Below are 64,702 nucleotides of genomic sequence, written 5' to 3'. Positions count from 1 at the left end.
TTGCACCAATGGAATCTTACTATGTTTAGAAAAATTCAACCATCAAATATTTAGATCCCTCATTATCATTTTCAAAAATATTTAACATGTATTCAGAATGGTGTACAGAAAATGGTTATAATAGTAAAGTGCAGACTGTAAGGCAATATAAAGATATAGTAAATTATAATATGAAGATTGGCTTTCATGTTCCTAAAAAAGATCAATGTGACCTCTGCCATCAATTTAAGAACACACCTGCAGTTACTGACGAGCAACTCCAAATATACGAAAAACATCAGAAGGAGAAGGAATATGCTCGAATGCTAAAGCTGGAAAACAAATTAAAAGCTGGTAATGACAACAAAAAAGCATGCACTGTTTTCGATTTCCAGAAAGTGTTAAGGGCACCGCATGGAAATATCAGTATTTACTATTATAAGCGAAAACTACTATTATAAGCTTTAAAAAAGGCATTGTTGCAAAAAATTGGACCAAGAACTTTAGTATAGTTAAAGTTTCTTGGAATAAAATAAAAGAGATCGAAGCTTCTCCAGATAGTCAAGGAGTTCCGAGTTATAAATATAGCTTAGGTGATGAAGAAAGGCAGCATATTGAATCCTTTAAAAAATTGGGTCCTAGACGGGGCCGGAAAAAAATACTTGTAGTTACGTAAACAATTAAAGTTTGAACTGAACTTTTAATTGTTATTTTATAATTATAATAGTACAAAATGTGAATGGCTTCTTGCTTGACCTCAACATCTCTTTATATTAAGTTCCTACTGTGATTTATTGTATGTATAAGAATATTCATTTCTAGAAGTTTTAAGTTAAATTAATAATTATATTCTTACCTCTGTACGTAATGTGTTAAAAATACATTTATAAATATTTATAATCAAAATAAATAAATATCTATTTAAAGTAAACTTTGTTTCCATATTTTATACATTCCTGCTACATAATTAGAATAAATTTTTTACAATGTTTTTCAGAAGTATTATAAATATTAGGTACATGTTTTAATTGTCTATTTTAAAACAAAAATAGTTGGATAAAATCCTGTTTTTCTTTGATATCTACTAATACAAAACGCTAAGTCCATACACACTATGAGTTACATTACGCTATATATTTATTAGCAGCTTGTAACACGGCAGAAGATTTTCTTTTTATTCCAAACTACAAAACTCCAACTTCTATAAATTGATACAAATCGGTGTTATTAGGAGAAAATATTGGATAAAATAATGTAAACAAGTTACAAATTCGATTTTTGACATAACTATTATATTGTTTTTTATTATTCATAGGATTTCATTTATTTTTCTGTATTATCTAACATTTCCTAATATATTCCGCCAAGTGTGAGTTAGCGGAATGTATTCTCATCTTGAACTGGAGTTTTACCTGTTACATTCCGCTAACTGGTGCTAACTTTAAAACCAAAAAGATTAACAATATTTTATTAATGGGGTTTGAAGCAAGAGTAAATCAGCTAGTCACATTAAAAAAATCATAAATATATCTGTAATAATAAAGATTTTATCAAGTTTTTTCATTCAATTGCTTCTCCTGTAAACCTACGAATTTCGAGTTAGAGTAGTGTTAATTGGAGGCATCGGTTTGTGGTCGGAATCACTTATTAGCGCGTTTTACTTGTTTCAGGGTATCGTAGTGATACCCGTAGAATGTAGGTGTCGCTACACTCCGATATGGTCACTTGAGAAGTTAAAATTTAAAAAAAAAAGAGGGGTTTTAAACAGTTATGACTTATGGAGTTCTTTTAACATTAAGGATGTATAAATAAATAGATAAATACCTACACTCAATTGACAATAAGAACTTTTAACGAGCCTTTCGAATACAGAAGCAAACCCGTATAACTTTTAACATATTATAGATATTTATCTCTTATAATCAGAGAAAGTTCTCAAAAATGTTATTAATATTTTTTTATTTATGCTTTCGCGTTTAATAAGGTAAAATTATTGTTCATTTGCGCACCAAAAACAAAATGTTTTGACTTTTATATTTTTTACAGATAATTTAAAAACGATGTCAGTACAGGCTTACTGAAACTGAGATGAACTGGAATCCTAAATCAATCGAGTCTTATTCAATCGAACACACTACAAGATAGATGGATGCATTTTTAATAAATTAATGATTATTTACAAGTTATTTTACTTCCTAACCCTTTTAAAGTTTTAGAATAGAATTTTTAATTAGAATAGTCCTCTTTATTATATAAAACTACCATGTGGAAAGAGCAACTAGAGTAATTTCTTTATAAATATTTTTAACTTGTAATTTTGACTATCAAATATAAATAAATTGCCAAATATATATAATAAAATTATCAAATATATATAAATTAATCGCTGGCCTAGTTAAAATAAATGATTTGACTTTGAAGAGAGTGCCTACGTCTGGCTATACTCTTGGGGCATAACTCTGACCATTTAGGTAATCATCACGCTTATAAAACTAAGAAAGCCTAATAAAGCTGGGTATCGATTACGCGCTCCTGGCGCGCGCGCCATGAATGACCGCTCCGAGAGTGCGTTCCGTGAAACGCGTTCCAAATATTTGAAGTATATCAACTAAGCGCGCCTGGCGCGCGTGGCAACTGTTCCAGTGTTCGACCCTTCATCATGGAAGCCAGTCAGCTTGGCTTTTAGATACCCTCAATTTTTCTCTTCTGTACGATGATAGGAGCACAGTCATTTTTTTCTTTAATTCTGGCATAGGGACTCCCATTTCACTACTGATTTCTCTCTAAGTGATTTATTATGATACGAAGAACTTTTGCTATTCCACAGTAGTTCTTTTTTACCATACAGTTGTATTAATTTACGGCAACTTTGGTTATCCATAATTGGGAGCGCAACAAACACAAAAAAACACGATATGTCCGTCCCAATTGGCGCGCGCGCCACGATTGATGCGTGGTAAAAAACCGACATCCGTCGGAACGGACCGCTCCGCGTTCGGGCGCTCCAACGAACACATTGGCGCGCGTTCCAAACTGGTATCCATTGCGCGCGGCTGGAGCGCGCGCCAATGTTCGCCCTCTTGGAGCGCGTAGTCGATACGCGGCTTGAGTGAGCAAAATGTACAGCCCAACCTAATTGTACCATATTCCATATCCCTGCGGACTAAGTCCCGATTTTGTTTTTTATGTGGTTTACGTTCCGATATCGTCCTTGATTTTGTCTATTGACATATTATTCAATAAACTAAGAACCACAAAAGAATTTGTCAACTGAGATGAGCACTTTTAACCAAAACGTCTTCAGGTTCATTATTAGCATAGATTAAAAATGTTTTCTATTATCTACGTACTTCTATGTTCTTTACGGATCACACGATTAATATCGTGTTTTGACTGAGTTACAATGCTAATTCCGCATGTATTTTTGAGAACAATGAACTAGTTTCTAAATTAATGTTTTCTCAAATAAATCTGTTTACGGAACCACCAGCGTTGTTACTGTTTATTTAAGGTACATTGAGGTTAATGAGTTTTAAAAACAAAGTTTCTTCGTATTGTGAAACTACCTTAGACTGGGATTTAAACAGTTTTGGTAAAAGTCTAGTTTTAGCTATCTTAGGAACTTTGATTTCTGGTAGTAAATAAATATCTGTCTTTTTAAAATAATAAAATTTCTATTCAACCAATAAATGTTAAATGTATAAATTTTCATATATATTTCTAGATAACCTGTATCTTTGAAACTGATTTCATTTTTATTATTAACTAGCTGGCCTGGCGAACATCGTACCGCCTAACAGTCGATTCTTTATTTTTTTTAAATACTTATTCTGCTATTCGGGACACCGGTCTAGCTAGTAAGATAAAAAAAAGAAAGTTAATAATACAACAAATACATTATGTCAAAAAATAAAAATTTACCTTCCCGGAACCCCTCCACTTAACACTTGAACTTTATGATATGGTATTAAAGTACAAATTGCCTTTAAATATTTTTTGTATGGGAATATAGAAAAGTGTTGTTTTTAGACTTTTTCACTCAATTTTTTTAAATTTTTCTCTCCGTAAGAATCATCCTCGTACTTCAAGGAATATTATAAAAAAGAATCAGACAAATCGGTTAAGCCGTTTTCATGTTATGTCGTGACAACGGAAAACGGGTTTCATTTTTATATATATTGATAGACTATAAACTCCTTATTATGTGCAGTGGTGTGTTATTTCTGTGTTTGTGGACGAATTATTTTAAAAATAAGGAGAATCTTTGTGTTGCAATAATTTTTTTAAAATTATTATTTTAATTATGCGCTAAAAGTTGGGCTGAAAATAACTTTAAAAGTGAAACACCATGACCGTTACTTAGTGACATTATGTTACGATGTAGCTAGCCAGTATTGCTCTCATACCAACGCTTTATAATTAGGTTTCTGTAAAGATTTGTAATAATAAGTAAAAATTATTTATAAACAAACCAGACTCAGAATTAAAAGTAGTTGGAAGCGAGCAGATAATGTTTAAATGCAAATTTCCTTTGTTTCACACTAGTTTCAGTGGCCAAGTTACAATGTGCTAATGTTCTTTGAACATAAAGATAACTACAGGACTCTTTAATGTTGTTAAAATAATAATACTGGCACGTTTACATTATGAGTATACGTGCACACATCATTGCACGTAATACGTAAATAATCGCATCAAACTAATGTCTCTGTAACATAGTTTTACGGCATTAAATAGGTATCACGATTAAATATATATGGTCCAAGATCCCAGGGCCGCCAGACATCACGTATTTTCTGACGGATGAAATGTGGACGATTGGGTAGTGTAAGTATGTACTATGATCGTATGCCTACCTGCTAGCTTGGTCAAACGGCCAATTTCCAGGTATCAGGTAATTAAGGTACACAAAAACATTACTTACTTCACGTAAATTCTCATGGCTGATTTTTATATATGTTTTCGAGTGTATAGTTAAAAATAAATTGTCAATACTCCCAGACACTTTCCGTCGGCCATATTGCTTAACAGACGCTTTAAGGGTCTCAAAATAATTAGTCAACTTCACGTAAATTCTGACGCTCCATTTTTATATATGTTCATCCGACAACTATTTTAAAAGCTTTGACAAGAAGACAGATCGATCCAAGGGGCCAATCATCCCCTAAACTAAATTTTAATATCTCTATGAGTGAGAGAGCATTATCTACGCGCATGAGACTGAGTGAGACCGACTGCGCTGTTAAAGCCATGAAAATTACTTGAAAAATTATTATTATTCAAAAAGGGCAAGCAAAAGCCGTTTAATATTTTGAAGAAAAATGAAGAGTACCAACAAGCATTTCACCGTTTTGGTACGTTGGATTTTGTTGGTGATGTAGATGAAGAAGAACGTGTATTCAACATAATACAAAAATTTATCTGTGATGTTTACAACGTTCCTGGAATAATTGATGTAGATGCTGCCAGACTACAGTTGTTTATCATTTACATACATGGTATCTGATATAAATGAAGAATTCAATCGAAAGAATTTAAGAAACTTCGATGCCAACTTACCACCTTGTAAAAGTGAGCTTTGGCAACAGTTTCGACGGGCTAGCTTTGGAACAATGCAAGTATGAAGATGATAAATATTTTCAACCCCGAAAACAATGGCTGGACACTACAAGATGGTAAATATGATTTTCATTGGTTCGATGGAGATCAATTACCGGGTTTTGTCAGTGAGTCGCTGGAAGAACAATCAGGTAAATTATTTTCGTTTCTCATATTATTTGCATCTTTTTAGTTTTTTCAGACCTTCATTGTTTAACTTGTTTTTTACAGAGGAAGAAAATAAGGATAATGCTGATGATGACGATCACGATTTAGATATTCAATTTCAAGATTGATATTTGATGATGATGATAATGAAGATTAAAAGCCACTGTTAAGAAATATTGAAGAATTAATATTTTTCCACTTTGTTTCCAAATTTCCAATAAATAATTAATTAAAAAAATTGCTGCTATTTAAATATAAGTGGTATTTTTAAAAAATATTTTTTAGTTCTAATTAATAAATTGAAAAAAAAAAAAAAAAATGTCGGCTAACTTTAGTATTATTTATTATGTGTCAATTTTTTTCTTATTTTTGTTGCTATAATTTACTTGTCAACGAAAGTTCTAAAAATTATAAAATATCTGTTCAAGTAATTTTCATGGCTTTAACAGCGCAGTCGGTCTCACTCAGTCTCATGCGCGTAGATAATGCTCTCTCACTCATAGAGATATTAAAATTTAGTTTAGGGGATGATTGGCCCCTTGGATCGATCTGTCTTCTTGTCAAAGCTTTTAAAATAGTTGTCGGATGAACATATATAAAAATGGAGCGTCAGAATTTACGTGAAGTTGACTAATTATTTTGAGACCCTTAAAGCGTCTGTTAAGCAATATGGCCGACGGAAAGTGTCTGGGAGTATTGACAATTTATTTTTAACTATACACTCGAAAACATATATAAAAATCAGCCATGAGAATTTACGTGAAGTAAGTAATGTTTTTGTGTACCTTGATTACCTGATACCTGGAAATTGGCCGTTTGACCAAGCTAGCAGGTAGGCATACGATCATAGTACATACTAACACTACCCAATCGTCCACATTTCATCCGTCAGAAAATACGTGACGTCTGGCGGCCCTGGGATCTTGCTCTAATACTTGCATCGTAAATTTTAAAATGAGTAGCAATTCCCCGACGCTTCCATTGTAGGTTATATTGCTACGCTCGTAGCACTATAACAACATATTATATTGTATGTATATGTCACCGTAAAATTGTAAACACCGTTAGATTGTAATATATCTCGCGAGATTGTAAACTGTCGAAAGATTGTGAACCTCAACGAACTGCTTACAATTTAAGGTATTATTATTCGGTAGTTATATGAAATTGTTGGGAAGTAAAATTTATCTGTAATTGACCAAAGAAGTTTGAATGATAACTAAGTTAGTGTAGTACAATCTACCGAATAATAATACGTTAAATTGTAAGCAGTACGCTGAGGTTCACAATCTTTCTACAGTTTATAATCTCGCGAGATAGATTACAATCTAACGGTGTTTACAATTTTACGTTAACTTATATAATTGGACTCAAAACAATAATTATTCGGAATATTCAAAATCTCTTCAATTATACATGACTTTGAAGTCTAAGAAAAATATGTTCTAACATTAAACCATGTTTGGAATATTGTAATGAAAATGATTGTATGGCTTAAATTTATTTTATTTTATTTAAGATTAATTATGCTCTATAATTAATCTATATAAATATTTGTTATTAATCCCTTGCCATACTCTTTGCCGGGCGCTGATCGCCAGTATGTGTTCTACTTACCTACGTAGCAGTTGTCAGTGCGCGTTTCAGGAACGAAAAGCGGGAACGCGTCTCCTGAAAGTTGGAGTTTTGTGTAAACCTCTAAAAATAAAATTTAGTGAATAAATAGTTCTAGAATGATTTCGAAGTACAAGTAAGGATTTTTCAATTTATTTTATGGTAAGTAAGTGAAATTGTTTTTTTTTTTAAATTATTCGTTACAAGTTTTATGCGAATATTATTTAATCAGAGTTAAGTTATAATTACAATAATATATTTAAAATACAACATAATTTCGGGAAATATTGAGGTGGATTTTTTTAAATTTTGTTGTTTTAATTAATATTCTATAGATTTTATTGTGTAATCTTTATAATAGATCCAAACTTTAGGTGATCTTTTGTACAATAGAAGCCTTTTTACAATTTAACCTAAACTAAAATAAATCGTTTACTCAATTATTACAATTTAAGATAAAGTAAGTAAGAGTCGTATACCCTTAATGAATATTATGAATACATAAATTATGTATGTTTAATAAAATATGATTGTAAGCATTTTTTTCTTGCAATATTAATTGTTTATGCCTACTTAGGTGATACGGGGTAAGTACGGGGAACAGATAATCTGATTTTATTTGATGTTTAAATATTGTAAAAATATTTAAAAAAAAAACCAGTATTCTTCGATACAAGATCGTCGATCCAGCTCTACTAAAAATAGAATTTCTAAGACGTACCTCTACTACGAGGATTAAGCATAATATGATTATTATTTATTATAGTTTATGACCCGTAGGGATCCAGTATTGAAAATCATGTCAACACGTGCGGGCTCTAGCCCGTAACAGCTTATTTAACCATTAGGAATATTAATGCATCAATTCCGGTAATCACTTTTGTCATAGAAATCTAGAATTTAAATAGGGACCTTAGATATCTACACTGTCTTTAAACTAACCTTACACTATAAAACTTAGCATTAAATACGTTTTTTAATATAATATCAATGGAATACATTTGTATCTTTAAAAATATTCCTCCGCGATTAGAACTTCAGTTTCTGCATTCCAAATCAACGCCATTGTATGGTATTCCTAGTTTTACTAAACCAGATTTGTTAAATTCTCCTTAGAATAAAATAATGTCGCGTTTTTCGTATGGGACTAAAATGATTAAGTCTTGTCTATTTGATTCTCCACTTAAACCGCTTAAAAGGCAAGGGTTTTTCACCATATATTTTCGAACTTTGCCTAAAGATTATAATAATATAGACATTTGAATTAAATCCATTCTATTAAATATTTTTTTTATTAAATTCTGAATGCGTTTCTATTCCAACGAACAAAGTGTCCGATTATTTTTCTTATATAATATTTTTGTACATAAGTTTAACATGGCGATTTCCTAATCAAATTATATAATCTATCTTCTAAGATTTGATTCAAAATAATTTATGCTCAGAATGTGATCGCAATAGAGTAAATGGAAGAATGAAAAACGTTAGGCCAATTATTCATGAAAATTAATCAGTTCTGTAACAGGTAAAATTACGTCAACAATTTTACAGTCATTTAATGGATGTAAAATATTAAATTAATGGGATTTTATCAACTTTTTTTTTCTGAAATGAATTACTTGGCTTGCGATAAAATATATCGTGGAAATTGCAAAATCATGTTCTATACGTATTTACATTTTTTTCATAAAATGAATACAAAGTGTCTAAAATTGGATATGTTTGAATTTTTTTCTATCAAGCGAAGTTATTTAAATCGTGCACCTATCGATCTTTCAAAATACATAAACTACTTCCACCATATACTTTTTTCATTCGCCGTACTTCGAGAAACGATGACGAAAAATGGAAAGAAACAATGTACTTTTTTGGAGTTTGGCGACCAGATCGGTCCTTAATAATAGCGTACGGTGAAGGAAAACATTGCAGGGAACCGAAAATATCTTGGGCCTTAGTTTTGACTCAATATAAGATATGAATTTTAAACTATACATTCTAATAATTATTTATTATTGTTATGTATTACATTTGCATAACTTGCAACAAGTATAAGTGTTGATGTACCACTTGAAGCTAATATACATATAAATGGATGTTGACATTATCCTTTTACATATTGTTATTTTATTAATAAAAGATTACATTAAATAACTATGCAAAGTAGATGTGTAACTCCATTTATTTTTAGGCCAATGTTATTTATAATTATAGTGTTATTGATATTATAGTTCTTTATAATTTATATTGAGCAGTGTTGGCCTAGTGGCTTTAGCGTGCGACTATCATACCTGAGGTCGTAAGTTCGATCACCGGCTGACCATCAATGGACTTTCTTTATATGTGCGCTTTTAACATTTGCTCGAATGGTGAAGGAAAACATCGTGAGGAAACCGACCTGTCTTAGACCCAAAAAGTCGACGGCGTGTGTCAGGCACTGGAGGCTGATCACCTACTTGCCTATTACATTTAAAAATGATCATGAAACAGAATCAGAAATCTGTGGCCAAGACCTAAAGAGGTTGTAGTGCCACTGATTTATTTATTTTTATAATTTATATTACTAATCATTTATGAATTCCCGACTAAACATATCATTATTATGTCGAATTCAAATTTCGAAGACTAACTTTGTTCTATGTAAATTGTGATCGTAATTTTAATAGTTGAATAACTTGTTTACGACGGAATGAAAGGTATCTTTATGAAATTTACGAGTTATTACCCGATTAAATGAACTGTTTTCGTCGTATTTTCCGGATATTTCATGGTATTTTCATTCAAATTATATCTGTGGTCAGAATATGATAAATGCAATTTCATTACTTTACAGGACAAGCAATTAAATTATTAAGGAATCTTGAAGGCTCTATTAAAATATGAAACACTCGATATATGATTGAATGTACTTAGCATTGTCTGATGTATGACCACAGATATACATAGATAGTCATGGAGCTTCTTTCCTAAGCTTTGTCTGTTTGTAATGTTTTTGTATTATTCAGCTTCAGCTCCTTCAGATATTTTCTACAGATCAAAACACAAGTCCTGGAAGTTGCAGAATACCGGTACAGGTGGCGATATTGCTTTAGTTAGTATTGACGATAATAATAACTATTAAAATAATTATCTTCAACAGATAAATACCAATAATTAAAACATATCAAAATCAAGAAATGATCAGAACTTGTACATAAGATTATGATCCTCGAGAAAAGTTTATTGATGAGCCGTTTTTGATGAATATTGATTTAAATTTATTTGATTGTTATGTTTAGGTTTTAATAAGCATAAAATTCAGTGTGGAGAATTAGCGCGATCCCGAATGTCAAAAATTGTATATTATTAGATTTTGACATAAAGTCATACTTAGCATTAAGCCTTGATTCAGAATCTTACCCTAAGCTCAGAATGCCTAGAATGCCTGAGGGCCAAAGATTATTCTTAGAAAATAATTAAAAAGGCTTCAACGGACTTAAATATTTTTAGGTGTAATCTAGATATACTCCCTCTAGTTAATGTGCCAATTTATGAGATACACTTTAACATCTTAGGCGGTACATATTATACATACCTGTATTATTTATTAGCTAGATAGGATCGATTTCTGCTAAAACAATAGTGCTTTTGGATTTGACGGTATAGAAAACTGATCATCCTTGACTTACGTTATACGTATAAAGAAAAATAACAAAACTGGCTCGATCAGTTTTCGGTGAAAAACTAGACAACATTTATGCTTGATTCTTTTACAATAACATGGGCATTATCCTTATTATGATTTATGGTTATAACTTAATATTGGACCACTGACTAGGGCATTTTGCACGCACCCTGCTGTCATACGATAGTGACAAATTAGACGTGAGGATTAGCTTTGAGCGAGGACGCAGTTACACAGTTGTGAGGTAATATACATACATACAATTGCGCTAATAAGGCTCGAAAGGCGCCTGTATTGATGAAAAAAAAGATCAAAGTAAGAGTGCTCCCCGCAATGAAAAAGCTCAAATTTAATTAAGTTTAGTAACAGAAAAGTACTATATAAACTTTCTTCTCAACAATGTCAAAGTTTAAACTTCGAATCGGATTTTAAACTTTGACATTCATATTGACATCTCAACAAAACCAATAGTGAATTTTGTAACCTGTATTCTGTTTGCCGCAAGAAATAACAAAAACAACAGTAGGTACTGCCTGGATTTATCGTATTGGTTATGTCATACATATCCACTAAGTGCCCCATACCACGCATCTACGCGCCTCCATTAACCGAAATTAAATTTTATTGCGTTACAAAATTAACATACTGTTCAGCGAAATCAAATATTCGCGACGAAAATGTTTCCACGTGAAAGAACAAGCAGTTCCGGTTTAATGGTCCTAAACAAATGAGTTATTTCATTCCTGTATTATGTTATCTTTTTTTTGGAGTTCTAGCTACTAGGTTAGAAGAAGGTTAGAAGAGTCATACACATAAGTGTATGACTCTTCTGAAGTCGTGTGTTTGAGCGCCAACAAACACCGAGTGGATTTTTCTATGATTTACTTACTGACACAACAGAGGATATATTGTGAACTAACCGTGTCTTATGGCCGATTTACATTATGTTAGTGTTTAGGAGAGTGCTTTAGTACAACTTGAAAGGCAAGTTCTTTAGCGTAGCGTTTACTAAAGCAAGTAGCGTTTACATGTTTCAACTGAAGTACTATCCTAAAGCACTCTCCTAAACACTAAGATAATGTAAATCGGCCTTTAGAGTCGACAAAGTGTGTCAGGAATCAGGAGCTACTTTTCTAAAATATAAATAAATCAGGCACATATGTGAATATACAAAAGATTGGATTCGCCACATACTTGGGTAATGCGATCAGCGAGTTTATTTTCGCCATTGAATGAAATACGCTTCGTTTCATTACGTAATATTTTGACATGGGATACGTATTCAGGAAAATACATTAACTTATCTTAGATGAAATGTTTACATATACAACAGGAGGTATTCCAAATATTTATTAATCATCTACCAAAGTTATTTCAAATATTAATTGCTTTTACGAGTTCATATCATTTATCCGCTGGGAATTTTCGTTAGTTATTAATACGCATTGTTTTACGTTTTGGTGCAAAACGAATATATTCTTAGAAGTAATAACGTTGAACTTTTTTCTGTTTACACAGATATTACAAACTAGTACCGTGTATTGTTGAAGATGTATAAACCAAGTAATGCTCGCGACTTTTTTAAGGCAATATATACGTATAAGGGATACAGAATGTTATGATTAAATACTTTAATCAATTGGTCTAAGATCCCGATATAAAACGACCTTCTTATAGTATTAATATTTTTTTTTAAATATTAATTAAAATACTCTGGACTGAAATTGCTAGGCAACCCATATGGATTATATTTATTGACATATTAAATTAAATATAAAATACGTTTCATTAAATAAGCATCTCGGTGAAGGTCGTTGTATATCGGGATCTTATACTTAATGGAGTGGTTTTATTTATTTCAAAATCCTACAGCTAACATTAATTATATGTATGACAAAAAACAATTAAAAAAGGTGGAATACATAATATATACAAAAAGGTTAAATAAACAAAAGGAAAATATCAATAAAAACTATTAAATAAATTTTAATGTTTTAATTTATAAATGTGTAAGTAAATACAATTTGTAATGTTATATTTATCTTGTAGATTCCAGCAAACATATATTTTAGTTCTTTAATAAAATTAATACAAATAAAAGCCAATTTATAAATTGCTTCGGGCATAATAACATCTTATATTAGCTTTGTTCAATCTCGTCAAAATGGCTGTCCGGATCTGTTTAGATTAAAATGTATAAATAGAAATATTATTCAAAAACAACCTTAGCCAAACACCAATCTAATACATATCATAAAGCTGTTTTCGCTATGTAAGCTAAAAGATTCAGCAATTAATTATAACAATAATAATTTAAAACAGTACGTAGGTGTATCATAAAAAACATGTAGCAGACCGCTCCGGATGTGTGCATGTTTTAATTATAACTTTACTAAAAATATGATCATTCATCACCTTCCTTCGTATTATTTATGAGAAAACTCTAATTGATTACTGTCTAAATCCACATAGAAATACCGCGGTATTTTTAGGATATAGAATAAAATCAGTTCAACCTGAAGAGTCATTTCAAAAAAGTGGGAACGTATTCCTCAAAACATGGAGAGCATTCCCAGCTGTGATTTTGGCAAGAGGTCACAGTCGTTAATAGGTTTTTCTTGTACTGTTTAGTTACCGACTTCTTATTGTTTGGCCGTGTACATCGGTATGACAGAATTCATGAAAAAATAATTCAAAAATTCTTAGAATTTACTTCAAGCGTATTAATTTACACCATTATAAGTAAACAGACTACGTCAGACAATTAAATTTCATTTAGTGAACTGAAACCGGTCTTAGAACGTAAATGTCCTTATTTTCACTTTTTTGCAAAAGATTTTGATGAATACTAATGATAGCAGTAAGGAAAAAATGAAACAATAAGCATATTTAATACAATATTATCTTTGTTTTATACTTATAAATGATAGGTTAAAAAACTAAAAAACACGCTTTTAAAGCACATCAAACTAAAAGTTAAAAATAATTCCTAATTTAGGCTGAAAATGGTAATGAACAAAAAATACTGGTATTATTGTAAAAAAGCGTGGGACGCTCTATGCCATAATTTTCGTCTATCGAGCAACTAATTTGAGTTAATACAAAAGCGTGGGTATTATAAAATATATTGCAAATTTATAAGTAAAATACTTTAATGTTATCTCTCTTACTTACATTGTAAAACTCTTCAACTAATACTTAGATAAGTACTTTTTCTAGTGGGTAGTGAAACGAGATGGATAAACAACCGAGATTTTTTACAGGTAAAATAATAGTAACACTTTATTTAACTTATACACAAAATCACAATATAGGAAAATAGATAAATCAAATCTTACTGCTAAATTTTGTTTCTTCCACTCAACTGAGACAAGACAAAAATAAAAAAGTAACTAAACAATACATAAAACTACACTTAATATATATATGTATTTACTATGTGTGTGTGTGACCAGGAGTCCCGTCTGGTATCATTTTTTAAAGACCACGAATATTGTTGGTGTTCAACAAACTCCCAAGCGAAATTAGATATAAATTCAAAATCTCGTTAAGCGTAAATAAATCATTAGGGCTTATAATAAATTTGACGATTATTGAAATGATCTTAATCCGTGGGATTGATTTGCTCCAGTTTAAAGAAACACTTTTATACAAATTGTGGCAAAAGGTGGGCATTATTAATTGAATTCTAATATTTTTGTTAGATTATCAATAACATAGAAACAATTAAAAGTATCAAAAGGCTTATGGATAAAAGCTTTTCGCGTTGGATTTGAGCAGCAAGCACTTTGAAGGAGGCAAAATTACGAGAAAATTACGCGGCAATTAAAGTACATTTTTACGGTGTAGAGAGAAATCACGTGATTAGGGTAAAGGCAGATGAAACGGTCATTTCAGTTCTATTACATTTGCTAAATTATTTGGCACTGAGTTACAGGTTATGAGTGTAAAATATGCTGTTGAAATCCCGAATCCTTCCAAAAGGGTTTCAAATAGATCTTTTTATTAAATGTGTCGATTTACTTCATTTTTCATTTTCATTTATTTCGTTGTTGTTTGATATAAGGCATTAGAAATTGTTCTTCATTTCTTTTAATCCTGATCCTAGAAATAGCAGAGGACATCGCGCTATCGCGCAGCGCCGTTGTGGTTTTCCGCGGCGGTTTGGATGGGCTGTGGGATCGTCTTCCCTTGCCCTGTCTGCTTCATCTTTCCTATACATGACCACTTCACAGAAGTTCTTCCACCAGCCGTCGACATTTGCACCAAGGATCGTCCTCAATCAAATATTATTTAGGGGTAGGTCAGTGCGTAACGTGAACAATTTGTGATTTTACTTCTGTTAAGTCAAAGTCTTTGTTATAGTCAGTGTAACCTTTCCTCATTGTTTCTATATATTTTCTTAGTATTTCATAGTTTAGTTTCTATATAGTCAAGGATATAGCAGGTATGTTTAAATTGTGAAACAACGGTCACCGAACCGTTCTTTGTCGTACATACTTTTAAAGATCTGTGGAAGGATTTTTGTATCTACTACTATAATTTGTATTTACAATTTTCTTAACCTACAAAGTAATAATAAAAATAATGTAAAATAAAAATAATGTAAAATAAAAATAAAACATCTTTAAAAAGTTTGGTCCCTGTGGCAATGTGCCTTTAACGCTGGCAGCATTTCTTCGCTGTAATGCGATACTTATTCGTTGAGCCAGTGAAGTACCAGCTTTCGGGTGATCGGAGCTGTTGACTACTATAATAAATTAATCGAGATCGAAATGCTCTAAATATTTAATTGCGCTGACATAAAAAAATATATATCGATTGGCGTACTAACGGTGTACTTTAATTTAACAACAAACAAACTACCGTTAAACAAGTCCCTTACAGATATACCCAAAACTTACTCCCCTATGGTAATAAAACAGCGTACAATGGAATTAAAATGATAGACATAAAATACATCATCATCGTTTAGGTATACGAAACTAAATTTCCACGCAATTATTTTAATATCTGTATATTCATTTGAAATTGCATATGGTAGGATTATTATTAAAATCGCAATAAAATTAAGATCAATGAGGATCAAATTATATAGCTTAACGATTTTCCGGAGTATATTTTTAAAAAGAACGATAAAAAAAATCACTCCAAAAAGACGTTAACATGGAAAACTCATGTAAGAATATATGTTTTAAACTTCACTTGGTGTAAACTCGGGAGCCAAGCTCGGTAGTCTTTAATTCAACTATAATAATATAAATAGTGGTTTTGAAGTGTATTTTATTAATATAGATTGTTGCGTTATCGCAAATAAATGTTTGATTAAAAGCTCTCAACGCGAGCACTTACCTCATACCTGGGCGTCATATTAAAACCATACGTTCATTTCATGCAACATTAAATATTCTTAAGATGTTTTGGTTAGTTACCGCCGCCCATGGACACTCGCACTGCCAGAAAGCTTGCAAGCGTGCTGCCGGCCCTTTAAGAATTGGTACGCTCTTTGCTTGAAGGACCCTAAATCCAATTGGTTCGGAAATACTTCAGTGGGCAGCTGGTTCCACATAGTACTGGTGCGCGGCAGAAGTTGCCTCAGTTGTGGAACGACGGACGTTGTTATTTTGTTGTTCTAATATTAAACTTTTAGTGAGTTTGCATAGTAGCTTCTGTGAGCTTTCTTCTTAAAGTAATTAAATAAAAATGACCGCAAACGTATAATATAAAGCTCTGAGTATTTGTTGGTTAAAAACCACAATCGCCCAAAAACATACGAAACTTTTCAACCATATTTAATTAAAAAGTTTACACAAATGTGTAGACCACCGATCAAATGAATTACTGAGTAAGGTAATTCGTTGCGTGTTGTAAAACAAACATTTCTTGTGGTTTCGCAAAGTTTGTAGCACGAGATTACAAGTTTGAGTACTTGGGTTTATTTCTATGGAGCTCCTTTGCTGTGATCTATTTATCTTCTCGCATCTTCAAATTGGACACAAAGCGTAATCTTCATTTTAGATTTCGACTTTGATAGATTACAGAACATTTTGATTTTATGTATCTATTAAAGAACATGAGTAAATACGCCTTACAGAGGTGGCATTGAACCCTTAAACCTTTTACGAATTTCAAAGTTTCAAAGAAGAAAGTACTGTTAAATACAATAGCTGAATTTGGTTATTGTTCAGAGTTGAGGTCATTACATTCCGAAAATCCTTTTTCTATATTTAAGTTATTCTACGTTGTCGGGTAGTAATAATAAAATAAGTAGGTTTTAACATTTTAACACGCTAACACACATCTAATTTCCGTATAATGTAGGCGAATTTAGCTCGGATCAAGCTCAACACAAAGTGGTGTAAGATTATCAGCGAGCTACATTCAGCGATAAACAGAGGCAGACAGAAATTCATTACCGGTTTAGTTCGAGCAAATGAGTATATCGTGATTTATTATACATTTCCGTTGGATTTAAAGTTTATGTAAAAGATATACTATAAAATAGCATTTAAATATCATTATTTAATAACTTTATCGCTTTAACACAGAACATGCACATTACTGAGAACGACGATGATATTAATTTGAAAGTTATACACAGAGATACGTAAAATTTTGGCGCTAAAAGTTTATCTATAACCGGAATTTATATTAACACTTAACGCTTTTGTTTGCTTAATTATTAATAAAGTTCTTATCGCAGATAACTTAATTATTGATTTTTGAATAAAATTCTTCTGTCATACGTATTTTTTAGGAGTTAGCAAAAGAGGTTATAGAGGAAATAGCCATCATTCGGACATGCGACAGATAATATACAAAAGTGTATTTTAATATAGATTTTGCTTGACAGTTGACTTTGACATTATTACACATGCATTATTGACTGTTTATAGAGTGTCTTTGTCTCTGGCTAGATGTAATTTCTGCTTCGGCTCATTGTGGGTCAGAACATTGGACGGAATTGAATAGCACTGTTTAAACATGTAGTGTTAGATTGATTGCACCGTTTTCCTAAATCCTTCGAGAGCCGTTCCGTACTTGATAACGATAAATAACAATAATAACTTTTATAAATTGCCGTTACAGCGTACCAATTTAAACCAGAATTTTCAGTACTTTAACTTAACTTAAAAAATAACCTATTATTTTTAATGTTGCCTTCGATTAAGACGTCTTTTTATCATTTAAAGTAAATATAATTAAGCAATGGTTATAATAAGAATTTTTTATGTCATAAGTCTTTATTGTTAGTATAACGCTATTTAGGCTTTAAAATGTAGTCACAACAAAATGTGGCCACGTATCTGATTATAATGGTAGGCATAGTAAAATCTTGTATAATTTATTTTTGGAAGACACAAATATTATCTTCTGTACTATAAAATACAAAGTTCTATGAAAAAGGCACGGAATCGTATCTGACTCGGTGTGAGGAACTTAAAAAATCTAAAAAATTTAAGAAAAGAAGTATATATTTGTACACAATATGTGCCTTTAGTGTATAAGACAGTTTCTTTAACAATTTGTTTGATTTATATTGTGTTAATTTCTTGCATATTCTAAAAGACAAAGACTCCATCAAGCCGTCAATTATCGTGGTGAGCCCGGCAATTTTGAGAAAATCCCGCCCTGATGAACTTTTAATCCTATACGTAGGACTTTTATTAATTGAATGTATATACATTACGGCAACCGTAGGGCTTATTATATAAACTAGATACCAATAGTCAAAGAGAGACACTTACTATAAATCGATTTAATTATAATTAAACCTGCTAATATTTCTCCACTAGCATTGCCTGTTACAAAAATTTCGCAATCCGGTGCATGCAATATGTGTATCAGAAAAACTTTTAAACGTTTTCCAGAATTTCTTTATATTTTCCGCATAATGAGTCCAAACCACCGAGTTCGATTCGATTACACTTCGAACCAAGCGTAAAGGAGTCGCCTTATCTGTCATCTCATGGCTATTTGGACAAAATCGAAATAAATAACGAACACTAGTATGGAGGATCGACAATAATTTATAATTTATCGAGGTGAGAAAGATTAATGATCCATCTCGACTGATAAATAAATCGATGTAATTAATCTGACCCAAAAATCAATACATACCACAGAGTAAAGAGGGATCGTTCACTTTGTAACTCGAGGCATAGATGAAAAGCTTTTTATTTTCAAGTCTTTATTTATTTTAAATTAAAACGCGTTATTTGTTCTTATTTAAAACCACCTGATTGTAGTTCCAAGGTGTTATTGTTGAAAATTTAATTAATTAAGTTTAAGGGTAATGTTTTATTTAAACTTAATATAAAATAATATTGATGAATTGTTTATTTTACATAGCAACCCTTTGTCAAATCCAGATGTATACAGCCGTAATCCACGGCGTGTACCATCCTATCATCCACCGATGTGCTCTTAGCGAGTGTATCGGATTATGGCTTACAGCCTTCTTTAAAGGCCTTTTCTTTGTTACCTAAGGAGTATTTGTATAAAAATGATGTCATGACTTGATTCCACATCCATTTTTTTTCAATTGTTTATCTATATGAATAAAGTTATTTTGAGTTTGAGTTTGTGTGTGAGAACAAGTAAATACATAATTATATAGAAAAGTTTATTGTAGGCATTATTATATTATTTCAGAATTCTAATATTTTGGTTACCAACTACTACCAAACTTTGGGTGTCACTCGAACTCTAAATTTCTGTCAACCTTTGTATCAGTTTGATCTTTGAAAGATATTAACTGGCCCCATATATACATAATTATCGATAATTTTATGCTTATTATTATTGAGCAGTATTGAATGCTTTCTCCATCCACTAATACCTTAACTTGTCAGCACTTTCGTCTTGGTTTTATTTATTGCGAGGCCAACTTGTTTACATGCATTCGGTAATTGTGGGAACATTTGTGGCATTGCTTTATCAGCTATAAGCACAAGGTAGTCTGAGGATCTTTAGTGACTAAGTTGTTGTTGTCCATTAAGATTTATTCAAGTATTGTAGTGAAGAGTTTTGGAGAGAAACGGTATAGGAAAATCTTCTCCGTATCCATCTAGTTTCACCTGGGATGTACTATTTCTATATACCTACGTTTTTGATAATTCGTATGTACTTTTTTGGACACCTTGTTGACCTAATGCTTCCTAAACAGATGTGTGACTTATCAAAGGGGTCAAAGGTCAGTAGTCAACGAAGGTCTCTTGATATATTAAAATAACCTGCTTTATGGTCTGCATTTGATCTACAGTCGACCCTTTTCTAAAACCAGCCTCCTCCATCGGTTGTTTTTCATCCAAAATACCAGTCAGTCTGATTAGTATTATTTTGGAGACTACTTTGTAAACATTTGACATCAGACTTATAGGACCATAATTGTCAATGATACTTCTATCTCAATTTTTTCAAAAGTATAACAATACTTCTGGTCCAATGAGATGGTATACATTGTGTGCATATCATTGTCAATGTTTGTCGGTATTAGCAGATTTACCGGTCTGTTTAAAGCAGTTTTGGTCATCTCATTTGTTAGATGTTGACGGCTTTTTCGATTTAAAGTTGAGGAACAGTGGCTTTATTCTGCTGTATTATCCACGTCATCTAAGTTAACTCCTACCTCCAACTTACCATGTTCTGATGCTTTTGGTTTTTGTAAAAACCAGTCATCTATTTTTAAATATCGATTTTAATTTTATCACTAGTTTCCCTATTTGTTTTTGACATTTGGTATCCAGTCAACAGTACTATTCAGTTCTTTAAATTTTATTCAATTAAGTACATCAATATAATGACAGCCAAATCCTAAACTTATGTAAATGATCAAAGAGTTATCGGTTTGCCTACTGAAGAAATTATATATATATATATGAACAAGTATGCGACGGCGTATAAATAGTAACTTTTTAATATGTATAAATAGTAAAATATTTCAGTCATATCATAGTGCGATTAAAAAGAGTGGCGGAAAGTTTCTTGCCAGTACATCTTGCCCGCTCTAAGCCCTTGACTTGCGAACTGGTAGAAAATGTAAATTTAGAATAAGTATCGCAATACAGTGAGGAAATTCCGCTGCTGCTGCTGATACTGGTAGCGTTAAAGGTACACTGCCGCAGGCAACAAACTGTTTAAAAGTGTTTTGATTTTCTTTTTAATAATGTTTGATAATTTTTATAATTACTTTTAGCCCGGTCAGTTTAGACATTCGAAGTTACATAAAGTCCCAACAAGCTGAATTTCTGTGAAATTGTTCAAAACATAATTATAAACAATGTCTAGAAGTTCCCCATCATTCCCCTGTAAGGAAAAATTTTTATTCAAGGGCAAAGGTCAAAAAAATGAGTTTTTCGCGATTTTTAGCAAAACGGTAAGTTTTATCATAAAAGTACCTGAGACAAAATTGTATATCATACAATTATCTATAAAAAATGTATCAATACTTTTTTGGACTTCAGCTTGTTGGGACTTTATGTAACTTCACTCTCATTCTTTGGTCTAAATTTACCGGAGTATTTGTAGGTTTAGAAAGTTCTAAATTTAGAATTAATTTAACTTCTTTTCTGACGTTCATAGCTGTATATGAATAAAGTTATTTTGGCTTTGACTTACTATTTATATGACGTCGTATAAATAGTAACTTGTTATTTTGTAAAAAATAATTTTATGGAAAAAACAACGTTGGTTACGTTGTTTTTTAATAATAAAAAGTGGTAACTGCTTATATTATCTTCTGGCCACTTTTTATAAGTTCTCTTAAATTTTTGTCAGTTCAAAGTTATTCTTAGTTTCAAAGTAAACGCGCGCAAAGAATTAATGAACTATTTAACTTTTATAGTTTCTTAAATTTAGCAGAAACGTTTTCGCCTCAAAGTCGAACTGTGGCATTTTTGATGACAACGTTGTGACAAAGAATATATTAACTGCCCTGCGATTCTGTAACTCACTTTTCGAACTCACACAGCGGTTTTCGCATCGGCGGTCGCTCTCAAATCAGTCCTGAAGCAGTCATTTTATGATTTGGCATTATAAAAAGGTGGGAGCTTGTAGTTTATTGTTTATTAGAATGCCAAATCATAAAATGACTGCTTCACGACTGATTTCAGAGCGACCGCCGATGCAAAAACCGCTGTGTGAGTTCGAAAAGTGAGTTACAGAATCGCAGGGCTGTGTGCTATCTACAACTGTCAAAACATCAAAGGCAACCAAAATTGAGAAATAATTTCGGAATTCTGTAATCCGCTAGAACAAAATCTGTTTTTGATGAGATTGCTACAATAGCTTTTATAGTAAAGTAGGTTTTTTAGATTCGATAGCCAAAATGAGCCACATTATTAGATTATTAAAAATAAGAGCAAAGTGGTTCTCTCCATTTCGTTTACTTTTATTAGTTCTTTTACGCTCGATTTAAATCGCTATTGGAACAAAAGAATTGTACTAATGGGACAGACGACTCATTGGTCTAGTGGTTAGTACCCCTGACTGCGAATCCATGGGTCCCGGGTTCGATCCCCGGCTGAGGCGAACATCGATGTGATGAGCATTTGGTGTTGTTCTTAGGTCTTGGGTGTTTAAATATGTATTTATATGTATATCTATCTATATCCGTTGCCTAGTACCCATAACACAAGCTTCACCAGCTTAGCATGGGACTAGGTCAATTGGTGTGAATTGTCTTTAAAAAAAAAAAAACTGGATAAATATAAAAAAAGTCCACATTAAATGAAGCTTTAAACTTAATTGCGACATAAAATAACAATCAATAACCAATTAAACATCGTTCGGCAAACTCCGATATCATCAATATTGGTAAAATTGAACACGATGTGCTGTATCTACATATAGTGGACATTAACGATGTTTTAATTATAAATATTATAAAGAAGCCTATGTAATTTTAATTCGTTAATATATAAGTGTTTTAATAATTATAAACAACCAGCTGGTGCCCGTGACGTTGTCTGCGAAGGATTAAAAATAATATTTGTCCAATTAAAGACATATTTTTACCTACTTTAAATACCAGAAGCTATAAAAGTACCTATGTATGTGACTTGAAATAAATTGTTAATTTTTATTGTAGTTATGGAGCACTAATTTGCTATAAAGGCTTACCATAACATATAGATATATTATTATGCACTATTATGTGGTGGGCTTTGTTGTAGTACTATTTACGATAAACATTTCCATCATACATTATACATGTGTAACTCTAGCGGTTTTGGCTTCGTACGCCAGCATAGCTCACAGATGGTAGATTTTGGAACTACTTGATATTTGGGACAATTCGCACAATATCTTTATAAATTGTAGCCTATAACATAACCTCAGCGTACTGCTTACAATTTAACGTATTATTATTCGGTAGATTGTACTACACTAACTTAGTTATCATTCAAACTTCTTTGGTCAATTACAGATTAATTTTACTTCCCAACAATTTCATATAACTACCGAATAATAATACGTTAATTTGTAAGCAGTTCGTTGAGGTTCACAATCTTTCGACAGTTTACAATCTCGCGAGATAGATTACAATCTAACGGTTTTTACAATTTTACGGTGACATATATAATTCTTCTGTGAGTGTGTATGTCACTGAACTTCTCTCAAACGACTGGACCGATTTTGATGAAATTTTTTGTGTGTGTTCAAGGGGATCTGGGAATGGTTTAGATTCACAAATCAGCCCGCCAGATGGCGCTGCAGTCGGTACTTTCATACTTTGCTTTACTAATCGCTTGAAATATCATGCAGGACAACGTCTGTCGGGTCCACTAGTAACAATACACGATTAGTGTAGCTAACAAGGCGCCTATAGTGAAATATACTATTTAAGTTAGTGTTACTGTATAGTGAATATATAAAGACGCGAGTGCGGTCTCAAAGGAATCCGAGTTGAGAGCACGAACTAGGACTCCTATATGCGAAAATACAATAAGTTTTAATCTACAAATAAAACTGTTAAAAGCTTGTATTAATCTTAGATACAAGTTTTTATATCCTACTAGCAAACCCGGCTTCGTTTTATGTAATAATTCGTTTGGTGATTAAAAGATGAAGAATTTTTTTTTTAAAGATTTTCCCGCTTTTCTGCTGAAATTTTTCCTAAATTTGCATATTGCTATAAACCTCACGGCTCGAGACCTTTCCAACGAATGCAAAACCGTGGAAATCGGTTATTGCGTTCTGGAGTTATAGCGTCAGGTAGGAAAACCCGACTTATTTTTATATAGTAGATTAATAGTACCACTTACATCTCAGGTTTGTGAATCTGTTTTGTTCTCTGATTTGTTTGCTCAAAGACATATTTGAAGATAATAGGCTATAGAAAAACACATTATATATGTGTTGCAAGAAATTCGCTTAACTTTCATGATTAAAGATAAAAGCTGTGTAAGCTAATTACCGCACTTGTTATTAATATAAACTTTGGAGATGAAGGTTGCCGTGGAAACAGACGCTTTTTCCTGCAAATAACAATGTAATTTGAAATGTTTCAAGTGTCGCGACCCCCTGAGCATGGGGTAGATACATTTTTTGAGCAGTTTTCGTTGACTGTTATTAGCTGAGTTCAGAAGCTAACACGAACAAATAACCTGTTATAATATGCCAAATAACAAATTGTATGAGGCCAATTAACATCTTTTTGTCAAACGGGGACTGTTTACGGTCCCTAGATCACACCAGGATCCAATAATTTTTAATTCAGATTTCAAAAATTCAGCTTCGCATGACTGGATATTTTTAAATATCTTCAAACAATATTACTTATGTTATTCAGAGATATTGCATTGTCATTTTAATAGTTACTAACATACAATAATGCAAATAATATAATTATAACTTAATAATATTATAAATGTCTGAAGGTAAGACTTGAGATAGAGATCTTTTATAAAGAAATGTATGGTAAATCTTTTTTAGCTATCGAAAGGTTGGTACAATGAGTTAATATACGTAATTGCTTATGCTCGACTCTGTGGTGCGTTTAATTTCGTGTATAGACACAGATTTCAATATGGCTGGCACGACAAATCCTTTATCAGGCGTAATATATGCGGCACCACGGTCTCAACAGGGCTAATAAACCAAGTGATTTTTAGATATTATTTACATTGGAATTTTCCATTATAATTCTCTTTTCGTTAGCGAATAGCGATAATATTATGTAATCCCAAAAATGTTTTACTTATCCTTAATTGGTTTCCTTTATTTATTCAAAGCGGTGCTTTTCGGAATATAATATTTTGTGTGGAGTTACTTATCATATCGACTAACTTTTACAGCAAACGAAAACAGTGTAAATTATCGATTGGCTTAGTAGGTACTATATTATATCGTAAATAGCTATATTATAGTATGTTTGTATTTAATTAGTATTTCAAAATACACTTTAACGGAAATTGCGTTCAGAGCAGGTTCAATGGCGTTGCATCTCTTTTGTATGGAATTTTGGAGTAGTTCTCATATCCGTAGCGCTGATGTCGCAACGTTGGCTTGGCTTGGTACAAAAATTTAAAATTGTAGTCTGGATTGACGATAGAGATTAACATCCGAACTCAATATCCACGATTTGACAAAGTAATCTGAATCCAAATGTTGTAACAAGTGTGCCAATAACCAATCGACGGATTGTAATAGCCATCTGTCAATACAAGCTATCCATGGGAGTTCGTATCGGTGTCTGTGGATAGACCTTTGTATGAAAATGACAGTTGACGAAAGCTCGATTTCAACAGTTAATTATTTTAACAGATTTTAACTTACACAAGTTTTTTAAATAATTAAAAAAACTGTTTGTTATGTTTTAAACATACACATGTATATTTTAATGTTATATGTATGGTTTTATTTATTTTATTCGGTTTACATTGATTATCAAATATGAGTGAAAACTCGGTAAAATGGAACGACAAAGAGCATTTTATCCGTCGCCAAAAATGGATTGTCTTCGTTGGGTTTGGTTATTGGGATGCAGATAGGAGATCGATCGACTGTCACGGTCTGATCTCAGATAGTTTTCAATCTGATATTGTGGATTGGTTATTGTGTTCGGGCGTTAAAAAATAAGAGTTAAAACGTAATAGTACCGATAATAAAATAGATTGGATGTGACAGGAAAGTCTAGGAAAAGCTTGCGAATTATGTCTTTAAATAGTATTAAGTCCTTTGCTATAAATTAATAAACACATAATAATTATTATAACGATAAAACAATGTCGTACAAATAATGAGTTGATTATTTCATTAGACATTATTAAGTACTATAGCTGAAGCAGCGATTATACCTCCTAATTACTTCACAAGACTCTTGTCTTGATTCTCATTAAAATTGTTTGCTACATTGCTTTGAGTTTAAGACTTATAATATTTACGATACCATAATTAACAATACCTACTTTAACCTCACCAAACTTAAATAAAAAAACATTTACAAGTGAAATTATTATTAACGCGCTGTTCACAAACAAAATACCTTACCATTTTTAATAATTAAATGGGTTGTTAATTATCTAAATCGCAAAATTCTGAAGGATCTTATTTGTTGTGAAGAAGAACTCTTGTCTTCTTTTACAGTGCCAATAAGGTATAGAACCATTATAAATACATTGAATTAACTAATGAGCTTGAAAAGTACACGAAACAAACGAATCATGCCAGATACCTATTAAGAATTTAAAGCCTTTTCATATATTCCTTTCTAGTCTCTGCGAGGTTCAAATAAATGATTTGTTAAAAGCGAAGAGTCAACTAACTTTAAGCTCAATTATATACACCTAAAGAAATCCAGAAAAATATATTTATTTTGAGATTATTAAAATATAAATAAATAAAATAAAAAAGTTAAATGATTTATTTCTATTAGACCACCTAAAATGGCACTTTTGAACGTGAAACAAAATACAAAGAACATTCTAGTTGCCCCTTCCAAAAGGTGTGGAGAAGAATGGGGCAAGGGCAACTCCACTTACTAAAAGTCTTAAAATCCCTTTCTTGCTGTGTTAGATAATTTCTTCATAAATAAAATTGGTGTTGATGTAATGAGCTGTCAGGAAATACGTAGTATATGTCGCCAGCACTACACTTGGAAAGCGTCTATTAAACAGCTTCATGGTCCATAATTTGGCACCATAGAGCAAAGGAATTGTATTCTTATTTGTTATATATATATAGTTCTGTATTAAAATAAATAGTTTAATTAATAACTTAAATAGATATTACTAAATATTATAATTTAACTGTAATTATATAAATGTGAAAATATAAATGTCAATTCTAGGAATCTCGCTTGAAATTACAGCGAAACGATTACAAAAAAGCAAGAATTTTATTTCGTAAAATTAATATCCAACAATTTTAGCCGTAAATATTATAAATTCTTTTTAGATTTGATGTGGTTTCTTTTAAGCGATACTTTCATATATTAAAATATCTTTGTTCGCCAGTCCTTTGATCCTTCCTTCACGGGCCAAATTATGGACCAAAAGGTTCTAATAATATCAGTGTAAAACTCAAACTAACAATTTTCTACAGCGTTTATGACATAATAGGATGATGTCGTTCGTTCTAGTCTCGAGTGTACGAATACAGTTTTCTTTCTATGCGCAATTAACACTCGCTGGAAGGATGAAGGAAAACATTGTAACAAAACGGAAAGCCTTAGGCCAAAAAATACCAAGATTAAGACAAAATACCAAGAGATAGATATTGAAACCAAAGATTGTAGTACTATAGACTTTCTTTATAAAAAAAACAGTGGCGCTACAACCTCTTTAGGTCTGGGCCTCAAATTTCTGAATCTGTTTCATGATCATTTTTAAATCTAATAGGCAAGTAGGTGATCAGCCTCCAGTGCCTGAAACACGCCGTCGACTTTTTGGGTCTAAGACATGTCGGTTTCCTCACGATGTTTTCCTCCACCGTTCGAGCCAATGTTAAATGGGCAAATGGAAAAAAAGTCCATTAGTGCACAGCCGGGGATCGAACCTACGACCTCAGGCATGAGAGTCGCACGCTGAAGCCACTAAGCCAACACTGCTCGGGCTTTCCTTATGATATTCACAAATTCCGGGTTTTATTTATTGTATCTAACTCTTAAAATAGTGTGGTATAGCCAGCTCAAAAAATTCGGTCTATAACGTAATGTGAGCATTAAATTATTGTTGCTCAGGACTATAGACTTTTAACAAGCCCAAGGAGCAACATTCGTAGTAACTATCACATAGTTGGCATTGTCTCAAAGTTATCGCTTACCACACGAGGACGCATATTTATCTAGTAGGGCAGGAATAAAAATGTAATTTAGTAAAATTGACTTCATTCGTATTACCTTAGTTATGCTGTAACATATTTTGGTGATGTGAACCCAATATTCTGCCACCAGAAGCATTTATTTATTTATTTATTTAGGAAACTAAACAGATACATCACTATACAGAAAAAATAAAATAAATGTAAAACATAAAATAAATAGACACATTGGACATATCCACAAAAAAAGTTTCACTAATAAAAAATACAATACAAAGTAAAACAAGACAAAACATGACAGCACAAAATTTAACACTAAACTAGCAGCTATAAAAAAAACAAGGAAGATATAAAGCTTAAGACATTAAGAGTTTTAACTTATTCTTAAATGAAGCAGTAGAGGAGTGCGACAAAGGGTCGATGTTACTGATAGAATCCAAGGTGGAACACCACCTGTGAAGAGGCTCACGGAACCCAATGTTAATTCTGGGAGTCGGAAGGTTAAAAGTTCTGTGCGAGCGCAGAGTTCTGCATTCCGCATAGAGCGTATCGTATCGAGAATATACTCGAAAGTTCCCTATGTTTGGACAAGCATGTACAGGTTTTATCATATAATCGTTCCGTTTAGTTTTAGTTACAAAATTCAATTACCCTCATATATATTTTCCGTCCAGCTACGTATTCAATTTTTGTTTCACCGATTTTTTTACGTTAACATTATTTACATGACAATCAGAGTTCGATTATCTTTCTCCGTATCCTTCGGTACAGACATTCTACAATAACATACAAAAGTTCTGCGTATTTTTTCTTCAGAAAGTTTGAAACAGACCGGGTATTGCCTTATCTTTATGTTTCCGTCTTATTGACTTGCAGATTCAAATATCGGTATAAATGTAAATTATACGTACTTATGTAAAGCATTTAATAGAGATTATATAGGAAATACTTTTAAATAATCTCATCGGGAGGTTAAAATAATTTCAATTGAACTGCAATATACATATTAAACGATCTAGTGCTTTAAATAATATATTCGTATAAGCAAAATATTTACAAAGATTATCACATCAAGTTCTTAGATAATGTAAAATAAATAGAATAATATTATATTTGATGACAATGTATTTATGATAAGTTGTCTGTGCTAAAAGGAACAGGCGTTGTGGTAATGCGAACTTATATAATTATTTACGCCCTCGTTTAATTTATTGATAAAAATAAAATGCTTGATTTCATAGGGAACCTTAAGTTGGCGGGGGGAAATTAATTTTTTGCACTTTTTTTTGGCTCTATCAACTGTTCGTTAACTGTTCTTCATTGTTCTATCAAAAAAAAATTTTGTTCGTTTTTTTTTATTTTTTAATTATAAAATAATTGACCCTCAATTTGGCACGAACTATAGATATTTTGATATTTTTTTTTCTAATAGTTTAGAACTATTCAATAACTGTTCGTTCAAAATAAACAACTGTTCGGCTTTCATTATCCTGTAATTTAATAATTAACTTTTTTTTATAAATCTTAATTAAATGTTATTGCGCATGCGCAGTATCAATGCGCATAGTTCTCATAAATTATGCGGCCTATTTGAATTCGATTCAAAGAGACAACACAACAATAACAGCAACAACAACAAAATCATCATCATCATTATCATTAATAATAATAATAATAATAATAATAATAATAATAATAATAATAATAATAATAATAAATATCATTCGGCAGCCTAAATGGAATTTGATGTCTTTTTTAAATTTCATATTTTAAATTCAGATAAAAATGTTCGTAATTATTTATATACAATATTTTGTTTTCCTTTTCAACGGAGTTCTTTGATTATATTATCTTATGTAATTGAGTAAAAATAAAAGAACTGATAAAACAATATTTTTAATTCATTTAAATCTTAGTAGGTATATGTTGGTGATTTATAAAAAAAAGTTAATTATTATATTACAGGATAATGAAAGCCAAACAGTTGTTTATTTTGAACGAACAGTTATTGAATAGTTCTAAACTATTAGAAAAAAAAATCAAAATATCTATAGTTCGTGCCAAATTGAGGTTCAATTTTTTTATAATTAAAAAAAAAAAACCACCAAAAAAAATGTTTGATAGAACAATGAAGAAAAGTTAACGAACAGTTGATAGAGCCAAAAAAAAGTGCAAAAAATTAATTTCCCGGGGGGAACTTAATTTTTTGCATTCCAACTTAAGGTTCCCGATTTCATATTAACTAGGAAAATGATTATAGTCTAACTTTAGTGACATAACAGTGTTGTTAACATAAGAAAAAAAATTGCACTGCTGCGACCCCTCAATCCCCCGACGGTTCTTTTTCTGCACAGACTAATAGGTATTAAAATGTTGCCATCTACAAATAATTGAAAAATACAAACACTGACTTTAAATATAGTTATGTATAAAAAATTCTTTTGTTTTCAGATGAAGAAGCTAATTTATCCAGTGGACCGATCGAAGTGAATAAATAAATATTAATATGAATTTGAATATCGATCAGAATGTTCACGGCCCAGAGACCGCCAATCATACAAAGAATGGGAACGATTTTGGAGCACTTAAAAATTTAACAGCCAACGAAAGCGAATTTAATCTACAAAATGAAGAATTTATATTTGACAGAACAGATGTTAGAGCTATTTTTATCTCATTGTATACGCTCGTTTTTTGTTGCTGTTTCTTTGGTAAGTCATTAACGAAAAATTTACGTAACGTGGAATACGTTGAACATTGATGATGAATGTTTATAAATAACTTGGAAACATTTTTAAGTTATGATAGTATTATTCTATTCGGCTCTAGATTAAATTCTAAACGAGCGTCTGAATATTGGCAGAGTAATGAGTAATGATTTTAATGATACTTTGTATATGTGACTACTTTGAATTTTATGCAATCTTAATCAAATTTTAGTGTTGTAACATAAATAAATCAGTGGCGCTACTACTTTTTCAGCTGGGCCTCAGTATCTGTTTCATGATCATTTGTGAATCTAATAGGCAAGTGATCAGCCTCCTGTGCCTGACACACGCACAACTTTTTAGTTCTAAGGAATGACGGTTTCCTCACGATATTTTCCTTGACCGTTCAAGCGAATGTTAAAGACGGAAGAAAAAAGTCCATGAGTGCACAGCCGGGGATCGAACCTACGACCTTAGGGATGTTAGTGTCATGCAAAAGCTACTAGGCCAACACTGCTCTAACACAAATAATAGCTTGCTAAATAACCTTATGTCATTATCATTTACTTTCAAGATTAATCTAAGATGAAATCCTGCCAGCTTTAAAGGTCCAAGCCACAGGGACCAAACTTTTTAAATTTGTTTTAATTTTATATTTATTAATTATTATTATTATTACTATGTAGGTTAAGAAAGTTGTAAATAAATATATTTCTGTGTTGGAAATAAATAATTATTTAAACTACATAAGTTTAAGTTACGTATAAAACTATTCAAAGATGAAAAGAACAAAAGATTCGATAGCTTTAGTAGGTTTATAAATAATTCTGATAAAGATTATATTATACATTATCATAATATGGCCACTCGCCAAAAACTCAATATTAGCAGTTCTGTTAATTACATACATTACAGTAAAACGTGGAACCATTTCAAATTAAAATTTCCATATGCAAAGACAAAGTTTATGCTTCAAAACTAGTCGAGATTAATTAAATGCTTCACATTTCATCATACATCTTTCGGGTTTCTTATGCTAAAACTTCTCGTTTTATGAAACCATTAGCATTTAAAATAGCAATCCTATGACGTAATGGTACAGGTAAGGTTCTTAACTATAGATATCCGGCGTAGACGCCTCCAATACCCTTAAATATATAAAAACTTTTTAGAAGATTTAGAACGAATGGGGCAGGAGATTTGTCTGCCCCATTTTTTTTACAAAACAGGGGCTAAACGGGCAGGAGGCTGCCTGATGTTAATTGGTATCCGAAAAGTCCGCGGCCCATGGACACTCAATGTCAGAGGGCTCGCGAGTGCGTTTCCATATCCTTAAGTTTCATTTCAAATGTTGTTAGGGTGCGTACAGACTATGTAACATATTATAAAACTTGTGTTTTATAACACGTCCACATTATGTAACCTTATTATTCAACATTATAACATAAAACAATACTGTATACATTAGAATAACAATGCAATATAACAATGTTCTTTAACCATTTCAAATAACAATTAAAGAGAAACAAAAAACGTAAATGCTGGGTTCGTCCTAGCATACATATCAATAACATGTTTTATAACATTCAGTGTCCACATTATCTGAAACATGTTGTATAGCAATGTTGTATAACACGTTATGTTATATATACGTAGTCTGTACGCACCTTTAGTAGTATGTTCAGTTGCCACTGGATTTCACAATTTCCAGTCTCTGTCTTTGCCAATAGTTTGCCAGTCTTTTCATGCTATTTCTATCAAGTCATCAGCGCACCTTCTTTTTGGCCTGTCCACTCTTCTATTTCAACCTTACTATAATAATTTAAGATTTATAATGAAACATATAATGCGTCGCTTTGGCAATGGCACAATAACACATAAAAGTTTCCTTAAAACCCATGTTGATTCCAATTAGCAATTCACAGAATATGGCATATCATTTCTTCCTTACATATGCTTGAAATATATGTGACAGATGCTTTATTATAGGTCAATTACAATATTCCTACATGTTTTGTTATAGCCCAGAATGTGTATGACCCGTGTTTGTTAGATACCTAGAACCAAGAATGCGGAACAAGGGTATTACATTCCAGATTTAATTAAAATTCGCAAGTTATTACGCTGATAAGGCTGAACTCAATTTACCTTATTTGGGCTAAGTATTTGTACCGTTTTTTCGATGTTTATATACTATTAAGAGTAAATATATAATAAATTTATTTATTGCCAAAAACAGTTATAAAGACGAAAGATTGGTATTTTTTTATTATAACGAATAAACTTAAAAACTACTGGACTGATTCGCTATGCGAATGCTATATTATCATTGAGTAACATTTATATTTATTGTCGAAATATTAAAATAAATGTCGACCCGTGCCGTGAAAACGCAAATTTAATTAAATTCAAATTCAATTCAAATTCAAAAATCATTTAATCATATTGGTAACACTTTGTATACTTATGACATGTCTGTAATGAAATACATATAAATGCTTCTAATTTTACATTTAGTGCCAGTTCTCAAATCAAGGGCGTAGAACGGAAGAGAAGAACTGGCAATAAACTCTCCGCCACTCTTTTTAATCGCCATGTTTTTTTTTTACACAACGTTTGTAAGGAGCTGCAACCATTAAACCATGTTCCACATGACATCTTAAGTAATTAATAATAATAACATAAATAAAGTTTACATGAATATCCGTAATTGTAAGTCGAAGTCATAACTTAATTTTTTAGCCCGAACCGGGAATCAAACTCATGATATGTACGTACTACTAGACAGGCGTTTACTTATAACCCAACCGGAATAACCGAGTGAAAATATTGAAGATGAATAACAAAACATTACCCTATATTAAACAATAAATTTTTCCTTTGTAGTAAAGTATGAATAAATATCTAATATTATAATAATTCGCTCGGAAAACACGTTTGTTTTTTACACCGTTAGAAGTTTACCGTACGCACAAAAGCAATAACAATATTGCTTTGCACGAATACCCGAGATTTTGTCTTAGAATAATCAGTTTCTTGTTATTATTTTTTAAGGTATTATTTAGAATCTCTTTTATGTAAAGGGATAAATAAATTATAATAAGTATAATTTAATAACTATTGATTATAATAATATAAGTACGTGTTCGTGTATTTCATTTATTCAAAGGATAAGCTCGAATGACCGATTCGAGTGGAATTATATAGGGTTGGAAGGCACATCTGATCAGCTACTTGACTATAAAGAGATCACTGAAGCGTGCACGAATATGTCTACCCTATGTAAAGTCTCTTGTCACACATAACGCTTCAGTTTCAAGACTGGAGATTTGTACGGAAAATCTTTGTATAGAGATCGATATCGTCCTAATAAAGTATATAAAAATACGAATCTTTCCCCTTTATAACTGTTTTTGGCAATAAATAAAGTTATTATTATTATATATATTTAATCTTAATAGTATATAAACATTGGAAAAACGGTACAAAGACTTAGCCCAATTAAGGTCTATGTAAATTGATTTCAGCCTTATCAGCGTTATAACTTGCGAAATTTAATTAAATCTGGAATTGTATATGAGTACCGTTGTTCCGCATTTTTGGTTCTAGGTATCTTCTTAGGTCGTCCTTTCAAGAATTGGTACGTACTTTTTTTGAAGGACCCTAAGACGAATTGGTTTGGAAATACTTTAGTGGGAAGCTGGTTTCACATAGCGGTGGTGCACTGCAAAAATTGCCTTAAAACACGCTCAGTTGTGGAACGACAGACGTCGAGGTGATACGGTGATATTACCACACAAATACATACAAATATGTAAAAAATATTGTACATCTTGTTAGAAAATAGAAACTAATATTTTTATTTTATATAGTTTATTTTCAAATAATTTCAAAACACGATGTACATAAATAACTTTGACAAATAAAGTATGTTGAACCGATATGTCAGAGTTTAATATAATATAGGGTTCAAGTGCACAGTTGTTAATTAAAGATTTAAGTTGGCGCTTGGTAGATAGTACCGGTGACACCAGAACTGGTGCTTTCTTCACTCAACGAATAAGTATTGAAATACAAGGTAAGGTACACTGCCACAGACACCAAACTTTTTAAATTTGTTTTTAATTATTGTTTTTACTATGTAGGTAAATTATATTGTAAATACTCTATATTTGTGTGTTATTAACTATATTTACTGTTAGTTTGAAAAAAAATTTATTTTTCCTGTGTTTTGGTATCCAGGAATATTTAATTAATTTAATCTAAAGGAATTTAGCGGTTTCCACATAGACACAGGCTTACGGTGCCGTTTAGGCTTTGTTAAATTGATATCTATGTAGGAAAGATTTTTGCATTAAAAGTCGCCACTTTAATTGAATTGAATAAAATAAATGAAACATGTTAAAAAAGTCGTAGACTACAAAGTTAGTGGTTAATCTAACTGATATTCACGTTATTGAATGATGATTCGGGATTAATTTTAATTCATCTGCCTTGCGATCTGTAACTCACTTTTCGAACTCACACAGCGGTTTTCGCATCGGCGGTCGCTCTCAAATCAGTCGTGAAGCAGTTATTTTATGATTAGGCCCTCTGATAAATAATAAACTACAAGCTCCTACCTAATCAGAAACCGGCGTGTCTCAAACACATTTATATATATTTTTTGTTCCAGGTAACCTTCTCGTTATACTCGTCGTGACGCTATCTAGAAGACTAAGGTCTATCACTAATTTCTTCTTAGCAAATTTAGCGGTAGCAGATCTATGTGTGGGTGTGTTTTGTGTCTTCCAAAATTTGACGATATACTTAATACCTAGGTAAGTGATAAAATTTTGCACATATTTTTTATGCGACTTGCAACGCCGTGATATTTTTTAAACTTTTATTTGAAATAACTTATTAACTAATGTTACCTTAAGAAATAGAATATTATAATAATCTCTAGGCCTAGGAACTGACAGTATGCACAAACCAAATACAGTTGTAAGTGTCTAGCCTGAGTAAGATCATTTTGGGCATACAAAAATAATTGCTCTTCTCGCTCTCAAATAAATAATACTAAAAGTATCCGTGGCCAGAAATAAATCTGCAAAATTATGATTGTTATGACATAGATTACTAAGCAAAATTTGTGAAAATTTGTAGCGCATGCCTTTGCTAACAGAATGCTTTCATTGTAGATATCGTATATGTATTGCAATTCAAGTTAATTGGAAAGATGGATCGTATCGTAACTTTGCTAAATACCTACTGTTAATCAATCACAATTAATTATCTGTGTACTCGTTATGAATTAGTTCCTTGTACAGCTGGATCAAGAAGTTTGCATTTTTTTTCCCGATATTCGTTTGGTCCTCATCCGTAATCCATGTTACCGGGGCCCGGGGACTCATTAGCAGTTGGTGGTTTCGGCGTTAGGCCTATAATTAATTGGGAGAGAAAATCATCCAGAAACGTTAAGAAATCGTTGGACGATATCAGGCGTCGGAGGTTTAAACACAATTAAAGACAAAATATCAAACAGAACAGAAATCTGAGACGAACCCAAAATTCTTTATAAAATATGTTTCAATGTATCCCCTTTTTTCATTTATACAGAGAGGAAAATTCGAAGGTATCATATTAAATTACTGTTTTAAAGAAGCTCGCGGAAAATACCGTGGCTCATAAACAAGACACGTGGTTGTTCTTATATTTTTTATTCATCCAATAATGTTATTTTGGTTGAGTTTGTTTATTTTACTGGATTTTTTCCGTTCACAGATCGTTGTACGCCTTGGTTATATTTATACCGGTTATTGTAAGATTCTTAGGTTAAATGTAACATGGGTTGTACATACTTACTTGTAGGTCGAAGTAGGTTGAAAGGCCGGCAACGCACTCGCGAGCCCTCTGGCATTGAGAGTGTCCATGGGCGGCGGTATCACTTAACATCAGGTGAGCCTCCTGCCCGTTTGCCCCCTGTACTATAAAAAAAAAAGGTGATCAGTCCTCTTTGCCTGACACGCACTGTTGACTTTATGGGTCTAAGGTGAGCCGCACCTCATTAAGATTTCCTTGAAAGACTGTTAAATAAAAATAGACAGAACATCTTTTGGTGCACAGCTGGGGACCGAACCTACGAGCGATGTGAGTCGCTGTATTCTGAAGTATCAATGATCGAGTTCGTAGGCGAACACAGGACTCTGCAAAGAACAGAATTTAAAAACAGAAAGACTAGACGTGAGGAAAAATGTTGACAATTTTAAAAATCAAATTTCAGCCTTTTGCTTAGTTTCCGTGTGACTGGACGGACAACTGTAACGTATCTCTATTTTATAGGCCACTGGTTCATACTAGAATGAAATATTTATGAAAAGTATATTTTTTATAATAGCATACTGCCCCTGCTGGAAATCCATCATTTTATAGTGTGAAATATAATAGTTACATTTCCGTTCAGTCCATTTAAAAAACGGTCCAGCAGTTTTAAGGTGATGTTAGTTGTTTCGACTATGTATTTGCGTGTTGTTCCCACGAGAATGTAGATAGAAGACAAATCTTTGTTTTAAATTTATTTTATTATTATTTATTACTTAAGATGTCATGTGGAACATGGTGTAATGGTTGCATGTACAAACGTTGTGTAAAACAAAAAACTTGTCGATTAAAAAGAGTAGCGGAGAGTTTATTGCAAGTTCTTCTCTTCCGTTCTACGCCCTTGACTTGAGAAGTGGCAGTAGGTAAATGTAAAATTAGAAGCATTTAATGTATATTTCTTTTTTGACGTTCATAAGTTTACATTGTGTTAAAAGACAAACTATACTTTCCTAGATGTAATTAAACGAATGCTGTTAATTTTCGTCTTTTACATTGTGTTATTCACTTGAAAAGGTGAAAATATTTTGTATTTTTTCTTTGAATCTTGGTAATTTTGGATAACCGTTACTTTAAATTTAATAAAAAATAAAGTAGTTAATGTAATAAAGTAATATTATGTAAGCTTTATAAATCGCCTTACATTCAGTATTCTTCTTCCCAGGTTATATTTGTATTTGCTTGGTTTTATTAAAGACTTGAAGCTGACCGGGTCCAACAATGGCCGTCTGTTTTTGTTTGAGTGTCAAGCAATGCAGAAGTTATTTGAAAGCGTGTTTTTTAATTTAAAGAAAAATTTCATTGTGATCTTAGATTTAGAAATACAATCAACAATATTTTCTGAAATAAATTCTTATTCAAACAGCTTGCTTTGGTCGGTTCAAGCTTTATAGGTCGAAACGTGAGCTTAACTAAATGTTTGTCTTAACTGATTTAATTGAATTTGAACATATATATTAATTAATGATACTTAGAAATCTCTATTTTGGCGTTGGCGGTTTGAACAAAGACTGTGTAACATCGTATTGTTATAATTAGTTTACCAAAGTCACTTTCAAACTTGGTGTCAGAAAGTATTGTATATATACCTAAAATACTGTCTTTTATTTCGAAAAGTACGTGTTACTGCATTGAATGATATTCTAAATATTTCTTGTTTCGTCTGGGAATCGAACCGACTCAAATGTGAAAAAAACATCCCTTATTTTTTTGATGCCATTCAAGAGAATGGACAAAAAATAATATTATTCGTCTGAAGTAACATAGTATTTTTAAAGAAAGGATCAATTTTCTTCGAAAATAAGCACATAATTCGCATTATGCAGATCTTGGTGTAAACATTATTTTCGTAAACATACGCACGCGGTGTTATTTATCCCTGACATAAAATGACCATCGACCGGTGGAACAAGCCATCTGGAGCAAGATTTATAGCTACGTTTCAAACCAATTTCCCGATTCTATAACTCAAGTAGCTATGGATATAATTAGTGGGAGGTGTTTGTCCTCTGCATATCATAGAATAAGTGATTGATGATTTATCGCTGTAAACACAGTGATAATTTGTGCGATTCTTGAACAATTATTCCTCCCGAAATAAAGAAGAATATTTTCGCCTGATTGATTAATTGGATTTCTACCATAGCATTAAAGTCAAAAATCATTTATTCATTTAGGTAACACAATGTACACTTATGAACGTCAAAAAAAATTCATTAAATGCTTCTAATTTTACATTTACTGCCAGTTCTTAAACCATGGACGTAGAACGGAAGACAAGAACTGGCAATAAACTCTCCGTAGCTCTTTTTAATCGCGAAGTTTTTTGTTTTACACAACGCGATGTTTTTAAGGAGCTGCAACCATTACACCATGTTCCACGTGACATCTTAAGTAATATATTAACTCATACTCACAGCGGAGCGTCGTTATGCTTTCGAACCCATTATGGCAGATAGTACCACAACTCCTTTCATTTCCAACTTGGTGAAGGGGTAGAGACTGTAGTACCTAGGTTTGTCTCATAGGAAGACAAATCCATTAGTGCACAGCCGGCATTTGAAAGCACAACCTCAAGCAAGTGTCATGCTTAAACCGTTTATGGATAAATAATATTTTTCTATATCAAAGTAGCTTTAAATTTTTTGTAAAATTTTAAGCATTTAAAATAATTTAAATGGTCCAAATTTGGTTATAAAACGAATTGAGTTTCGCACCTGCTAATTCCCAAAATGTATCCCTTTTGAATTAAGTATGCAGATAAACAAATTTTGTCTACAAACTTTCCAAATTAGGGTAGTCGAGAATTAACTATATAAAATATATTCACAGACCTATTTTATTGCCACCGAACCCATATATACTACATGCTCAATATATTTGATATATAAGGGTCAGCGCAAGTTATTGTTATACACGTTCAGTAATTATTATGACGAATATAATATTAATCGAATAAATGGGCCATAAAGAGGTGACTACGAAACATCAACCCTTTTCCCGAACCTTTCATTAATAAAAGGCTGTCCAAATCTGATGTAAGCCTCAATAGATTCCATTTGAGCATGACCTTCAAGGAAATATCATAATACACAAGTAATAATGAGTAAATAACTCAAAGGGAAGACAGAAATACTATACGTATTACTAGTAACGCTGTGGAAGGGAATGTTGTGCTATTGCCAACCTAAACGAAGGATTCTCGACAAGTCCCACCTCTGACTGGCCGGCCCCAGGTTGATATCGAGATGTTACAAATACTCAGCGGTCCGAAACACTAGATTTTCGTTCAAACGCGCGTTGGGAGGGCGTCAGCCGCGCGCTTCGAGATACATGAGCCGCCATTTTGTTGTACATTTGAACGCGCGCTTTCGTGTATAGTGGACGCAATTCAAGGATTTTATGGACATTCCAAGATAATTAAAAAACTTAGGTTCATACTGTCTTAATTTGGGATACAATGTTATAAACATTCCATGCGTCAGTCTATATCGTATTATTGGGTGCACCCAAAATTCTCTTTGTCTCTGCCGTCGTATTCTGTAGCGACGGTATAGAAGCCACACACAAGAAATCACTTCGACGTCCATTTCCGAACTGAGCCGAGTATGGACGCCCTACTAACGCTCGTAAAACGCCGTGCTAAGCGCGCTGTATGTACGCTACCAACGCGCGCCTAACGCAACGCCGAGCGCCTAATGTGTACTCGCCCTTAGTGCGATTCAGTACATGAATTCATCTTACTGATTGCAGCCCCAAACTGTTGATGTCACGACCACGCCTTCAAAATTGGGATTTGACAAAACTCAATCGTAATTGAATCGCTTAGTATGTGACATTTTTGTTTTACTCACACACTTGTAGATACGTGTTGTAATTATTTTAGGATCGAGGTCTCGTTGTGCAGATCTGGTTATGTAAGCTTCTGCTTTGAGTTGATAGAAAGTAAAACAAGGGACGAACTCTTCTTCTGAATGCCGGTGATCTTCATTTGGTCTTTCATTTTATTTATCTTGTTCCAAAGATATGTGTTATAACTTTACACGTTTAAGGGCTGTGTCAATCAACATTTTAAACTTTAATCTATTTAGTTTTCTTTCTCTTGACGTCATGTAAAGCTACGGTAATAACTTAATATAATTAATAAACTGCCTATTGCGATATTTGTTTAGTCCCTAATTTGTCACAATCTGGTAAACCCAAGTACTGGTAAAAGCATCAACTATTATGCTTTTTCGTCTTGTGAATTTGGAAGAAAACTTAATTGAGGTTGTTTTAGGAAATAATATATTTTTTTTATTTCAGTTGGGTGTTTGGTGATTTCTTGTGCAAGATGTACCAATTTGTACATTCCTTGAGCTACACGGCATCAATTTTTATCTTAGTTGTAATTTGTACAGAAAGATATTTTGCAATAATTCACCCTATTACTTGCAAACAAATATTAACATCAAGGAGGTTAAGAGTAAGTTGAATTTATTGTATCAGTAATAAATGAAAAACATTATAACTTTGAGAATTTATAAAGAAATTTCATTTGTAAGTCGAATCCTGCGTAACTTTGATGTAAAGGTCAATTTACCCGTGCTTTACACGTAGATTTTTGTGATTGACTTCAAGCAATATATTTGATTAACTTCAAAGTTCAACAAAATGGAATATTACATTGAATGTACCCTCAAAGGAAATTTCGATTAAAAAACTTCCATTATAAAAATTTATATTAAATAAATCCTTGGTACAGTGTAAAAATACTTTGTTGTTAAATCAAAGTAAAAGTTTTCGATGAACCCAAGGAGGACCTGTAGGATTCGAGCTGTAAGTATCGGTGAAATTTTCTGAGAATTAAGCTGGATTAGGAGAACATTAATTGTGACCTACTTATTACTATGTTATCCGTTTATATACTGTGTAATCTCTACATTATCACGTATTTTATCCTTTTTAACAAATGATATTGACATTTTCAGTTTCACTGTCTTTTCGATTACTAGTTTTAAATTCCTGTCATATTTCTATTTAATGTATTCTGTCACTACTAGATGATCCGGTGAACTTCGTATCACCTACATATATTTGTGTCAAAACTTAATACAATATGTTTAATACTGACCTAAGAGATCGGACCTCATACTACAGCCCTGCGATTCTATAACTCACTTTTCGAAGCGACCGCCGATGCGAAATCAGCTGAGTAAGTTCGAAAAGTGAGTTACAGAATCGCAGGGCAGCTATGAATCACGCGTCTATAAATATATGACAACCAACAATTCCCAAACAATTGTTTATTTCTAAAAAGGGAAAGTTATCAAGTATTTGATATTTCTAGTAACAGCTTTTATTGCAAAATTCAATTGTCGGTTTTAGTATTTTTCTTTACTTATTATTTATGTTTCCCACCGTTCCTGAAATTCCAAGTAATTTCAAGTTTTAAATTAGCAATATCGTTGTTCAGTTTTAGCGAGAGAAACGTACAGCTATTAATTTTTATATTTATTGATTGTTTTGCGTTTGCAATCTCTCGCTTATACTTAAGTTAGCTTAGGTATTAATTATGTTATATAAAGTTACATCTAAATTCTATAGCTTAGCAATTTATCGATAAGTTAATAAATAGGCTCTTTAGACATGATGCTGAGTAGAATTTTTAATTTTTATGTCTTTGTATCTCTTAAGCGCAACGACTGGCTTTTATAAAGCAATTTCTCTTTATTTAATGGTAGGAATGGCGCAGTACTGATCACCCTCTTGCCCTTTTTATTGATTAGAAACGTGAAATTCATAATAATGAGGCAGACGGTTTTTTACATATTGACGCGTAGGTTTGCTTCACTTCCATGGCATGGATGCTTTAATAAAGCTGATGGATGATTGGTTCACGGCATATATTATGTGGTACCAACAAAGCAAATTTCTAATGTTTTTATACCATATGTTCAAAATAGCTTTAATAATATAGGAAATAATCAAAGTACCGTTAAGGAGCCGGGTTTGTTTCTTACGACAATTTCTCACTTAAATAATAAATATCTATTTAATGAAGGTACTTTTACAAAAGTGCACGCCTACGCTTAGGGATGGATGACACTAATAAATCCTTATTATCTCTGCTTACGTTTTTCCGCGAGTGTGTTATAAAAATCTGTGTAAAACTTATTTACTTTTTTGACCATACATTTATTTTCAGTTAGTGATCCTCGGAGTATGGATTACGAGTGCCGCGTACAGCGCACCAAAGTTTATATGGGTAGAGACGATAACGAATGACCTGGGTGACGGTCACTTAGAGACCATTTGTATCCAGCACAGAATGAAGTACAACTCAGAGATATTCGACATGGTCAACTTTGGTCTACTCTATGTCACTCCACTCTGCGTTATGACGGTAAGTCATTTGAAAACTCGCTTGTATAAAATTATGCAGCCCGATGTGAAGCACACACCACCACCAATCTCTCGACCATACAAATGTGAATTGAAAATTGGCTCACAGTCGATGTATGTAATAGGAGATTCCCACTAAAGAAACTTATGAAATGTATGACACCGCCTTAAAGTACTTAGAATAATTTCAGATAATTTCGACTCATTTAAATAGGGTTTTAGCAAATGATTGCCGTTGTCACCTTTCGAAGGACATCGCTACCGACCGGATTTGAACCCAAGACGTCCTTATCCACCAGAAATGAACTATAACACTAATATACTACTAGTACTATCTTTAAATATACAAATATGCATTTAGTTAATAGCGACTAAACTCTTATAAGGAAATTAAACATAGCTGGAATGCACCACAATTATCGATTTTTATGTAAGTAACTAAAACGTGCTAAAGCGTGACATCGAAGTCTGTAAAATTGTAATGTCGCAACGAAGCCAATAATAGTCACCTTATTTACGTCATGAAAAATTTATTCAAAGTAATTAACCAGTACTTAAATAGATATAAAAGGCTAACAATCCAGCTGGCTGCAGCTGGCAAAAATCGGATGGCATTTGATCATCTTTATTCTTTATATAGTGCCATCTACTTGCGAAGGTTGGCGATCATCATGGCTAGTATGATTTTGGATGCCGCGCTTTTAAACAATGACTTGGTGCTTTGACCAAACCATTATCTTAAGTTTTTTAACCAAGACCTGCGTCTGCGGCCAGGTTTCCTTCTACCACTTTGCCTTGTATGATTAGTTGAAGTAGCTCGTATTTTTTGGTGTTACGTAAACGTGTCCGAAATACTCAAGTTTCCTTTTCTTAACCGTCATAAGGACTTCTTTGTTCTTCTGCATTCTGTCTAGCACGGTTGTATTTCGTATGCGGTCTGTCCAAGATATTTTAAGCATCCGTCGATAAACCCAGACCTCAAACGCTTCCAGTTTTTAGGACATAGTCTCTGTCGGCGTCCAAGATTCTACGCCGTAGAGCAGCACAGAGAGGACGTAACATGTGCAATGCGAGTTCTGAGCTGTAAATTTAGTACTATTTTTAGTTTTGAAAAGGCGTTCCGCGCTTGTGCATTTCTGCAACGGATTTCGATGCTATGGTCACCCTTTTCTTCATTAATTTACGTTTAACGAGAGTTTTGAATTTTTTCAGTGATTATTTTTCCGACCCAAATATCGGCCAATAGAATTGCACCATTCGACGTCACGTGGTACAACCTACATGGTATTATACTGATAATTTTTTGTGAAAATTTTCTCTGGTCGTTGCTTCAAGAAAAGTATTAAGTAGTTGTTTTATTCATTATGAAATTCTTATTTGTTAACTGTACATTTCGTCTCATGGTGCAATTCTATTGGCCGACATTTGGGTCAGAAAAATAATCCCCCGAATACCACACGAGCTTCAAAATTATCGGGTATTTCCCGATAGGTTCGTTGCAAACAATTAATATAGTCGTCATGACGACTATAAGTCGTAAATTTTGAAGCTCTTGTGGTATTATAAGTGATAATTCTCTAATTTCGCTTGGGAGTTTGTTGTAAAAACGAATATAATTTCCATATAAGTGGTTTATCTTCTGGAGCCTGGTTGGTCGTACGCTTAGATTAATTCTGTTTCGAGTATTATACTGGTGAAAGTCACCATTTGTTTTAAAATCGTTTATATCTCCTAACATATTTTTACATAACTTTTACCGTTTACGAAGCTCAAGCAATAATATTTTTTAGTTTTAGTTACATTGTGTGTTAACATGTTTTTAAGCCTATCTCCTTCGATTAATAGATTATCCTACACAAAACAAAAACAAGTGTTTAGCTTTGCAATATTACTATTTTATGAATAACATTTTTATATAATGGCCGATATAACAAATATTTTATCTTGTCACAATAACTAAAGTCATTTACAAGTTGTTAAGAACGTTGAATTGTGAAAAGCTAAGTTAAAGCATAAGTTACAAGTTTGTATCAATAACAAGAGCTTTCTCAAAGTTTTCCTCAAACAGTAATAATTCGGTATGACACAAATATTATCGAATGCTGCAATTTATTTCAACTTATTAGTGAAAAGTTAACCTATAATATACACAGGTTAAGCTTAGGATATTATTTATATTATAAATTTCGTTAATCAGTCGTGGCCTTACGAGTGCGACTCCTAACAATAGGGTACAAATCGTTCGTTTTCGGCTGGATTTTTCTTTCTTTGTGCGCTAACCCTTACTTGTCAAGTAATAATCGTAAGGAAACCGCATGCCAATTCCTAAACACAAAAATTAATGTTTCTGTCAGGCACGGAAAGCGTATCTACTAAAATAAATCACGAAAGGGACATGCACAATCTCAGTCAGTAATTATATGGTTAAAAATGGGAACGCGTTATTAAGTCCGTTTCCATTAATAGCAAATTTTTATGTATATTTTATTATAATTACGTATATAGTTCCAACACACAAATCGTCATGGTCATATAACAATGTCAGATTTGAAAAAAAACAAAATCACTTTTATCATATTTGGACTACATTGACTAAATATTACGGCTACATTAAAAAGAAAATACATGTGTTTTAAATTTCAAATTAATCAGTCGGTAAAGTGACGGATTTGATAGACGCTCATATACTCTTAGAAGCATGTGATTTTTCTAGAAAACTGTGTAATTTAATTTTATTATTTTTTCAAAACAAATCCTTTTGTTTGCTTGTTTGCCAATTTTCATAATAACAGAATATGAATTAAAAAAGTTATGACAAAAAAACTAACATGATTATATTATTTTGAATTGGCTGCCCTGTAAAGTTTACTATTTGCCAGATCCGTCACTATTCTACGACTATGACGAAATATACAGTATTTACAATATTCTTAATCTGCATAGTAAGAATAATAATAATTAAAAATGGATAAATACAAAATAAAAACAAAAGTAAAAAGATCTTTTATTCTTATTATATGCATAGCTTATAATACAGTAGTATGGTGGAAGCACAAATTATACATAGTTTGTCCACCAGGATGTATTTATTGTATTTAATCATATGAAAGTGATTAATTTTAAAATAATAGTGTTTTACTCTCTCCAAATGCAAACAAACATTTCAAGCTTTTTTGAGGCGACCCACATCCATTTTCTTCGTGTACAGTTTTTACATTCTGGCTTTTGATCACGTCACGTTACGCTAATGGCACGCTTCTAAATGGCAGAAAGAAATAGCAGCATCGTCGTATATATTTATTTAACAAATTAAACTTAATTATATTTACAATGTGGTGTGTTGAAAATATTAATTACCCCTAGCCGCACATAGGTTGGTGAACATGAAGTAGTTTAAATCAATTACTAATAAGATATCGAATATAATATAATTTAAGAACACACACAGCGCATGGTAAAGGTTTAGTCTAGTGGTATAACTGCAGATAATATAATGTCCAAATAACAATTTCCGGTTGGGGCGAAAATGCTCCATTTCGATTTCAATAATTTTTGAACATACGTCGGTACATATCCGACATATGTTCCTCCTGCTCTTTGAAACTTCCGTCGTGTCAGACATCCTTCCACTCCTAGTATTAGCGTTATAGAAAAGAGAGTGCACTTGTCGTGTGAACTTTCTTTGAGCACGTATTTGGGCACTATAATTTATCTAGGGTTAGAAGCAGTCTACGAGATAGCCGCCGTTTGGGTCGGACTAAATAATATTATAATTTTATGTATCAGAATTAAAACTGGATACTCATACAGGCTGAGTATGTATAGAGGTGCATAAGGCAAGGCAAAGGTCCTACATCAGCCTTACTTTATTATATCTTTAGGCTATAAAAGCACGCTGTGCGGTATGGTCGCGCTGTAATCAGATTAGGGTAAAAAACCCCGGTGAAGGCGAGGACCTTTACTGCGTACGTCGCTCACTCCAGTAAGCTTCCGTCCGGCCCTTCAGGCGATTGACCACCCCGCGACGCCCCAAGCCGAGGTCTGTGTCTCACAGGAGACGCCCTTGCGCAAGCCGCGGGAAAAACACCTATTAAGGCCGAGCTACGCTCGCCAAAACAGCCCGAGCTGAGCTGTAAAGGACCTTAAGCCCTTAATTCCATTCCATAAAAAACAATGGTCTCGCTGACTTTTTCGCCGCTCGTACTAGATATAGACGTTACTTATTGTTATTTTTGTTGAATTTGTGGTTATCTGTTGTTTATTAATTAATAGTAATTGTGTTGTAAATTTCGTGTATTAATAATTTGTTTTTTTTAGTAATTTTATTTGCTAATTTCTTACTATATTGTATAGGCATCTTATTAGAGATCGCCTCTTAATGGTTATTGGAGAACGAGTATTTTATAAGGACTTGGCCTTGCCTTGATTTCTAAAGCCTTATAGGCTTAGGCGGGAGCGAAGGACTGTCATCGATTTCTTGTCGTTTTTCATCTGTGCTGCGATGTGTCAACGAAATAATACTTTATCCTTGTAAATAATGATAAATAATGTCACCTAATTGCTTTTAATTTAGATTTAGTTATTAACTAATAGCTAACCAAGTGAAATAACTAATGATATACATAAGTTTTCTTTGTACACTATATTTTACGAGTAACATTAAGATTTAGGTCATTGATGTTCGTATTTTACTTGAAGTTTATTCTACTTGATCACCAATGATTGGCTATATCATGTGATATGTAACACGATCGGGCAATATGTTTAGGTGTTTATATTGTTAAACGCTGATTATTCACTCTGACCTGCCCATTTCCTGATTAATTCTATGGCCGGGCCACAAAAGTATACAGGTTTGACTTAAAAATATATACGACATCAGTGTTGTGATGCAATAGAAGAATGGCAAATTTTATAGTAGCTGACTCGTCAAACGTTGTTTTGCTATATAGTTGAAGATTATTACAGTGCAGTATTTAAAAATTGGGCTTCTAAAAGGGTTCTCTCCATCATGTATAAAAAACAAAAACAGGGTAATAGTAAAAAAAAAAAAAAACGTGTGTGTACTTATGTACACGCGTTAGAAGTTATACTTCTTTGGCGTAACAAGATAAAAATCTTTTAATTTTTTTTATTCTATGTTTGTTGAAAAAACGACACTAACAATAGAACAACCTGCCCTGCGATTCTGTAACTCACTTCACGAACTCACGCAGCGGTTTTCGCATCGGCGGTCGCTCTCAAATCAGTCGTGAAGCAGTCATTTTATGATTTGGCATTCTGAAAAGGTGGGAGCTTGTACTTTATTGTTTATCAGAATGCCAAATCATAAAATGACTGCTTCACGACTGATTTGAGAGAGACCGCCGATTCGAAAACCGCTGTGTGAGTTCGTGAAGTGAGTTACAGAATCGCAGGGCTGAACTGTTGAGTAAAGCTAACTGAAGTTATGTCGGTTTTGTGTGACGGTGTGTGCGCGAATCAAAAAAATTTACTCTCATCATTTTTCCCTAACGCGCCAAAAGAAGTATAACTTCAAAAAAGCGCTCCACGTCACAATTATTAAAATAATGCACTTTCAACGAAGGATCATGAAACAAGACAGATCTGAACAATGCATTGAGAAAAATCTGAAAATAAAAGAAAGAGAAATGAAAAAAATATGGCGGAGGCTATTATACCCTAAAAGGGCCATACAATACTAAACCACTAAAGTCAAAGTCAAATCATTTATTTCAACTAGACCACCTAAAATGACACTTTAAAACGTCAAAAAAAAATACAAAGAGGATTCTAGTTGCTCCTTCCAAAAGGTAGTTTCGTGTGGAGAAGAATGGGCAAGATACTCCACACTTACTCTTTTAAAATAGGTTTACAATATTTTGTTACATTTGTTAAATAATCATATGTGAAGACAATGTACTCTTAGAATAAACTACTATACTAAAAAAGTTAGTAGGTACACATATTTTATCTTTATTTCTAGTACTAAAATTATGTCTATCATTTATTTTACTAAAAATACTAACTATTTTTTTTACAATTTACTAAAACAACTAATACTTATTTTTGTATAAATTCATTACTAAAGCTCTAATAAATAAAATGGTGAAAATTAGGGGTCATATGTATTTGTTATTGCGAAATCTTAAAAAAAACTGTAAAAAAAAATTTTTTTGGTGTGGGCCACTCTTATTTTAAAAACAGTTTAACGGTTAAGCCGTTTCGTAGGAGTTTGGTTACACTCACTGTTATAGTGGAAATTCTATAGATTATTTTAAACACATGAAACATAGAGCTTCGAGATAATTCCAAGCATTTAATAATTTTAAACTCTTAAACGCCGTGTGAATTCTTAGAAATTGTAAATTCGCTTTCAAATACTAATTAAATTATAGCCTCAGGCTTCTTGTTGGATCAAAACAGTTGTTTTAACTCAACATATAACAGTATTTTGAAAGAACATCGACCCTCATCAACAGTCAAATTTAGTTTTGTTTTTCGTTCTTGACGGCGTACAAAATGACTTTTATTCTGTCTTTTGTTTAATAGTTAAAAAAATATTGAATGTAACCGGTAATGAATCGAAATTTTACGTTTTCCTTCCAAAGATGAATTCATTTTGCATTTATAACATGGATTTTCAGTTAATAAAACCACATTTTTCGTCAAACCTAAGAATACTTATTATCGGGCCCAATTACACTTCTTATAGTTGCAGAGTAAATAAATGTATTTAAAATTCCAGCGGAAAAAAGCGCTGTGTTGATTGCTAAACGTTTCTGAAACATATATTCGTGGACGCATTGCCGGCCTTTACTATTCTGACAATTCTAAGGCTATGGCAAGTAGCCTGTGCATACATGGAACACTCTCTCCCTCACTATACATATTGTTCTGTTAAAGTCAAATTGCAAATTTAAGTTACGTAAATATAATTCTTGTTAATTACGAAATAAAGCGGGTTGTCATAAGCGAATAATTATTATGGGAACCTGCTATTGTCTACAATCCAATAAAACATTCCTTTATTTAACAGTTACACATACAAAATTAATAGCCCAGTACTGATTTCTTTACATACATTTGTATAATTAGGGTATTTATTTTTCAGCAATTAAGCGGTAATCGCATAATCCTTGTGTACTATCAATTAATATTATATTAACCACAGAGTACTCTTAAAGAAAAGTTTTTTTGAGTGGATATATTTTTTATGAAAAATCATTCTTCATAATTTCATGAAAAACAGCGTTTACCTTGTGACTTTAGCATGTGACTGACAACACTAAGGTCATGCATTCGTATCAATGTGTTCCAATAAATATACAAAGAAAGCTGATCATCTTCTTGTCTATACTAAACACAAGGACCTACTAAATAGTTGCCATCATACCAATAACAAGATTATTATTATAACAGTTACCCCATTCAAGTGTTTTAAGTTATTTTTAATTAATTTGTACACGTGTCAGTGGTTAGCTCGTTAGCAAATAGTCAAGAAACATCAGAACAACACGTTTTTCTAACTCCCCAACTTTGCAAAAACACTCAATAATTTAATATAAATATAACTCAGAGCTTTTATTTCGCTGGCGGCAGTTGTGTAAGTAAAAGTACGATATTGTATGAATGAACACGTGTCAACGTGAGCCTGTGACATTTCAACAAAAATATTTGGGGACGCCCGCGTAAAAAGTTTTTCTCTCTGACTGTTGAACTGTGGATGTCATTATAGAGAAAGAGCTCCATAGTGTCCGCTTAGCCCCGTATTATGTAAATATACAGGGCCGTCTTAAACTAGGCTGGGGCCATTGGGCACACAAGAATTTGGGGCCCTTTTGGAAAGTAAAAAAAGCTAGTTATAATAAAAAAAAGATCAAATACAGTATGATATATTATGTAGAAATTTTCGGTCCTTCGGGGCCCCCTGTAAAAGGGGCCCTGGGCACGGACCCGGTGTGCCCTTATGGTGAAGACGGTATTGTAAATATAACTTATCCAGTTAACTAATATTATTGTTATTATGGCAGTGGCATAAGAAAATAACATGGCAGAGCTGGGTGTGTTAAAACCGAAATCCATCCAAGTTTATCCTACTGTTGAAATATTGTCAGCTGCAATCACATTAAATAATAACCGTTAATGTGAAAATAATTTAAAGTGTTTATACATATTTATTTATTTCTTAAGAACAAAAGAGATAATACTTAGACAAACTTATCTAGTAACATTATCCGTTATGAATGTTACATAAGCTTTTGTATAATGACTATTTAAGGCTAGTTTTTTTTTATTTATTTAATTATAAGTAATCTTACAGTACAGAAAGCCAAAACATTATTACAGAGATAAACAATATATACGAAACAGAAAACAAATAAGTACGAGGCACATGGAACAATTTTGTGTGTATTGTCGCATAAGGAGGGGGAATTTTAAAAGAGAAAAGAAGAAAAACATTATTTGAAAAACATCAAATAAAAAATAATATTTGTTTCGCAAATTGAGACAAATTTAGTCAATTATACGATAATAAAATAAATAGTGATTCCTTTTACCTCTCCTATGTCATTAACTGGCTGTTCACCGCGACGAGAGCTACTCAAAAGGCGTCGTTTTACGAGTTTTCAATGTTAATTTACTTACTCTGTAATGAAATCTCTTGCTAGTTATTATTTATAAATTCTTTACTTATATACACAGTTATGTACATAAAAAATCTTATCGTGATTTGTCTTGGTTTTGAACAAACTTTCCAAATCAACAAAAAATACATTAGAAACTATTTTATTAATTTTAATAATTTCACAAAACACTACCTTAGCGCGATCTAGTCGAAATTAGCATTTTATAGACTAATTATATAACCTGTCTTTTTACTTAAATTTTTCTGAAAACGAATCATACTATAAATTAAAGTAACAATACTCTGACCAACATAGTATTATTTTAATTAACCTTTTGACGTGACCTATAGCATTGTTGGCCTAGTGGCTTCAGTGCGCGACTCTCATCCGGTTCGATTCGGCTGTGCACAAATGGACTTTCTGTCTATTTAACTTTATTTTGAACCTTTTTGACGTGTGTTAGATAGTAAAATACTTTATCGTTCGGTAACAATACAGAAATAAATGCTCTCACTTTTACATAGGTTCACCGGCGGAATTCAAAAAAATATACTTAGCTCGTTTCAAGTGAGGTGAACACCAAAACATTTTAGGATTCTGTTCATAATTGTATAAATTGTATTTCAATTATGAAAATAAATTTAAGGAGCTTTAAATTTAATTTTTAGGTCCCAACTGATTCAAGTATTAACAAAATCCAAAACTTACAAAATCCGATTTACATTTAACGTTTGAATTATTACAATACTTTGTTAACAACATGGGGGTAACAATAGCTAACATTATTCGTGATATTGTTAACTTGAAAAGAAGTCTTGGATTATGGTTTTTGGTTTTTTTTGGTTTAATTGACTATGTGTTTGCGTGTTGTTCCCACGAGAATGTAAGTGCGTGCTTCTATTTCGTGCTTGTTTTTAATTTATGTTACTATTATTAATTACTAAAGATGTCATGTGGAACATGGTGTAATGGTTGCAGCTCCTTACAAACGTTGTGTAAAAAAACATGGCGATTAAAAAGAGTGGCGGAGAGTTTATTACCAGTTCTTCTCTTCCGTTCTACGCGCTACTACTACGCCCTTGATTTGAGAACTGGCACTAAATGAAAAGTTAGAAGCATTTCATATAAATTTCTTGTTTTTCAAGATCATAAGTGTACATTGTGTTACCTATATGATTAAACGATTTTTGAATTTTTAGTTTCGGATATCTGCCAATTCCCTTGCATTGTCTGCACAATTTCGCCTCAAGAAGGCACGCGGATAAAGGATCGGAAATGAATTATTATGGATGTTCACAATACTTTTCTTGTTTGAAATGGGTATAAATTAAAAAAAATATTATATACCGATGTTAAAGTAATAATTCGCCAGTATAGGAAATTATACAGAAGGTGCCTTTGACTTAAATTCCTATGTCCCTCAAGTGGAGCAGAGGGTATCCAGCATGGAAAACCAGCATAATCGGTCATGGGTAGGTCTCTTAATTTCACTCCACGTCATTCCAGATTCCTTCTCCTCTTCAATCTGTCTGTTTTGGACGTCTGGTCTTGTAGATGCCAGTCGAGGACTTGGCAATGTGACATGGATTCCTCCTGTATACACTTTCAGCGTAGACAATTATCAATTGTTAATTGGCACCACATTGCATACCTTCTATAGCTGATGATAAGAGATTCTCTCAGAATATTTGACGACAGCAAGTACTTTTAAGGATATTTAATTGATATATCTTTTAAGCGGTGGTAAGCTTCCAAGTAATCCGTCAATTCTGCTCTGCTGCCAACTTTTTCTTTCTTGGGATTCCGTAATTTTACGGATTCCTCATAATACAAGCTACGTTTAATCCAACAGCTGAACTCAAGATAATATCTTACTACTTGCTTACGCCGAGCCGTTTAGAAAAGTTTTAAATAATATAGATCATTTGCATAATTCAGTCGTAAACTAATGGTTGTAAAAATTCGGAGCTGAGTTTCGTCGCCCTTTATGGTCAGTAATAATGAGACATGGTTATGTGTGTTATGTGTGCGAGTAGCACAACGTATAAGAACGTACCAAATTCTTAAAAGCCGGCAAGGCTCGCAAGCTCGTCTCCTATATAAAAAACTACCAGCACTAAGAATTTGTTTGCCCCGGGGACCAAACTTTTTAAATTTATTATAGTGTCCTTTTACAGTAAATAATAAATTTAACGCTTCACCAGAACGAAGAGGCCATTTCGAAACTCAAACTCGTTTATTTTGTTATTATTTATGGATAAGTTTTTTAACAGGGATTTTTTTATTATGGACCAAACTTTTAAAATGTATTTTAGTTTTCTATTTATCAATTATTAATTATTATGATTACTATGTAGGTTAAGAAAATTCAGTCAGTATTATTTATTATCGTTTATTAATTGTAATTATTGTAATGTGGTAACAAGAAATAACTGCTGTGAAAAACTGAAGAATTTACACAGTAATTTGAAAATTGAAAATAAATACGATGCTTCGGCCTTGGACCGTAACCTCAAAGAACATTACAGAGCTAAAGGAATCAGGAAACACGTGAACTAAATAGTAATTCTGCGTTAACAATTTGCAAGCCACAAACACCCGAAAGAGCCAACAAGGGATAATATATTCATTGTGCATATCTCCAAAAAGGATTGTGACCGCTCATCCTACGATACAAATTTCATACAAACGAACTGATGTGTATAATAAATGTTTGTATGGATAACGTGCTTAGCGCTCCGAGGGTTAAGTAAGATATCTAAATGTCATGCGTGAAATATATCAAACTAGCAACCCCGGCCTAGCACGATTAGTAGAGCATATTATTTTGACTATAAATGAAAACTTGAAATTTGCAACCTTGGAAAAATACAATAACCCTAACCAATTTACATAAAACCAAATATATATCAGTAAACCTTCCTCATGACTGACTTTATGTATAACAAAATCCAAAGTTTATAAATTTCCTAGGAAATTTATAAAACTTTCGTAGGATTTTAAACGAGAGATAAATTGTATTATTTTACCCCCACATTTTCGCAAATCATACTTTGTTTAATATCCGCCATCTGCCGGACTGATTTGTGAATCTAAACCATCCAGGGCTCCACCCAAACGCATTCAAAAAGAAACATTTTGATCGGTCCAGTCGTTTAATAGGAGTTCAGTGAACATACACACGTACAGTAGAATTAAATATATCCTATCTTTTAAGTGAGATCAAACTGCACACGATGTGCAAATTTGATTTAAATCAATTAAGTAGTTAAGTCCATAGCGGACAAACAACCTGACGCGTAATTTATATATATTAAGATATACTATACTTGATTAATGTGAGAAATGTATGAAAATCTATGCTGTATTTTTTTAGTTTATCACAAATAGGCGGACGAGTACCTAGACTTTTATAATATATAGTTGTACGTGATACACTGGAAAAAACTATAGAAGCGTTTCCGTATGGGCAATTGCGTACTGTTAATGAGCTGGTACCCGTTTTGTTTTTGTTTTTAACTATCAAATCAACCAGGGCTTTTACTTTCTAACAGCGATCCTGAGCTATTATAAAAATGTGTTTATTAATTGTAAGTTGATATGCATTATAATGTGTAAGATTTAAGAACCCTTTAAAGTAAAAAAATACCTGTGTTCCCAGCTCTTTCATAACTATCTTAATACTTAATTTAAGCTGACCACTGAAGTATTTCTTGAAGAAAAAACGTACCAATTCTTTAAAGGCCGGGAATCTGACCATCTGGCATTGAGAGTGTCTATGGTATCACTTAACATTAGGTAAGTCTCCTGCCCGTTTGCCCTCTATCCTATAAAAAAAATCGGTTGTCTGTAAAGTCGGTTTACTAACGATAGTTGAACGTGACGTTGTCAAGTAGGAGAGAGACAGATGTCGAACGCTGAAGAGCGCGGAGTCCGATTGTGCCTCTCTGTCGCTTCGCGCTCTCGCTTGCACTTCAAGCCTTAAATGGAACGCCTCAGAGCGAGGTAACGCCGCATGAGTCATGTTTTTTCGTGCGTGCAGCCGGCTCCATCGATTTATAAGACGTTGTCACGTCAAAAGTAAATTATAAAAGATCTCAAACATCTGAAAGTCTGTCTTGGATAATGATACATAAAAATATATACGTGACTCATTCGTTTAACTTCTTTATATCTTAACATTCTTTTAAAAATAATTGGTAGATCAAAGCTTTTCTCTTAAAATAGACTAAACTTCTTAACAATACAATACAAGGCGATACATATACAATATCGTGTAATTTGCGCCGCTGCATCGTTATTCGGTATTTTTTTGTATATTGATAATTTATTAACCATTTCCAATATTTTATTTTAGACCAACGTTTTCGAAAGTATAATTTCATAAGTTTCTTCAAGGTAAAGTATAATAAATATTAAAGAAAGCATTGATGAAGTATTTCAATTATTTTTTTATGTATTTTTTTTTGTAAATTTATACGTATATGTATTTTCTAAATTTATACGGATTTGGTCAATAGAATATTACATTATTATATTTACAAGTAAGTCGCCATTAGTGCACAAATGCCAAGCTAATTGAGAGGCAACTCCATTTATCAGTTGGCTAATTCCGCTAATGACGTTGCTCACAGAATGTTATTAAGCTCTATAATTACTTTATAACCTTAACAAACTTAACAATTTATAAACTTTGTTTTCAAGTCAAGTCAAGTTAAATATTTTTTTTCAATTATCACTTCTGAAAGTCAAAATTACAAAAACTCACTCTAGTTGTCCCTTTCAAGAGGTAGTTTCATATGGAGAAGAAACTCCATACTTACTCTTTTAAAATTGTTTTTACAATATTTTGTATACATTGATTTGATATTTGAAGACCATTTTCCTAGAACAAAAAAACTACCATACTAAAATAAAATAGGCGCATGGTGTTATAAAAAACCATGCAACAGATAACTACATTATTATGTGGATACATGGTGCTCACATATTTACTTACTTACCACTTATATCTGAGCCGTGCATGAACATAGACTATCGTCGAAAAGTACTGATTAATAATAAAGAAGTAGTAGAACTCCTTAGTTCTCCAGAAGTCGACGTTTCTGTTGTTAAAGACGTGAAGCCTTCTATATCTGACTCATAACTTTAGAAATTCATTTAAAGAAATTAGTGAGGTTCGGCCGCGGTTTCTACAAGTAAGGGTTGGTTTTTGTACAAATAATAATCTACCCGCCTAAACTTACAAAACCGAACATATTTTTGTTGTTGTCATATTTTTCTACTTTACAAACATGGTAAAGAAATTATTTAAAAAAAATGTACTGGTCTAATTCTTCTAAATGGGATGTGAACCTACATTATATTTGTGATAAAACATAATAAAAACATTTTAAAACACCAAAGCGATTGGACCACAAATTTCTGAAGGCATCTATAAATAAATATATGACAACCAAGGAACAATGTTTTATTTGTAAAAAGAAAAAAGACAAAATATTTCCCAGCTAGAAATTTTTTTTATTGGAAAATTCAATTATCGCTTTTAGTATTTTTATTTACTTATTATTTTATGTTTCCCATCGTTTAAACCTTCCTTGAACATCCACAAATAATTCAAGGTTAAATTAACCATTCTCGAGCTTTAGCGACACAACGAACAGCAATTCATTTTTATATATTTAGTACCAATAGCAATAATATTCGGGCTGGAACCATATTAGTCTATAGTCTGCAGAATGTCCTTTGTTATCAATATGGCTCATAAATTCGGGCTATCAACTGTATAACATCAGTATCGTATATAAGTAATTCCGTAAACGTCGCCATTTGATAGCTATTTGCTGTACTGCAAGCCAACAGTACGTTTTCATATACGTATACTAAGGCATTTATACAATCCCTGGAGGCTCGATACACATCAACCCCATTCTCAAGCTTAATGTTTCTGGCTGAATTCTACCAGAACAATTTTCATTATCAAACAGACCGAAGTATTTGATTAGGAAAATATTAACATAAATAGCATCAAAGATATTCACAATTTAGGTCACTTTAATAAGAAGACTTTAATAATTTTATCGTTTAGATGTTCTTCTGATGATCTTCAAGATATCTTGTATAAATTAAGTATTTACAGATCGAAAAGTAGATAATAATATTGAATAAGAACTTTAGTTTACTTTGAACCAGTTAAATGATCATCGTAAAGGAAGATTCAAAATAAAAGGATAATTACAATTATGTTAATTAGTTTTACTTCCTAACAGTTTTATTATACAGGAAATGTATATGAATGTATATATGATTTAACACTACCAAGCTTCGGATAGCCATTTAATTTCACTCTTGTCATTGAATAAATAAACATTGCATCGTTATTAAATTGTTTGAAGCCGAACTTGAGAGATAACGGTTTTAATAACTTTGTTATTAGTTTTGAACATAAAACAATCGTCTATGCTAGGCCATCACTCGGTCTGTAGAGTACACAGATCAAACACTACATATTCTGCCAATGTTGGCATTTGAAACCATATACAATAATTTTCCATTTTTACTTAGTTTTTATTTAGTTTTCATCAAAGGAGTCGCCAAGATGCCTAGGGACTGCCCGGTTACTCTTGACAATCAAAAATCCTTTTTTTAAGTAATTTACTCGTCAAAATGTATTTAGCAAGAAAGCAAGAAGTGCTTATATCTTAAATGTGGCTTGTAAATAAGTTGAGTTACTTTTCCCATCTCTGCACGTATTTCTACTGGCTCTTGAAAATGTGCTGGCGACGTCATGGTTTTAGCTAAAAATCTTTAAGGAAATAGGTATTAACTTCATTATTTTATTTTTACTCCAAAACAATTACTTTTTAGTTCATAAAAAAAAATTAACCTCCTAAAACAATTCGGTTTTTGGAAAAATATTTATTAGTAAATTTTTACGAGGTCAGCTGAAAAGTGGATAACGTTTTTGTACCACATTCGAATAGCTTCATATTTAATTTTCAATTTAAATTTCATATTCATTTAAGGCATTTTCGTATCCTAGATTCAAGGGGCAAGTTAATAGAAACTCAGCAAACTGGAAAACTGTATGATCATAAATATTTTCGGCGGAGTGTTGTAGCTGAAACGGTACGATTTAGTGATATCGATAAAAGGTACATATGTAGGACTTAGACCAGTGATTCCCAACCTTTTTTGTGCCATGCCCCACCTTAACCATTTTTACATTCTTATGCCTCCGGAATTTAACATAATTTGTGATATTAAAAAAAAGTTTGTTATCTTTGAAGTGTTGTGAATACGTGTGTAATGGGTGAATGTGGTAAATCACAGAACAGATTTTTTACTTATGTAACTTTAATGACGTTGTGGTTTATGACATTTTCCTTTGAATAATAATTGTAATGTAGAGGGAGGGTGAAACTTGCTCAGTTTCTTGCCCGTTCTTCTCAGAACAAGTCCTCCTGGTAGTTTTGCTCTTTCGCGAATTTTGTAAACGTTTTTGACATTCATATGCATACCCTAAGACGCATCTAAACTGAATAAATGTATTTTTATTGATAGGTTTTGAAGAAATTACTAGGAAATGGTTAAAGAAACACAGTAAGTTAATGTTAAAAATATAAAACTGCCGTTCAAATTTTAGCCCCCTTAGCAATCAAATTGCTCCCCTGTGGGACGTGGGCCCCACGTTGGGAATCACTGGTCTAGACGATTTGTATTTTCCACATAACAATAATGTGATAGCGTAACGGAATTTTGATAGGGCTCAAATATTAAATACATTCTGAATACTTTTATAAATATATCGAGTACAAATAAGTAAAAGAAGGATAATGTGAATTTATACGTTTCACATTTTTACGTTTAATAAAGTAAGTAGTTTATTAAACGTTACAATAATTTTGTTCCTGTAAAATAAATGTTTTGTTTATTTGGTGTAAGAAATAACAAAAGCGGCAAATAGCAATAGTTGGCGTCAGGACGTGACGACCCCATCACCCACTGTAAGAGTTAGAGGGTCCACTAGGAAGTGGGAGTGCCATGCTGTTGCTTTTGGGCTTCAAAAACATGGGCAGACAAGACCAGGGCACTGCCACTGTCAGCAAACGACCTGAAGTGATGCAATAGGTTCATCTTATTGTAATTCGTGTGGTGAATGACCACCCCATGGGAATACTTAAATATAATATTAATACAAAATTTAAACTATTAATTAAAACTTTTAATAATAATAACGACTAATGGAATTTCTATTATTATGGACAAGTGAATAGTCGTTTGTCAACATTGGCAAAACAACGTGCTTGAACTAATTTGACTTTTGATTTTTTTATTAGTAAATTAGATGTTGTTAATTTATGAGCTATGTGACAAATAATGACAAAAATCATTAATTCAATGTACACTATATGTACGAAATATACATTAAATGTTTCTAATTTTACATGAACTGCCAGTTCTCAAATCAAGGGCGTAGAACGGAAGAGAAGAACTGTCAATAAACTCTCCGCCACTCTTTTTAATCGCCAAGTTTTTTGTTTTACACAACGTTTGTAAGGAGCTGCAACCATTATACCATGGAGCAAAACCAAATTATGACATCGATTTTAACGTTTACTTAAAAAGTTATGTAAATTTATAACTTTGTCTTATTTTGATGGAATGACGACAGAGTGATTATCATTACTGTATTTAAAAATATATTGGTTTAAGGTTCTATACACCCGGATTGCGGTGGGACTCTGGCAGAGTTCGAATGGGTTACGTCACATGGGACAGGCGCAGTGCTGTGCATCGCAGTGTCCACGCCCGGAGAAGCCTCCAACCGAAAGTTATGAACCACAGCGGACGTTCATCGGAACTTCTGAAGCCAAGGTACTATTAAGCTGCGTACGGATTGCGCGTACCCTTGTACGCGTACTCAGTTTACGCGTATTCGGAACGCCTAGTTCATACCTGCAGCTACGCGTTCACTCTTGGGGTACGCGTACCGCGCGAGCCAATTCGAGCGCGAGCCGAGTCATGGCGAATGACTGGGACTCGCGGAGCGCTCTGGATCGATTGACCTCGCGTACAGGTTCGCGGCGGTCCGTACAGGAGCTGTACGCGTATCCAATGTACGCGTGGACAGTGTTTCCCAACTACGAGTAACACAGGAACGCGCTATCCGTACGCACCTTTACAATTTTAATGTTATACAACAAGCAAACGGTTACTAAAGTTCAAATGAATTCTGTCTATTGCCTTAAAGTCTGAGATATTTAGAGCGCTATCTGCTCTGTGATAAACCTCATCTAGGTTTTTTTTTAATTTAGAATATATTGCTTTGGCGTATCTGTCCGTGACTTGAAGTTTTAATTATCTTCGGGCCGTTGATACAAACTGTCGCTTTCATAGTTAATCACACTTCATTTATGTCTTTCTCTGTCTACGCTCATGAAGGAATTTTCATATCCTCCTCGCTACCAAGCATTTCGGTAAAATATGCGTAATTTACTACCAATTACCATAATTAACCAAGACGCTAAGTTTATAAATCGCGTTTAATTTTAAAATAATTTTGTTTAATATTCAACATTTTATTTTATAGTCGCTTAAAAAACGCTTACAAATTGACTTTACATATATTATACATATAAACGTAACGTACTATGAAATGCAACTGTCAATCAATCTCATCTAGCAAATAAATACATAATTTACCAAATTCTTCAATTGTGAATATAAATTTACATAATTAATATACAATATCGCCATCGCCGCACACACAATTGCCTCTCTTGGTCTTACTTACTTAAGTACATCAATGTTTTACTACCTAACCAGCTCGTTATGGTCTATTCAAAAGCAGATCACAAATTAAAGATTGAATTATAACATGCTTCATAACTATACCTATAATAACATGTAAATACACACCGCATATTTCAAATAACACGGAAACCTGTCTGAAACATTGTGAACAGTTACATCGCATTTCATAGTTATGAATTTTTAAAAACCTTTTCAAATTTCGCGAATTGTTTTAGAAATTGTTATTCCATTTGTGTCTGCAATTGTATATGCAAAAGCCGACCAGCTGCGTTTTACACTATAATGATATTAACAGAACAACCAATCTACGTGTTAAATGAAATGTACGGAAAATACGATATCTCCCTCTAATGATCTCGTGCAAAGCGAGTTATAATTTTATTCACAGAAAACAATAATTTTAAGGAAAACAATTCAGTAATACATTGCTAAGCACCAGTACACAAGACAATAATTATTTCGAACAACAGTAATATTGACGCCACCATTTAATTAATTCAATTCAATTATTAATAATCCTTTCTTTTGATATTGTTAATTTTATTTAATGTTTAGTTTTGAAATACCGCAATGGTAGTTGATTTACCTTACTGGGATTCAGATATTCTTTTTACATGCGATATGGTTGAAGGAAATAACATTTATATCATAATCATCGAGGCGAGCTACAACCCAGATAAATAAAAAACAAATATACCGTAATAAAAGTTTCACAAAGTTTTACCAATTCAATTTATTACTTCAATGAAACTGATGAAGATCGAGGATAATATTTAGTTTCGTATGATATTATATCATTAGGGCATTTGTTAGATTATTTGACTCGCTCAATTAACCTAAGTTCAGTCCAATAACATTTATTTATACCTATCCTATTATAGACGTACACAAAATATAATCAAATATTGTGCTGTTGAATATGATGTGAAATTCAGTGAAACACGAGCAATTTAAAAATTAAATTAAAGAATTCTATGATCATTTATGTATGTTCAGGATGAAGCACTTTTAACTATTTATCTTAACAATAATAATAAAGCAATAAAAAAAGTTTTATTTGAAGTTTAGTACATTATTAAGTATTTGTTCTGAATTGTATTTTTTTCTGTAGGGTACTCCAGCTGGAACGGTAAAAACGAAGAAGCGCTCCCGGCAGGAGAGTCGAAGCTGTCATCACCTCAGTCATCTGTCAAGAAATGTGCTGCGCGCGCGGCGCGGTGTCGTGCGTATGCTTATAGTGGTCGTCCTGACGTTTGCTATCTGCAACTTGCCCTTCCATGCTCGTAAAATGTGGCAATATTGGTCAACCGGATACCAAGGTACCAGCGACTTCAGCGCCCTCCTTACACCCCTCACATTTCTTATTACCTACTTCAACTCTGGAATAAACCCTTTACTGTACGCATTCCTGTCTAAGAACTTTCGTAAAGGCATGAGGGAGCTGCTTTTCTGTAGCTTTCACAGTAAGAAGAAAAGTGAGAACGTGATTTTATTGAATAGAGTTGGGGGTACGGGATTACGGAGGAGTTCGACTCGATCGACACGGGCCAACTGTAGCACGGTGACCATGGCCCCGAATGGAGAGTCATGAGGGTTGTACAGGCAGAGGTTTTTCTATAGGCACACAGAAGTTTCCTGATTAACGGAGAGCACCGACGAGGTGACCGAAAGCAGCGGGCTCTACACCATATCCACGATATCACGGAAGGACTTGTATGACTGAGTGGTGTGCTGTGACTGAATAACTTGTGATCTCATGAGCTTACAAAATGAACGTAAATGTTGTGATTGTATAACTATCTATGTGTTGAAGAGATATACGTATAGTCGCGGAACTCGTTAACTTTTAATTAAATGTTTCAATGTATTTTGAAGGATTATTATTGCTATCGCTAACTAGTCATTGAATTCCGCGACATTAGAACTAAGCATATCGAGAAATGTACATATAAATTATTTAGTAATACGTAAAAGAGTACCTAAACATAATTTACCTTCTGTAGTGTAAGAATTGTTATTCTATTAATGTTTGAATGATTATCTGAATCTTGATTAAATTAATAGTTTTTTAAGGAGTTATTTCATTTTTCGGTAAAGCCCTTTAACTTTAACGAATTGTTTTCTGGTCATTTAACTAGTGAGTTCGAGGCCCGGGGAAATGGCACTCAAATTAAATTGGAATCAATGTCATTTTAAACTTTGAATCCCATGTGTGAGATGCGGTTATTTTCCAGTGGCGATCTGTAAAAATTAGAAAAATAATTTTTGGTTTACTGGTGTATGGCTCTATATAACATACATTTAAAAGTAATATTTACAAATAAGACCCGTTTTATCAAATAACTTATCTACTTTTCTCACTCACTGGTTGTGCGACCCAAAAACCCTGTCTTGGTCTCCGAAACGAAAAACTTCCAAAGCGGCTTTCAGCTGCAGCAAGATCCTCCCGTCTAGTGTTATAAATATATATATATTTTTTATATATTTTAAAATACAAATTTTTTGGAAATATTATCAGGGGTATGAATAAGTTAATATATGATATTGATAATCGAAAGGAACTTTATTACTTTTACAATATCCTATTGATTTGAAAGAGTTTCTTATTGCTCCTTGAGAAAAACAATTTTTTTACTTGAAACCTAATTAAATATTCACCTAGTAACTTTTATTAATTTTTTTGTAATGAAAAAACTTTAGGGATATATATAATTTTTATTTGTTCATTTACACTTCGTTGCAGTAATACAGAAATACAGTACAATTTAAATAATTAAATAGGAGAAGGGCAACTGGCAGCCCTTGCGAGTGATCTCTTCTAGGCAACCACTGTGAGAATTTTTTTTCGATAAGGTGACCGCAAGAAGTACAGAACTACATAAGACATAAAATACACCTAAATTTTTATCGACTGTTCTAAAATATACTGACTGTTCTAATAAAACAATTACTCTTTTTGCCAATCACTCTAACTTCTTGTCAAACTTCTTGAATCTGTGGTTTCCATCTATTTTATTGAT

The 64,702-nt window shown here is 32.5% G+C and overlaps 1 protein-coding gene across 1 annotated transcript; it reads left to right on the top strand.

Moving 5' to 3' along the window:
- Positions 1 to 30,742: 30,742 nt before the first annotated feature.
- Positions 30,743 to 63,754, top strand: LOC125056953 (trissin receptor). Its single transcript, XM_047660330.1, has 6 exons — positions 30,743 to 30,996; positions 35,669 to 35,813; positions 41,158 to 41,317; positions 43,040 to 43,237; positions 60,582 to 60,743; positions 62,794 to 63,754. The coding sequence occupies exons 1-6, from the start codon at positions 30,792 to 30,794 to the stop codon at positions 63,271 to 63,273; spliced, it is 1,350 nt and encodes a 449-aa protein (XP_047516286.1). The 5' UTR covers positions 30,743 to 30,791; the 3' UTR covers positions 63,274 to 63,754.
- The last annotated feature ends 948 nt before the right edge of the window (positions 63,755 to 64,702 follow it).

This window comes from Pieris napi, chromosome 15, assembly GCF_905475465.1.
Source record: "Pieris napi chromosome 15, ilPieNapi1.2, whole genome shotgun sequence".
In the NCBI taxonomy this organism is placed as follows: Eukaryota; Metazoa; Arthropoda; class Insecta; order Lepidoptera; family Pieridae; genus Pieris; species Pieris napi.
The sequence above is the reverse complement of the archived record's forward strand: the minus strand, read 5'-3'. Positions and strand labels throughout refer to the sequence as shown.

Bases quoted from the DNA above. Each gene is read 5' to 3' on its own strand.
- LOC125056953 (XM_047660330.1), top strand. From the start codon at position 30,792: ATGAATTTGAATATCGATCAGAATGTTCACGGCCCAGAGACCGCCAAT. The intron at 41,318-43,039 runs GTAAGTTGAATT...ATTTATTTTCAG, and splicing joins TAACATCAAGGAGGTTAAGA to TTAGTGATCCTCGGAGTATG. The intron at 43,238-60,581 runs GTAAGTCATTTG...TATTGGTTTAAG, and splicing joins CTCCACTCTGCGTTATGACG to GTTCTATACACCCGGATTGC.